The 54,888-nt window shown below is 44.4% G+C and overlaps 2 protein-coding genes across 4 annotated transcripts; one reads left to right on the plus strand and one right to left on the minus strand.

Moving 5' to 3' along the window:
• Window positions 1-356: 356 nt before the first annotated feature.
• On the minus strand, window positions 357-1,373 carry LOC147368192 (olfactory receptor 2Z1-like). The gene has a single exon (XM_086413531.1). The coding sequence runs from the start codon at window positions 1,371-1,373 to the stop codon at window positions 357-359; it is 1,017 nt and encodes a 338-aa protein (XP_086269657.1).
• Window positions 1,374-9,488: 8,115 nt separating this feature from the next.
• On the plus strand, window positions 9,489-46,200 carry LOC147368193 (C-type lectin domain family 4 member G-like). Of its 3 annotated transcripts, XR_015166540.1 has the most exons (5): window positions 9,489-9,875; window positions 38,336-38,440; window positions 40,307-40,373; window positions 40,468-40,619; window positions 41,473-41,706. XR_015166540.1 is itself a non-coding variant. In XM_086408673.1 (4 exons), coding segments are annotated over exons 1-4 (339 nt in total). In that variant the 5' UTR covers window positions 9,523-9,793; the 3' UTR covers window positions 45,465-46,200. The 3 variants fall into 3 exon arrangements, 1 of the variants encoding a protein (XP_086264799.1); XR_015166539.1 differs by lacking the exon at window positions 38,336-38,440 and having other exon boundaries at window positions 9,509-9,875; window positions 41,473-41,705; XM_086408673.1 differs by lacking the exons at window positions 38,336-38,440; window positions 40,307-40,373 and adding an exon at window positions 45,463-46,200 and having other exon boundaries at window positions 9,523-9,875; window positions 41,473-41,575.
• Window positions 46,201-54,888: the final 8,688 nt, after the last annotated feature.

The raw sequence follows: 54,888 nt of genomic DNA on the forward strand, positions 1-54,888 counted from the left end.
GCTTGGATTTCTAGAGTTGGATTTGATTTATTGCTCACTGTATGTAAATGTATAAGAATGGGATAATGTGGGGTACTAATAGGTGGCCAAAACATTTACAAGCTGTGATTCTGTGGTCCATCTCTGTTCTTGGGTTGACAGTTTTGTAGTAAAATTTTTCTTTGATTTAAGACAAACAAACAAACCCTTCCTCTTGTTTAAATAATTGGGATCATGAAATCCACTAGAGAAAAAGCGAGTCTTGGAGGAGGAAGGGAGCTGGTCAGAATATGTCTTGAACCACATGGACTGCAAACCAAAGATGGGTCTCAACTGTAAGGCAGGGTCCTTGGGACAACTGGGCATCCCCCAGGAGGTCATCTCTTTGATCTGAAGCCAGTTCTGAAAAGAATCCTGACCAAAGCCATTTGAACTTCTCTGTTCCTCAGGCTATAGATTAGGGGGTTGAGCATGGGAGTGATGAGACTGTAGAAGAGGGAGACCACGTTGTCCTGCTGTGGGGTGTGGTAGGTGCCTGGTACCATGTACATGAACACTGCTGCCCCATAGAAGAGCCCCACCACAATGATGTGCGAGGAGCAGGTGGTGAAGGCCTTGTGTCGGGCCTCAGCTGAGTGCATATGAAGAACAGCCCCCAACACATGGCTGTAGGAGGTGGCAATGAGTGCCAGAGGCAGCACCAAGATCAGCACCCCGGAGATGGACAGCGCCAACTCATAGGCAGAGGTGTCTGCACAGGAGAGCTTGAGTAGGGCAGGCAGCTCACAGAAGAAGTGGTCCACAGTGCGTGAGGCACAGTAGGGGAAGTGCAGAGTGATGGAGGTCTGGATGGAGGCTACAAGCACACCTGACAACCAGGAGGTGCCCACCATGAGCAGGCAGACCTGACGTCTCATGAGCACAGGATAATGCAAGGGGTGGCACACGGCAATGTAGCGGTCATAAGACATGAGGGATAGCAAGACGCCCTCAGAGACACCTATAAGCATCAAGAAGAACATCTGAGCTGCACAGCCTCCAAAGGAGATGGTGCCTTCTTCCTCCAGGAAGTCAGCTGCCATCTTGGGAATGGTGACCAGTGGAAAGCCAACATCCAACAAGGAGAGCTGGCTGAGAAGAAAGTACATGGGTGTGTGGAGCCTGGCATCTGTGTGGATCAGGAAGATCAGGATTGCATTGCCCAGAAGGCCCATCGTGAATGTGGCAGCCACCAGGGAGAACAGGGTCAAATGTGGCCCTGAGTGATTGAAAAGGCCCATGAGAGTGAAGTCCGAGGTCACTGACTGATTTGTTTCCCTCACCCTCTGAGAGGCATCACTCATCTGCAGGAAGAACAGGGTATTTGCAAGGAGTCTCAGTGGGGAAAATTTCATCTTATATGACAACTGAAATTGTTTAATAATGACTACCTGGAGTCTCTTAAGAAGGACTGATGGGCACATTTAGTCTCAGTAGGAAAAAACCCCACCATGATTGATTCATTATGGGAGATGGGGAACAGCAAAATAAAGCCCTAATTTTACTATTTCTGTGTAAAAGTCATGCCTTCACCTTCCAGGAGAGCACTACCCACCAAGGCTTGCAGTTAAACCCTCTGTACCCATGCTGGAGAGTGAAAGACAGCAGCAGTGGAATATTGGAACACACTCCATCCCAAATGCCCTGGTGTCAAAGCAGAGATGGGATTCTGCAGGGACTAGCATATGAAGTAGGGAGACCTTGCCAAAGATGATAGAAGATAATGAAGTTGAGTCCAAAAGCAGTGAGGAAAGGCTCATTGCCAAATTCTTGGATGAGAGAACAAAGGGGCCAAAGTCTGGGAAGAGTCAGTGTGGGATGGCATTTAGGATATTAACCCAAGAAGTCTACACTGTAAGGGAATGAATGAACGACAAAGTTTGGAACCCAGTGGTCTATGGTTGTGAGTGACAAGTTGTCCACAGTATCAGTCATCTTTCTGAGGCTTGAATTCAAAGGGTAAGAGTGGAGAACGTTATGCTCAGTGTGTGTACTAAGCACTCAACAAAACCCTGCCAAATGAATGCAGTGGACCCGGGAGATGATTGAAGGATCAGAAGGGATCACCCCCACCTAAGAATACTTAGCCTTGACCTTCTTGCCTTCATCATTACCGCTCAGGAACTCATATTGTCCCAGAATACTGTTTACACACATCATCATCAACACTGAGGACTTCTGTCACAGTGGTGATGGCAACCATCACCATCAGCAATGAGGAAGTACAAAGAAGTGTATACCAAAGTATAGAGAAGCCATCCTGTGATTGGGGGCAGGAGGAGAAGGGGACGACAGAGGATGAGATGGCTGGATGGCATCACTGACTCGATGGATGTGAGTCTGAGTGAACTCCGGGAGTTGGTGATGGACAGGGAGGCCTGGCATGCTGCGATTCATGGGGTCGCAAAGAGTTGGACACGACTGAGCGACTGATCTGATCTGATCTGAGAGCCCATAGAGGTCTGCTTCCCCAGATGTCCAAAGGCAGCGGGCTACTTAGAGACCAGGAGGAGTCAGTGTTGGGTGGCTGTCTACTCAAGACCCTCTGGTGCCCAAATCATTAACAACACTTACCTTAAATATCAGGATTTCCCTGATAGCTAAGCTGGTAAAGAATCTGCCTGAAATGTAGAAGACTCCAGTTTGATTCCTGGGTTAGGAAGATCCACTGGAGAAGGGATAGGCTACCCACTTCAGTATTATTGGGCTTCCCTTGTGGCTCCACCAGTGAAGAATCCACCTGCAATGCAGGAGAGCTGGGTTCAATCCCTGGGTTTTGAAGATCCCCTGGAGAAGGGAAAGTCTACCCACTCCAGCATTCTTGCCTGGAGAATTCCGTGGACTCTAGAGTCCACAGGGTTGCAAAGAATCAGACATGACTGAGTGACTTTCACTTCACTTCATCTTAAATATCTTTCATCTTCTCTGACTTAATTTCTTCTAATTATGAAATCTGGTCTAGAGTTTTCCCTTTACCTAACTGTTGCCTCCCCTCTCTCTTTGACTATGCTGCATCTTTGCTATTGCATGACCTGTGCTTCTCTAGTTGTGGCATGCAGTCCAGAGTGCTATGGCTCACAAGTTGTAGCCCTCGGGCTTAGTTGCCCCATGGCATGTGGGATCTTAGTTCCCCTACCAGGGATTGAATCTGTGTCCCCTGCTTTGGCAGGTGGATTCATAACCGCTGGACCACCAGGGAAGTCCCTGCTCCCTTTTCTCCATCTCTGTCTCTTAGCTTTGCCTAGATCGATGCCACACTTAAGTTGGCATTTAAGACTTTGTTTTTTAAAAAATTTTATTTACTTATTTATTTTTGATGGTTCCGAGTCTTCACTGCTGCATGGGGACCTTCTCTAGTTGCAGCGAGAAGGGTTACTCTCTAGTTGTGGTGCATGGGCTTCCTGCTGTGGTGGCTTCTTTTGTTGCAGAGCAAGGGCTCTTGGGGGCATGGGCTTCAGGAGCATGGGCTTAGTTGCTCTGCGGCATGTGGGATCTTCCCGGATCAGGGATGGAACCTGTGTCCCTTGCATTGGCAGGCAGATTCTAAACCACTGGATCACCGGGGAAGCCCTAAGACTTCCTTAAATTACTGCCCAACTTGATTTTCAACCCATTAAGACTACTTATTATCTTGTTCCCATGTATTCATTCATTCATTCAATAAAAAATTAATTCAGCTCTCCTTAAGGGGCAGTCACTGAGGGAGGCACAAGCAACAAGGGGGTAAAAAAGATGAACAAGGTTCTGTTTTCAAGGGAGAGATAAGGAATGAGGAAACAAGTAAACCATATATATATATATATATATATACATATTTAAAAAAAAAACGAGGTATTTGTTTTATAAGAAATATTTATTTATTTGGTAGTGACGGGTTTTGGTTGTAGGATGCAGGATCTTTGAACTTCACTGTGGCATGTGGAATCTTTCGATTGTGGTATGTGGCCTCTATTTCCCTGATCAGGGATGCAACCCAGGGCTTCTGCATTGGGAGAGTGGAGCCTCAATCACGGGACTCCCAGGGAATATTTTTAAAAATTTAATCTTTAATTAGAGGAAAATTGCTTTGAACTGTGTTGATCCCATTTTACTAGAAATAAATGTAAGGAAAAATAAACAGAGTGATCTTGCAGGAAATTGCTAGAGAAAACACCTTTGGACGAAGTGATTGAGGGAGGCCTCTCTGGACGTGCAAGAACTGCTTTCAAAATCTAGGTGTTATGGGACTTCCCCAGCGGCCCAGTGGTTAAGGTTCCCAGCTCCCAATGCAGGGAGCCTGGGTTCGATCCCTGATCAGGGAACTAGGTCTCTCAGGCTGAAACTAAGATCCTACATGCCGCAACTAAAACAAATAAAATAGATCTTGTGTGTGGCAGCTAAGACTGGCACAGCCACACACTCACAGATTAGCTGTTATAAGAAGGCAAGAGAAAACCTAAATATGTGGGTGAAAATCAGACAGGCCAATTATGGTTCTATATAATGCAGAATTTTTTAAGGATGAAATCTACTCCAAAATGGAATAGAGAACTTCTTGGGGTAGTCTGTATAGAGAAGGATTTGTTCTCTGACTATTACCCTTTGGGGCCAACTCATAGCCATATAATACCTCTGGATCTTGTCCAAGGATTTTCAAGTGGATTTTACATTTGGTTCTTCTCTTTGCATGCCATATCTCCTTGCTCCCCAGGGATTTGATTCCTACTAAGCATTCATTAGGTACTGGCCATCAGGCTAAGCTTAGAGAAACGCTGATGGATTTCAGCTGAAAGATTTATCACCATTGGTACTACTGACATTTTGAGCTGAATAATTTTAAGTATGTTATAAGCATATTTTTTTTCACTTGATCCTTACCAGTTGGTGGTGTTATTATCTGCCTGGTATGGGCAGGGGAGCAGAGATCCACAGTAGCGCAGTAACAAAGTGTAAACTGGGTGGCATAGTGCTGCCCACAACTTCATGTGCACCTGAATCCTCAGAATGCGTCTGTATTTGGAACTACAGTCTTCACAGGTGTAATTATTAAGAATCTTGAGGGGCTTCCTTGGTGGCTCAGTGGTAAAGAATCTGCCTGCCAATGCAGGAGACATGAGTTCAATCCCTGATCTGGGAAGATCCCACATGCCAAGGAGCAACTAAGCCCATGCGCCACAGCTACTGAGCCTGTGCTCTAGAGCCTGGAACTGCAACTACTGAAGCCCACATGCCCTGCAGCTTGTGATCTGCGACAAGAGAAGCCACCACAATGAGAAACCTATGCCTGCAACCAGAGAGTAGCCCCTGCTCTCCGCAACTAGAGAAAAGCCCTAACACAGCCAAAAATTAAGGAGAAGGAGAAGGAGAATAAGAATAATATTGAGGAGGTCATCCCGGATTTAAGGTTTGCTTGAAATCTGATGAATAGTTTCCTTACGAGAAGAGGAGAGGATACACAGAGACAAAAAAAAGATGGCCATGTGAAGATGGAGGCAGATACTGAAGTGAACAGCCACATGCCAGCAAACAATAATTGCTAGAGCCTCCAAAATCTAGGAGAAAAGCATGGAACAGATTCTCCCTCAGAGACTCCAGAAGAAATCAATCCTGTCAACACCTTGATTTCAGACATCTGGCCTACAGAACTGTAAGAGAATACATTTCTGTTGTTTTACATCACCTCATTTACAAACAGAGAATACATGTCTGCTGTTTGTTATAGCAGCCACAGGAAATTCACGCACCAACCCAAGATCACCCCACAAAGAAGTAGTACAATCATTTTTAAACAATAGGTATAACTTCAGAGTTTCCGCTTTTCTCTTCATATCTTTCTTTCCAACAAAAAGTAGTGAATTGCTCAGGTCTTGGTTCCTTAAGTAAGCCTATGACTTTCCTACCCCAGTGGGCTTCCCTGGTGTCTCAGGCAGCAAAGAATCTGCCTGCAGTGCAGGAGATCTGGGTTAGATCCCTGGGTGGGGAAGATCCCCTTGAGAAGGGAATGGCAACCCACTCCAGTATTCTTGCCTGGGAAATCCTATGGACAGAGGAGCCTGGTGGGTTACAGTCCATGGGGTTGCAAAGAGTCGGACACAACTGAGAGACTGAGCATGTATACACACCCCAGTACTGTCATGCTTACTTCCTCTGTCTGATGACTGTCCTACTGCCTGGCCGGGGGGCAGAAGCCGCCTCACCAGCCATGGGTCAACAGTCCCCTTGGATGCTCTTGCCCTGATGTTGCCCTTGTCACTCACCTGGCTCTGGTCTGATGGTCCCTTCAGCTGATGGGTTAACAGCCCTCCAGTCTCTGTATTAAGAAGAAACCATGCAGACTGACTCTAGTTTACTGCCAAGAAGTGTTGATTGGTCTGAAAGATGATGTGAACTAAATACTACTGGCCCTGGAGCTTTGAATCTTCTACCTCTGAAGGTTGTATGGTATCTCTACAGTCTCTTCCCTGATGAAAGCCTCTTTCCTTGCCTCACACACTCATGGTGTTTCCCTGATCTCACCTTCCTGTCCAGTATTTCCAGATGGTTCCTCAGCTAAATATGCATTTACTGAGCATCACATTCTCCCACTACTGACTTTTGGAATCTTCTGTAAGCAGCTTCTCCAACAGGATAATGATCCCCTATGTCATGGTTTCCCAACTGGTGCTAGTGATAAAGAATCTTCCTCTTCTTCTTCTTCTTCTTTTTTTTTTTAAATCTCTTTGTTCTAAATTAGTGCCCTCATATTTAAGGATGAAGAATCCTTCCAACTAGTTTTTTGAGTTGATTGTTAAAACCCTTCCTTTTCACATTTTCCTCACTGCTGCTTCCATTTCAGACCTGATGCCCTTTGCTGAAAATGAGAGACGAGAGAAGGGGAATTGAGATTAACTGACTCCTTATTGTGAATAAAACCTTCACAGCATCTCCCATCTATGACGGAGCATGCACAAATCCTTTCTGCATCAAATAGAGAAGGCCCAGAGTCCACAAAAATATTTTTATTTCCTTTAAACTTAGAAGAAAAAAGATGATTATTCAACAGAGGAGTCTGGTGGGCTACAGCCCATGGGATTGCAAAGTGTCAGAGAGGACACGACTGAGTGACTAATACACACACAAGTGTCTTTGTACCAACAATAATCTATAAAATAAAAATAAAAAAATTTTTATTGATGAAGGGGCCGGAAAAAAAAAAAAAAAAAGAAAAACATGCCTCTGGCTCATTAAAGTTACATTGCAGTCCTGCCTTTCTTTCCCTTTGATAGACTGGTAATCAAATAATGAGTTACCTGAAAGCCAAGTTCACAAGTATTTTTCTCATCTTTTGATCTATTAGCCCCTCACCCCCAAACACAGCACCAGGTGCATAGCAAATACTCCATAAGCATTTGCTGAATCAATAAAATCTTCAAGGGAAAAGCTTACTGTGATGAGATGTCTAAGGTGACAAAGAGACTGACTGGCAGAGCTGGGAGCAGAACACATTCTGACCAATTCTAAGATGTGTTCTTTCAACTCTGCCAGTTGAACTGAGGTTTGGTTCCTTCTGCCCTGGTTCTTCAAGCTAATCTGATTTGACCTCTGAAAACAGCTCTAGGGTGTTAGGGTTTTAGATTGTCCCTGAAAGGGTTGCTGAAAGTGTCTCTGGGCTGTGCCCAAGTTTCTTTCAAAGTCTGATCTCTCAGCCATGGTCAAGAGATCCAAGTCTGCCCAGTTCAGCAGCTATCATGGAAATTCAAGTATGCGCAGTAAAACAGAGGCTTCCCAGGTGTCACAGTGATAAAGAATTTGCCTGCCAATGCAGAAGATGCAGATTTGATCCCTGGGTCGGGAAGATCCCCTGGAGGAGGGCACGGCAACCCACTCCAGTATTCTTCCCTGGAAAATCCCATAGACAGAGGAGCTCAGTGGGCTACAGTCCATGGGGTTGCAAAGAGTCAGACATGACTGAACATGCATGCATGCGCGCGTGCACACACACACACAGTAAAATAAATGACCTCCCCACCAACAGTCTGGCTTACTCAGGCTCATGGCTGTGCCAGCTGACTGAGATAAAATAAATAGATGCCCCCCTGCAAGATAGGGAAGATTAAGAGGCACACATAATCTTTGAGTATAAGAAGCACTCTTGCCAAGTGCTTCTTATACTCAAACTTGGTGTGATCATAAAAATCAAATAAAGCCATAGTTTCTGGGTATCTTTCTTCCCACCAGTATCTCCCCTCTAATCATGCCCAGATCCCAGAAAGCCCTACAAACAGTGGGATTCCAGATTCTCACCTCTATTTGCCTGGGTCAAAGAGACTGCCTCACAGCCTCTATGCGTACTTCAATTCTTATCCCGAGATGCCTTGATAAAACCTCCCTGGAATCCAGCACCTTCGGTTAATGAGTCTGACCTTGGTCTACAGGGAGACTGATATAATTGTCTGAGGATAGAGGCTCTGGAGAACAGTGTTGCATCAGAAAGCTTCATTTTATCTCCATTATTTTTTCCAGAGAGAAAATTATCAGCTATGGGAGCCAGAGCCCTCGAGACTGGAATGACCCCAGCAGACATGTTTTTTATCTCTCAGTTCCAGGAATGTGGGAAGCACTGTGATAGATAATTGAACTTTGCAGAGAATCTAAATTCAAACTCAAAAGTCTTTGCTGGTCCTTTTTACAAAAATAATTTTATTTATTTGTTTTTGACTGTGCTGGGTCTTTGCTGCTGTGCAGGCTTTTCTCTAGTTGCAGTGAGTGGGGACTTCTCCCTAGTTGAGGGGTACAGGATTCTCATTGTTGGTGGCTTCTTGTTGGGGGTCAGAGTGAGGCACTTCGCCCGTGGCAAAGGTCATGAGGAAGGAGGCTCGACATACGCAAAGGCGGAATCGAGCCTCAGGAGTCCCCCTGGAAATCCTCGAGCATCTACCCCCATAACCAGAGCCTGCCTACTTTACTACTTTGTGCTCCCACCTACACCTCTGACTTTACGGGGGGCTGTCCCCCACCACCTCTTTCGGAGAAGGAGTTAACCTAGAGCTCCAGTTAATAAAAACTCCTGGGCGTGACAAGAGTGTTTTAACCTACAAACTCCTCTGAAGGTTCTCTGGCCTGCCTGACAGGCTTGTCCGACCACATGCGATTGCTCACAGCCTCCCAACCGTGAGAGGCACAAGATGCTTTAAACCTTCTAAAAACAGGTTCCTTAGAAAAGTTAGAAAACTATTAGTATAAGTATAATGGGCTGATTAGAAATTGTATTGGTGAAGGGTTTTTCATTTGTTGAGCCAATATTTGTTGCTAAGTCTCCACATCCCCTGCCCTTACACACCTTAATGAGTATATAGAAGAAATAAGTATTAACCTTTGATATTAATCATGTTAGACCTTAGGCTAAGTAAATTCTTTCCTTAACTAAAACCCACTGCACCCTCACCCTATAGGAATGTAACTTTATTTGGTGGCGTCTGTTTTAAGAATAATCACCCCTGGAGAAATAAGTGTCCTGGTTGACTGATCACTGTCACAAGGAGAAGGTCATAAATTGTCAGCAGGCTCCCCCTGGCCAGAAGATGATGTAACACCCCTAAGACCTCTGTATACATTTGTATGAAGCACCTGACTTTGATAAAAGTCAGGACTGCTGACCCCGCGTGACTTTTGCATAACATCTCAGTGTATAAAAGTAGACCATGGAAAGTAAAGAATTGGGATCAGTTTCTCGAAATACTGGTCTCCCCATGTCGCTCTCTCTCTCACTCTGGCTGAGTCTCCATCTGGAGCGTGGAACCCACCATGCTTACTAATTATGCCTGGGCTTCTAAGATCCGACCGGGGAGGCCTCAGTGTCTCCTCTCCTTCGGGAGAACGGAAGGACACCTGCAGCCTACGTAAGTGGTGCAAACTTCTTGTCTTGAAGTTTTATTGGTCTCCTGCGTAAACCAAGCCACTCAGCCTCTTTTCTCCACTGAATTTTCCTACTGAGCTATCCTTATTCTATTACTCTTTATATCTTTAATTAATATCTAATTGAAGCTATTGTATCCTGATCCTCGCTGACGCCGTCCCCGCTTCGAATACCCTGGATCAGCCGGGGCTGGACCCCGGCAGTTTCTCTTGTTGTGGAGCACAGGCTCTAGGGTGCTCAGGCTTCTGGAGCTGTGGCTCCCGGGTTCCAGAGCACAGGCTCAATAGTTGTGACATGTTTTGGGCTTAGTTGTTCTACGGCATGTGGTGTCTTCCTGGGTCAGGGATCAAACCTGTGTCGCCGGCTTTGGCAAGTGGATTCTTTAACAATGAGATGGCAGGGAAGCCCTACTTGTCCTCTTGTGAGAGAAGGGATGTGAGAATCTTTTTTTTTTTTTAGCATGCACTCACTTGTGTATATACACATAAATAACATTTCTGACCTTCAAAGAATCTTCTGAAAGAAGCAATAAAATTGTGATGTTGGAGAAATAGCCAGGAAATAGCCCCACTTTCTTATACTAGAGTAATTCCCTTCTCTAATCTATAGTCTCTGAGGGTGCTCACAGAATTCGCAGACACTAGAGAAATAAGTAAAGAAATAAGTAAAGAAATAAGTCCTCAGGTGTTAGAATCCCTGAGGACTGTGAAAAGGTCACTGAAGAAAAAGGAAGGGTCTTAGTGTTCAGGCAATGATATCTAAGCCAATATCAGATGACGAAGCATAAGTACACAAGAGTAATAAGCCAAGACACAGAACTGGCTGTGACTTCATAAAGTCATGAAGGCAGGCAAGAACAGTGGCCACACACAAATCATAGTCAAGGATTCATCGTTGGGTGAACATAGTCAATTGTTCATCCCAGCTAAAACCATGACAAGGGATATCTAGGTGAGGCAATTTGCAAACATGACTGCTTTGCTTCTTTCTTGATGTTGTCTGGTACTTTGAGGACCATGGTGGTGGTAAAAAGGTGTCAACTAAAGGAGGAATTAGAGAAGATGAAGCCCTTAGGGTATGGAGGAGGAGGTCAGACATGATATTAGTAGGTACTTAGACATGAAGATCAAATTAGGCTCAAAGAGAAACTTCGCATCCTGTTGCTCCTCTGAGAATCTTCAGAGGAGTAGGTCTTTAGTAATTGTCTGTTTTTATGGTTCCATAAACTTCCCTGGTGGCTCCGATGGTAAAGAAGCTGCCTGCAATGCAGGAAACGAGTTCGGTCCCTGGATTGGGAAGATCCCCTGAAATGAGGGCATGGCAACCCACTCCAGTATTCTTGCCTGGAGAATCCCAGGGACAGAGCAGACTGGTGGGTTACATCGTAGGGTTGCAAAGAGCCAGACATGGTTGAAGCGACTTAGCACGCACACACATGGCTCATACCCTTTAGCATCAGCTTCCTGTGTTTCTTCCCCTGCCATTCTCTTTGAATGGTAAGTTGTCTAGAGGTTTGATTCCTATGCTGAGGCAAGGAATAAGGAGAGATGTAGCAGGTTTGAAAGGAGACGTTTCCTTTCAAGGATTTGGGGAGAAAATTCTGCTTAGTCAGGAGCAGCTTAGAGCAGAGTGAGCTGCAGCCTGGTCTGAAGGCATGTATGGCACGAGAGGGCTCCACAGAAGCTCAGAGTCCTAGGGTCCAAACCTTCCCTCAGACTGTGGGAAGCAGACAAGACAGGGAGCTGGGCTGTAGCCCACCAGACTCCTCTGTCCGTGGAATTTTCCAGGTAAGAATACTGGAGTGGCTTGCCATTTCCTTCTCCAGGGGATTTTTCAGACCCAGGGACTGAACCTGAGTTTCCTGCCTGGCAGGCAGATTCTTTACTGTTTGAGCCACCAGGGAATGGCTTTCTCCTTTAATCTATCAGGGAGAGATCCAGCATCAGACAACATAACCTTGTGGGAAACTGAATTTAAACTTACTGAGGAATTTTGAACCATGTGACCAACATATGTACTAGATATATTGTCAGGGGGAAGCAAAGGAGGGACTGATAAAGAATCAGGAAGAGCAGATTAGAGTGAGCTTGATAAAGAATTAGGAAGAACAGGATGTATGATTGAATTTGATGTAAATATGTTTTAAGGATACCATATTGAAAAGCAGAGACATTACTTTGCCAGTAAAGGTCCATCTAGTCAAGGCTATGGTTTTTCCAGTGGTCATGTATGGATGTGAGAGTTGGACTGTGAAGAAAACTGAGCGCCGAAGAATTGATGCTTTTGAACTGTGGTGTTGGAGAAGACTCTTGAGAGTCCCTTGGACTGCAAGGAGATCCAACCAGTCCATTCTAAAGGAGATCAGCCCTGGGATTTCTTTGGAAGGAATGATGCTAAAGCTGAAACTCCAGTACTTTGGCCACCTCACGCGAAGAGTTGACTCATTGGAAAAGACTCTGAGGCTGGGAAGGATTGGGGGCAGGAGGAGAAGGGGACGACAGAGGATGAGATGGCTGGATGGCATCACTGACTCAATGGATGTGAGTCTGAGTGAACTCTGGGAGTTGGTGATGGACAGGGAAGCCTGGCATGCTGTGGTTCATGGGGTCGCAAAGAGTTGGACATGACTGAGCGACTGAACTGAATTGAACTGAAGACTTGTTTATTATTTTATTGAGGTATAATTGACCTATAAGGGTTATACTGGTTGAAGTCATACAATGTAACAATTTGACATTTGTATACATTGCAATATGATCACCACATAAATCTAGTTGACATCCTCCACAGTAGATAGCTACAAAAACAGTTTCTTTCCTGTGATGAGGACTTCAAGATTCATTCTCTTAGCAACTTTAAAATATGTGAAAGTGAAAGTCGCTCAGTCATGTCTGACTCTTTGTGACCCCATGGACTCTACAGTCCATGGAATTCTCCAGGGCCAAATACTGGAGTGGGTAGCCTTTCCCTTCTCCAGGGGATCTTCCTAACCCAGGGATCGAACCCAGGTCTCCCGCATTGCAGGCAGATTCTTTACCAGCTGAGCCACAAGGGAAATATTAAAATATGTAATACAATACTAATTACCCACCATCACCATACTGTACATCCCATCGCCATGACTTACTTATTTTAAAACTGGAACTTGCACTTGTTTTAGTCAGTTATGGCAAGACACACAGACATGGGAATTAGTGCCACAGATGAAGTTTTTACTCATGTTTCCCCAGAAACAGGAGGCATGGTATGCCACACAGAGCCATATTGGCAAGCAGAAGCGTCAGTCAGGAGATAGAGGGAGGGAGAAGAACACATGAGCAAGAGTTTCTAATGTGGTCTCTGTGAGAAGGAACAGGCTTAGCAGTGGCTAACTTGAATAATTTTGGCGGGCTCTGGAGCATAAGGGCTTTCCCTAGTTTTCTGGTACCTGGCTTGGCAGGTGGATCGTGGCTTGAGGTATAGGAACTAGACAAAAGAGGCCATTGGGGTTATAGTCGGTTTACATATGAAAAGCATGCTTTTGGGTAAGTTGTTTGCTGTCTCCAGGAATTGGCTAGTCTCTCCGGGATCAGCAATAGGTGTCAAAACACCAGAAAATAAAGAAAATAAAAAGGAGTGACTAGTACAAAATACCACTGCAAATGCAGTAGTCATTTTTTCCCCAGTACTCATGTATGGCTGTGAGAGTTGGACTATAAAGAAAGCTGAGTGCTGAAGAATTGATGTGTTTGAACTGTGGTGTTGGAGAAGACCCTTGAGAGTCCCTTGGACTGCAAGGAGATCAAACCAGTTAATCCTAAAGAAAACTGGTCCTGAATATTCATTGGAAGGACTGATGCTAAAGCTGAAACTCCAATACTTTGGCCACCTGATGTGAAAAATTGACTCATTGGAAAAGACCCTGATGCTGGGAAAGATTGAAGGCAGGAGGAGAAGGGGATGACAGAGGATGAGATGGTTGGATGGCATCACTGACTCGATGGACATGAGCTTGAGCAAGCTCCGGGAGTTGATGATGGACAGGGAAGCCTGGGGTGCTGCAGTCCATGGAATTATATTTTAGAAAATATTAAATAGAAAAAGAATCTGAATAGGTAGTTGCATAGGAGCCATCAATATTGTTCAAAAATAAGGTGATATTATTATTATGCTGACCTCAAAAGTAGGTACTTAGAAAATGCCATTGGTGATGATATATGGATCTCAAGTAGGTCATCCAAATGGAAAAATTCATTAAAAAAAAAGTTTCATCACAAAAAGCAAAAGAGGGTTATAAAAGCCCCTTAACATAATAGTATATGTACCAAAGTATATTCATCTGTCTATCTATCTAACGCTTAGCAATTATATAGCAGTTTAACTTTGCAAAGTATTTTTGTATCCCTTATCACAACATCTTTAACATTTTATTGTGAAATGTAATGTGAATACTGTTCATGAGGTTCTCAAGGCAAGAATACTGAAGTGGTTTGCCATTTCCTTCTCCAAACAGTTGGCAACCTCCTTGCTGAGGAGACCACAGAGATTGAACACGAGATTGAACCTGTGATTTGGGACCAACCATGCTTTAACCGAGTTAACTGGCTCTTGACAGTGAATCCTAAAGGAATTCAACACTGAATATTCACTGGAAGTTCTGATGCTGAAGTTCCAATACTTTGGCCACCTGGTGTAAAGAGCTGACTCGTTGGAAAAGACCCTGATGCTGGGAAAATTGAAGGCAGGATAATAGGGTGGCGGAGGATGAGATAGTTGGGTGGGATCACCGACTCTATGGAAATGAGTCTCAGCAAACTCTGGGAGATAGTGAAGGACAGGGGAGCCTGACGTGTGACCATGGGGTTGCAAAGAGTTGAACATGACTTAGTGACTGAACAACAACAATAATGCAAAATAAAAACATGCATTGACATAAATATAATGGATATTTATTCAATGGCTAATTATTAATACATTATGAATGTTCATATGTCTGCAACCCAGGCACAGCAAAAGATGCTTGTCCTAGACCCAGAAGCCTCCACATATTCCTCTCTCATCACATAGTTTAATTCTCCAGTTATCTATTATCTTGAATTTTTGATAATCATTTACTGATTTTCTTTGCTGTTTTCTACTCCTGTGTATATCCATAAACAATATAATTTAGTTTTGCCATTAAGAGCTCCATTATATATAATTTACATAAATGCATTTGTTTTATTTTATTTTTAACTTCTATTCTCTTTATTCCAAAAACAAAATGAACATTTGTCTTATAAGTTAAATAAGACAATACTCTTTAATTGCACTTAAGCAATAAAATCAACATTGATTGCCAATAAAAATAAAAATATTAATATTAAAATAACTCAAAAATTTTAAAGAGTTTTTCTGGATAAGTTTCTATTTATTTTTTCATTATATTTTTATATATAATGAAATATTTTCATATATATTTTTCATCATGTTTTCTTGCATTAAATTTTTTTATATTTTTTATATGTTTTACAATGTTGTGTTAATTTCTACTGTAAGTGAAGTGAAAGTCGCTGAGTCATGTCTGACTCTTTGTGATTCCATGGACTGTAGCCCACCAGGTGCCTCTATCTGTGGAATTCTCCAGGCAAGAATACTGGAGTGGGTTGCCATTTCCTTCTCCAGTTTCAACTGCACAGCAAAGTGAATCAGCTAGGCACATAGCCCTCAGTTCATTCACTGGTTAGTCATATTTTTGATGGCACTGGTCTTTGTTGCTGGGCGCAGGCTGTCTCTAGGGGCCGCACACAGGGGCTCCTCTCTAGCTGTGGTGCATAGGCTTCTCATCGCAGTGGCTTCTCCTATTGTAGAGCACAGGCTCCAGGTCCACAGGCTTCAGTACTTGCAGCACGTGGGCTCAGTATTTTCGGCTCCCAGGCTCCAGAGTACAGCTCAGTAATTGTGTCACATGGACTTAGTTAGTCCTGGAATCTTCTAAGACCAGGGATCAAACCTGTGCCCCCTGCATTGGCAGGCAGATTCCTATCCACTGCGCCCCCAGGGATGTCCAGCCCTTATTCTAAATTATATATTTTAATGAATTTGGCATGGAACCACCACCACAATCAAGACAGAGAACATTTCCATTACGTCTATAAATTTCTCAATGGATTTAGTTCTGGGTCATTTTGTGTTTTAACCACTTGGGCATCCACTGCCTCTTGCACTCAGGTGCCCAGGTCCCTCCCTCTATTATAATACTTGCTCATCAGCCATCTAGAGATCCTGGGCCCCATGCTGAGCCAGGAAGTAAGGGAAATGTAGAAGAGCTGGGGAAGCGGTGTGTGTGTTTGTGTGTTTCCTTTCAAGGGCAGAGTGGCATTGCCCAGCACAACCCTCAGGGGTGGGGGCATCTCAGAGCTGAGCAATCTGAAACCATGGCTGAAGCCTGAGACTACAGAGATCCCAGGGATCCTACAGTGTTGAGAGCCAGCCTCTCCCTGCTGTTAGGGGAAACTGGTGAGTTAAGGATCGGGGACCAGGAGCCCTTTTCCATACCATCAAGAGCTGGGTGCTGGGCTGTACCAACACCCTAACCACAGGTCAGAGAAAAACAATGCTTGGAGTTTGAACTTAACCGAGGTCCCTTCCTCACCTCATCAACCTTCACCCTCACGACGCTTCATCCTGAAATAATGGATTTCTTTTCCCAGCCTTTCCTGAGTTTTCAACATCAAGTTGGTCTAGTAGGGAACACAGAATATCACCAGGGATATGGTGATTTCCCCCATCTGGTCTGACAGTACATTTAGCCACCTGAACAAGAGAGTGTATGTCCCTGGAAGAAGGAGAAGGAGGCTGACCTGCTTTCCCTCCAGGGCAATGGGGACATAAGTCCCAGGACAAGACCTGGAAGCATCTCTGCCTTGCTGTGTCCCTGATCCTGCTTCTCAAGGTTATTATCCTTAGCATGGTCCTGATCAAAGGTAAGACAGCTGGGCCAGGCGAGACAGTGTGGCTCTAGACAAGCAGGTGCATCAGCTCCCAACCTGCAGAAGTGGGTCTGCAGGGCTGGCACTGCAGTGGCTGGTCTGTGTCCCTGGGGGGATGACAATGGTGACAGAAAGGAGCTGACCTCCACACTAGCTTCAGAGACATTGAGAATCTGCATTGGCTAAAGAAGAAATGAGAGTTGGCCTAAGTCATTAATGAGTGTCTTCCCAAAGCTCATCCAACTAGAACCTCAAGTTCCCTACTGACTTTGTATAGAGAATTGACTCTGCAGTCAGATATGCTTGGATAAAATCCTTGCTGTGATGTTCACTAGCTGGTTGCCTTAAACAAGGGCATTTACCTTTCTGAGCTTGGTTTTTCTTATCTGAAAAATGGGTGGGGCATTTCAGAGCCTCAGAGTACCCTGTCCCAGGATTGAGAGAAAGTCTTGGCCCTTCGGGTTTGAGGAACAGAGAAAGACCCCAAGGAATTTCTGGGGGTTTGGAACATGGTGCTTGTACCTCTCATCAGTCTTTATTTTTATTTTTTTATTTTGAATTGGAGGATAATTGCTTTACAAAGTTGTGTTGGTTTCTGCCATACAACCAAGCAAATCAGGCATAAGTATAAGTATACATCCTTTCCCCCTTGAGCCTCCCTCCCACCATCCTCCCATCCCATCCCTCTAGGTCATCACAGAGCTGGGGCTGGGCTGTCTGTGTTATATAGCAGCTTCCCACTAGCTATCTATTTTACACACAATAGTGTATACCTCTCGATTTGTCTCCTCCCCCCTGCTGTGTCTACTAGTCTGTTCTCTACATCTGTGTCTCTGATGTTGTTCTGCAAGCAGGTTCATCAGCACCATTTTTCTAGATTCCATATATAAGCCTTAATATACAACATTTGTTTTTCTCTTTCTGACTCATTTCACTCCGCAAAACAGGCTCTAGGTTCATCCACCTCAGTTCAGCTGACTCACATCTGTTCCTTTTTATGGCTGAGTAATATTCCATTGTATATATTCTCTTCAGTCTTGAAGATGACAAAGCAGGTGCAGGAGGAAGTGAATGAAAAAGGTAAATGTGGGTCAAAAGGGTTGGTCCCTCCCAGGAATGCAAAACGCATCCCCTCTCTCTGCCAAGACATTCACCAGCCCTTCCTCTTTGGGGTTCCCAGTGACACAGGGACTGGCCGACGCTGGACATGACCGGGACTTCATTAGGGGTGAAATATTCCGTCAAATGAAAGCTGTGCTTACAGGCAATGGTGAGGAGTGGAGGGAAAGGGAAGGGGCTGTCCCGCAGTGGGTCTCAGAGGGGTACCCCATCAAAGGCTTCTCTGATCTTTTTACAAAGTAGGAGTGACATGGTTAGACCATGTCTGCAGTGGAGGGCTCTGAGAAAAGTAAGGCTTTTGAGATACCCTGTCCTGGTCTGGGCTTAGGACCATGGAGCGCTCACTTAACCTCTTTGAGCCTCAGTTTCCCCAACTGTAAAATGGGAGGAAATTAAAGAGTATCTTTTTCAGGAGTGGTTGTCAGGATCCAGAGTCTCCACTTTTAATCTCCACACCTCAGTATGCCACAAGACATGGTTGGTTTTTCTCTGCATTTTAACGCACGTTGATGTATGGCAAAACCAATACAATATTGTAAAGTAAAAAAAAAAAAGTACCCAGTGCTCAGTTGCTCAGTCTGTCTGACTCGTGTCTGACTCTTTGCGACCCCGTGGACTGTAGCCTGCCAGGTTCCTCTGTCCGTGGGATTCTCCAGACAAGAATACTGGAATGGGTTGCCAAGCCCTCCTCCAGGGAATCTTCCCAACCCAGGGATCGAACCTGCGTCTCTTGCACTGGCAGGTGTGTTCTTTACCACTAGAGCCACCTGTGAAGTACTGAGAGAGTTTGCTAAAATACAAAGTCTTGGGTCCCAGACAACTCTATTGGATTGGATTCTGGAGGGGGTGTCCTGGGTGCTACATATTCTTTTCAAAGCTTCACTTTATTTATTTACTTGGCCATGCTGTGTGGCTTGTGGGATTTTAGTTCCCCCACCAGCTATAGAATCTGTGCTCCCTGCAGAGGAAGCATGGAATCCTGACCACTGGACGACCAGGGAATCCTTGGAGCTGCATATTTTTTTTTATATAACTTTTGCATGGGGTGGTTGAGATACACTGGGCTTCCCCGGTGGCTCATTGGTAAAGAATCCACCTGCAACGCAGAAGCTCTAGAAGACGGCGGTTTGATCCCTGGATCAGGAAGATCAATGCATTTTAGCCAGAAGGTGAATTCACAAATGTGACATCCACAAGCAATGTGGATAAGTTGGCATTGACATATATACACTATCATGTGTAAAATAGATAGTGGAAAGCTGCTGTATGACATAGAGAGCCCAGTCTGGCACTCTGTGATGACCTAGAGGGGTGGGATGGGGGTGGAGTGGCAGGGAGGCTCAAGAGAGGGGAGATATATATATATATATATGTATATATAGTTATAGTTATAGTTATAGTTATAGTTATAGTTGTGACTGATCCGCTACTTTCTCAATTCATTCCACCCACCCCTTCCCCTACTGGGTTCACAAGTCTGTTCTCTATGTCTATGCCTTCATTCCTTCCCCCAGATAGATCCATCAGCACCATTTTCTTAGATTACACATATATGCTTTAATATACTATACTTGTTTTTCTCTCTGACTTACTTCATTCTGTGTAACAAGCTCTAGGTTCATCCACCTCACTACAGCTGACTCAAAATTGTTCCTTTTTATGGCTGAATAATATTCTATTGTACATGTGTACCGCAATTTCTTTATCCATCCATCTGTCTGTGGACATCCAGATTGCTTCTATGTCCTACGGTTCCCTGGTGGTGTAGTGGCTAGGTACCACAGGATATTGAATATAGTTCCCTCTGCTATAACAGTAGGGCCCTGTTGTTTATTCATTCAACATATAATAGTTGGCATTTACTAATCCCAAACCCCAGTACATCCCTCCCCCAGTCCCCCTCCCCAATGACAACTGCAAATCTATTCCCTGTGTCAATGAGTCTGTTTAATACATAAGTTTGTGTCATATTTTATATTCCACATGTAAGTGGTATCATATGGTATTTGTCTTTCTTTTTCTGACTTACTTCACTTAGCATGATGATCTCTACGTCCATCCAGATTGCTGCAAATGACATTATTTCATTGTTTTTTATGGCTGAGTAGTATTCCATTGCAGAGAAGGCAATGGCACCCCACTCCAGTCCTCTTGCCTGGAAAATCCCATGGATGAGGGAGCCTGGTAGGCTGCAGTCCATGGGGTCGCTAAGAGTCGGACAAAACTGAGCGACTTCCCTTTCACTTTTCACTTTCATGCATTGGAGAAGGAAATGGCAACCCACTCCAATGTTCTTGCCTGGAGAATCCCAGGGACAAGGGAGCCTGGTGGGCTGCAGTCCATGGGGTCGCACAGAGTTGCACACGACTGAAGCGACTTAGCAGCAGCTGCAGCAGCAGTGTTCCATTGTACGTGCATATCACAGCTTTGTCCATTCAGTGCACATTTATGTTGTTTCCAGTTTAGTTTTTAAATTTTAATTCTGTAAGAGCAGAGTTTCTTGCATTCAGTACTATTGACATTTGAGGCTGGATCAGTGTTCGTAATAGTGAACTGTCCTGTATCTTATAGGGTGCTTGGCAACATTCCTGGCTTTGACTCACCAGTTGTAACAAATAAAAAGTATCTCTGGATGTTGCCCAATGTCGCCCTGGGGGCAGAATTTTCTCTGCTTGAGAACCACTGCTCTAAAATCTTTGAGCAAATAAAGAACATCAAACACACGTGCTTTGGTTACATATAAAAATAGCATATTATTCACAGTATATTTTTGAGTCCCTTTCCACCACTTAATAGGATATTGTAGCAGTTTTTTATTTCCTTCTGATATGGTGCAGTAATGGGAAGCACCAGCTCACTAGGTAGTGAGTTTCCAGTTATTACATGTATTCAAGTGATGGGCATCAGGAATGTGACTGGGGGGTGGTGGGTGACATGTCTCTTCATTGGATGGAAAGCTGGATATGCTGACTTTGCTCATGCCTCTCTGCACACAGAATCCTGCCATGACTGCCCCCTGAATTGGACAGCCTTTCAGGGCTCCTGATACTTTTTCTCCTCGGACAGCCTCACCTGGACCCAGGCTAATGATGCTTGTGCCCAGAAGCTAGCTCACCTGGTTATCATCAATATCCAAGCAGAACAGATTCAAAAGAGAAAGGCAGACACTTAACAGGGTGGGGGAGTGATTCTAAAATAATTTGGGGGTTCATTTCCCTGTCCCCTTTGGACACATAATACTCCTAGTGTGGTCTTTAAGTCCTGCCTCATTTTGCCTGAGGGCTTCCCTGGTGGCTCAGATGGTAAAGAATCTGCCTGCAGTGCCGGAGACCTGGGTTCACTCCTTGAGTCAGGAAGATCCCCTGGAGAAGGGAATGACACCCCAGTCCAGTATGCTTGCCTGTGAAATCCCAGGGACAGAGGATCCTGGTGGGCTACAGTCCATGGGGTCACAAGAGTCGGACACAACTGAATGACTAACACGCGCACACACACACACACACTTTGCCTGAACTCAACCTCACTGCTCTGATATGCAGGGTATGGACTCTGTGTACTGAGTCCTGTCCTCAGGCTCTGAGTCACATGGATTTCCCTGCTTGGCGTGCCCTTCCTCTTGCTGTCTGCATGGAGAACTCTTAGTCACCTGTTAAAACCCCAATATAGACATCCCTTCCTCCATATATTCTGGTGGCATCATCAGAGGCCTTCTTCCTAGCACTTCATGTTGTATTGAGGTGTCTTGATCATGAGTCTGGGTCTGGGTTTAATAATCTCTGTGTCTCTGAGGCCAGGAACAAGGCTTGGCCCAAGTAGGGCATCAAGAATATTCTTTGAATTGAGTTTTAAGCCAGAAATATTCCTACTGCCTTCAGGTCAAATCCCTTGCTCTGACATGCACTATCCTTAAGGGGGACTCACAATATTTATCCAGTGCTTCTTTCTGGGGGCTCATGCTTCACACAATTTACTCTTCTTTAAAAATTAATTAATTAAATTTAGTTTTTGTTGCACTGGGTCTTTGCTGCTGTGCATGCGATTTCTGCAGTTGCAATGAACGAGAACTCCTCATTGTGATGGCTTCTCCTGTTGCAGAGTACAGGCTCTAGGCACGGTTTCATTAGTTACGGCACAGGTTCAGGAGCTGTGGCTCATAGGCCTGCAGAGTGTGCAGGCTTCAGTGGCTGCAGCATGTGGGCTCAGGAGCTGTGGCTCACTAGCTCTAGAGCTCGGGCTCAGGAGTTGTGGTGCATGGGCTTTGTTGCTCCGTGGCATGTGAAATCTTCCTGAACCAGGGAATGAACCCATTTCCTCTGGACTGCAAAGCAGATTCCTATCCACTGCATCACCAGGAAAGTCCCAATTGACTCTTTTGATCTTGAGAATATACTAGGAGGTGGAGACTCAATACTTTCCTTTGTACGGATGGGGAAACCAAGGAATGGGTAACTTGTCTGAGGCCATATGACAAGCACACAGTGGGTCTGGAGTTTGGAGTCAGGATGGAAAGCAATGCTCTTTGAGGCTGCATCTGTCTGTCTGCCCACCTGTGGGTTCCTCTGCACATTAGCCCTCCTCAACCCCCTGGACCTCGATCCTTTCAGCTTTTATGGAATTCCACCTTGCGAATGTGCCTTTTCCCATCTAAGACTCCCTGACATCAACTGGGCATACTCTTCCAGGGCCAAGGAGTTGCCCCAGGTGGACTGATGGTTCAACCCCCACCTACACGTGAGTCTCCCTGTCTGGGATGCAGTTTCCCTCTGCTACACAAAACAGTATCCCTCTGAGAGACTGAAGGACTTTTAAGGACTGAGTTTATGACTATAGTTATTCTCCTTTCATTCATTCACAATTATGAGATCACCCGCAGCAGCTCCGAACCACCTGACATCCTTTCTATTATATCAGCTATTGCTATTCTGTTACTCAAAAATAGTTTTCTCAGTTTAAATGCTTGAGAAACAGTGGATTTAATGCCGGTCTGGTTTCTTTGTTGCAGAACTTCTCAGAGCCTCCAGTGTGCTGAGGTGTGAACTGGGCCTACTCATGAATGTGTGTTCAGTTGCTAAGTTGTATCCGATGCTTTGCGACCCCATGGAGTGCAACATGCCAGGCTTCCCTGTCCTTCACTACCTCCCGGAGTTTGTTCAAATTCATATTCATTGAGTCAATGATGCTATCTAGCCATCTCATCCTCTGCTTCCCCCTTCTCCTTTTGGCTTCAATCTTTCCCAGCATCAGGTTCTTTTCCAATGAGTCAGCTGTTTGCATTAGGTGACCAGAGTATTGGCACTTCAGCTTCAGCATCAATCCTTCCAATGAATATTCCTCTAGGATTTAGTGGTTTGAGCTCCTTGCAGTCCAGGTATAACAATGTAGCACTTGACAACTGTATGAGTTTTCTGTGACTACTGTAACAGAGCACTAGAAACGGGGTGACTACAAACAATAGAAATTTATTCTCTCACAGTTCTAGAGGTTAGGAGTCCCAAATAAAAGTGTTGGTAGGGCTACATTCCCTCCAGAGCTTCTAGGGTAGAATCCTTCCTTATCTCTTTCAGTTTTTGGTGGCTACAGGTGTTCTTGGCTTGTGGCCACATCACTCCAGTCTCTGCCTCCATCTTCACATGGCCTTCTCCCCTGTATATGTATCTCCTTTTCTCCTTACATGGATACTTGTCCTTGGATTTAGGGCTCACTCAATTCAAAATGATCTCAAGATCTTTCACTTAATTGCATCTTCAGTTCAGTTCAGTTTGGTTGTTCAGTCATGTCCAACTCTTTGCGATGCCATGGACTGCAGCACGCCAGGCTTCCCTGTCTGTCACCAACTCCTGGAGCTTACTCAAACTCATGTCCACTGAGTTGGTGATGCCATCCAACCGTTTCATCCTCTGTCATCTCATTCTTCTCCTTCCACCTTCAATCTTTAAAAGATGCTTGAAAGACCCAGCATCAGGGTCTTTTCAAATGAGTCAATTCTTCGCATCAGGTGGATATGAAGATCAGGCTGCATCTTAAAAGATGCTTTTCCCAAGTAAAGTCACATTCATAGGTACCAGGGGCTAGGATGTAGGCATATCTTTTCTTTTCTTTTTTTTTTTAACTTTTTATTTTGTATTGGGGTATAGCTGACTAACAATGTTGTGATAGTTTCAGGTGGACAATGAAGGGATTCAGCCATATGTATACATGTATCCATTCTGCCCCCAACCCCCCTCCCATCCAGGCTGCCACATAACACTGAGCAGAGTTCCATATGCTTCCTTGGTTCCAAGGACCAAGAGGTCCTTGTTGGTTATCCATTTTAGATATAACAGTGTGTACATGTCCATCCCAAACTTCCTAACTATCCCTTTCCCCCAGTAACAATAAGTTCATTTTCTAAGTCTCTTTCTGTTTTGTAAGTAAGCTCATTTGTATGTTTTCTTTTTAGAGTCCACATATAAGATATGTTATATGACATTTCACCTTCTCTGTCTGACTTACTTTATTTAGTATGACAATCTCTAGGTCCATTCATGTTGTCATCAATGGCATTATTTCATTCTTTTTAATGGCTGAGTAATATTCCATTGTATATATGTATCACATCTTCTTTAGCTCCCTGCTGATGGACATTTAGTTTGCTTTCATGTCTTGGCTATTATAAACAGTGCTGCAATGAACATTCAGATGGATGTATCCTTTCAAATCATGTTTTTCTCCAGATATAGGCATATCTTTTTCTTGGGGACAAAATTGAGCCCACTGTACCTCCCCAGAATTTACCTGTATCCTCACCTTCTTTGTCTTTACTTGTGATGTTTCCCTCTGCTGCCTCGCGTTTTCCTGTCTATATGGGTCCCAGCCCAAGGCAGAAGTCATCTCCACGGTAAACTCTGAGCTGTCCAAGCACTTGCTGTATATTTAACAGGCACCAGTCATCACCTTTTCAACATACTCCAGTTTTTGCAAAAGAGGAAAGCAGAGGCTCAGAGACATTGAGATAGTTGCCATGGTCACATAGATAATAAGTGACCAAAACTAGAATTTGGACAAGGTCTCTCTGGCTTCAGGGTGAAAAGGACCTCAGAGAAAGGGAGAGGGCTAGAGGGATGGGACAGTCAGAGAAGGTGGCCAAGAAGCTTGGAGACCCTCAGCTTCTCTGAAGACCATTGTCTATTGTCACTTCTGTTTGAGCTCAGTGTCTCCACTTAGAGAAAAGGAAAAAAAAAAAAAAATATAGGAAGGGGTTGACCAGATGGCTACTGTAAGATGGGCTCAATAAATTACTTCTATTGGGGAGCTCCAAGAGCCTCAGGGCCAAACCCTCACTCACAGAGGGTAGGGCTGAGGAACTCCAGGCCCTAACCCAACTTCTGAGGGATTTGGTGGGCTTCTCTTTACAGGAACTGGGATTCCAGTGAACTGTATGATAATGGAACTGTCCCTGCCTGCATTATGATGCTCCACCATGGGCACTGGGGTGACTTCTCTTGCAAATCAGAATCCCTTGTTTTCATCTGTGAGAAGTGGCAGAGTTGCTGACTTGGGCCCCTCCACTCCACTCCTCAGGACTGATTTACACTACTTGCAATGCCTCCTCAACCCTCCATCCCTGTCCTCTCTGACTACTGAGATCCCAGAGGCAACAGTAAAGACTTTTCTCCAAAGTCCAGCTTCCTTGTCTTGGCACAAGATTTGCTCACCCTTTATCTCCTTTCCTAATTTCTGCTGAATAGAAGAAATTCTCCAGGAGCAATCTCAGGCCGATCCCTATAGGAAGATTTTAATGATCACCCCCACGAAATCCAGATTTGGCCATGTTCTTTCTTGAGAAAATGAAATGGGAATTATGGGAATTTCTGTGTGCCACTGTTAAGAAGGAGTCTTAAGAGTCTTATGTGTGTGTTGTTTTGCTCTTGACACAAGACCAGCTCTTCCTAGAGAGGGGTCACTCCTTCAACCTTGGTCCTGCAATGAAGAAGACCCTCTCAGGGAAAGCTTCTGCTGAGCCATGACGAACATTGACATGACCAAGAAATGAAGCTTTGTGGCTGTCAGTCACTAAGATTTTGAGGTCACTACTTGTTACTGCAGCATATTTAACCTAAGCTGACTGGTCTAGGGAACCAAGTTTCATTTCATAAGATGCCCAGACCTGGAGCTTTCTTCTGACATTAAAAAACATGATGCTTGTGGGTCAGGGGTGACTGTATAAGAGACAAAAACTTAAAGTGGTCCATTTTCAAGGACAACTAACCTAGAGTGATAGCCTGCTGATGTAATAGCTGTCAGGATACTTGCATGGGAAAATCCAAAGAGAGAGTAATAAATCCAGGTGACTTCCTCAGGAAGATTGTTAACCCTGTAGTACTCAGTCAATAAGGGACTGGGGGAGGGACTTGCATGCTGAGTGGATAAAAACCCCATTGTAAGTACTCTGGGTGAGGCTGCCCACCAGACACCGGATCTTGCAAGACGGTTATTAAAGCCTCACTTCTTTCTGCTCTTCATGTCTCCAAGTCCATCCCTTGCGTTTGGGCCAGTGGGCTTTATTTCCCACAGCTGGACCCCTCAGATTCATTTAGCATTACCACTAGCTTAGCCAGCCCCTCCGTCTTCCTTTTCAGTCTCTCCTAGGGTCCAAGCTCCTCTCTGGTTCCCAGGGAGATTGTTCTAAGACATCTCCAAAGCCCCATTCCCAGTCTGGCCTCTTCTCTTTCTCTATGTCCTTCATACCTCCATGCATTTGTTCCTGTGGTTTCCTTTGCCTGGAATACTTTCCCTGCTCCTAGCTTCTCTTGGGACATCTCCTCATTCTTCCTTAGGTCCATCGCAACTAGGACCATCTGCCTGGGCTACTTGGAGTCTGACACTTGCCTTCCTCTCTTGGAGTACTTTATTAACTTTGTGATTTTGATCTATATTAGGTAGATGCAGTGGATCTACAATCTATTTTTTAAAAATCTTCAATCCTTTAATGTGACCTCTATCCCATTAAAAAAACCTTTTAATCTCTTAATTATGCATGGCTTCCTTCTGTTAATTCTAAAACATATGACAGTTTCCTCCACATTTGCAAGCCTGAGTTCTTGAAGCCGAGACCTGTTGGAAGTACAGGCATCTGGCATGGGGATTAGGAATGACTCTTCCTTAGACTTGGCCCAGACTCACTTATATACAGGCTAGTGTATCACGCATGGCTACATAGTCATGGTACAACAAAGTCAGAATCTGTAGGAACAACTTTTCTCCAGCAAATGTAATTTTGAATTAGCTAAAATGGCAATTAGGTTTGGTCATGGCTCTTTTTCTTTAGAAGCTGAAACTTCTGGATGGAATCCATCTGGATGAGGATGGATACGGTGTGTGCCTATATCCCTGCTGTGGAGAAGAGAAGACATAAAATACAATTCTCTTCAAGGATCTTGGAAAAGAGCTGTCAGAAAGTGGGAGTGGCTGCTTGCTTTTTTTGGAAAGTTTAGCTTAAGGTCAGCTATTGAAGAAGATGCAGTTTCTAGGCTGACCAGATGCCCTGCAATGATTCAGTGAAACGGGTCAAATTCTATGCTTTCTTTCAAAAATTTTTAAAGATTTATTTATTTTTGATTGTGGTGAACTGTTTACCACAGATTGGGACTTGAACCCAGCCAAAACCCTGCTTGGGACTTGAACCACATGGCTGGGACCCAAACCCCCCAGTCAAAACCTTGCTTGGGATGCAAACCCAGCCAAAACCTTGGTTGGGACTCAAACCCATGTGGCTGGGATGCAAAATTTCCCCTGGTTAGTTTTTATAGGCTGGGTAATTTCATATGCTAATGAGTGGGAGGATTAGTCCAACTATTTTTGGGAAGGGGTGGCGATTTTCAGGATTTGAGCCACCGACTCCGTGGCTTTTAACAGCCTTGGAACTGTCAGGGCACCTCTGGGTGTGTGCTTTCACTTGCTGATTGAGGATCAAGGTCTAGTTTTGTCTGCCCTCTTGGTCCCATTTGATTATAATCGGTTTATGTTGTGTCCTGTGTCATTCTTTCAAAAGCTGTGCCCTACCCCTTTCCCTCCTCTTACACTGGGTCTTTGTTACCGCTCACAGGCTTGCCCTAGTGGTATGCCGGCTTCTCATTGCAGTGGCTTCTCTTGCTGTGGAGTAGCTCTAGTCACGTGGTCTTGGTTAGTTGCGGCTCACAGGCTCAGTAGTTGCAGTGCCCGGGCTTAACTACCCCACCACATCTGCAGTCTTCCCACACCAAACCCTATGCTTTCTTTGGGTGCATTTTGCAACTGACTTATTCCCTAAAAACTCACACGTACCTACAACATGCCACAGTGATTAAGAGCCAGGATGGACAAAGCTGTCCCTGGGTTGCCTTCTTGGGGCTTTGCAGTCTTAGGGAAATTAAACAGATAGTCTTGTTTTGCTGTTCAGTCACTGAGTTGTGTCTGACTCTTTGTGACCCCGTGAACTGCAGCAGGCCAGGCTTCCCTGTCCTTCACTATCTCCCTGAGTTTGCTCAAACTCATGTCCTGTTTAGGCTTCAGAGACAAATCAGAGCAGGCCTCTGACCTTGCTTCTAACTGCCTGGACACTGCCCTAACTGTGAGTGACCTGACTGCCTGCTGAGTGCAAGCCTTGTGGCACCACAGATAAGATAGGGGATGGACCTTGAGATCATTGGGCCCCTGAAGGGGGTCTGGCCAACCAAGCCCCAGCTTAACAACATTCCAAGTTTTATAGGATAAAACGAACAGTATTAACATGAAACCAGAACTGCAGTCCATGGGGTTGAAAAGTCTTCGCATCAGGTGGCCAGAGTATTGGAGTTTTAGCTTCAGCACCAGTACTTCCAATGAATATTCAGGATTGATTTCCTTTAGGATAGACAGGTTTGATCTCCTTGCAGTTCAAGGGACTCTCAAGAGTCTTCTCTAACACCACAGTTCTAAAACATTAGTTCTTCAGCATTCAGCCTTCTTTATGGTCCAACTCTCACATCTGTACATGACTACTGGAAAAGAACCCAAAGAGAAGTGGACAATTCACACTGATGGCTAGTTACTGTTTCTTTAAAGAACTAAGCATGTCCCAGAGAATTTAGTTGAAGGAATGTCTTAGCGTGTCCACTGCAAGCAGTTAGTAGAATTAATCTGAGCTGGTCACCTCCAGCCCCACCCCAGTGTTCTTAGAGCATATCTGCCACTGCCTGTGGCATCCCTCTTGGAGGTCACAGAGAAATAAACAAGGTTAGACCCTTATTTATTTATTTTTGTCTGTGCTGGGTCTTCACTGCTGTGAGTGGGCTTTCTGTAGTTGCAGCGAGCAGTGGCTACTCTCTAGTTGCAACGTGTAGGTGTCCCACTGTGTTGTCTTCTCTTGTTTTGGAGCATGGGCTCTAGGCTCAGGGCTTCAGTAGCTGTGGTGCATGGGCTTAGTTGCCCTGCAGCAGGTGGGATCCTGACCAGGGATCGAACTTAAGTCTTCTGCATTGGAAGGTGAATTCCTACTCACTGGGCCACCAGGGAAGTCCCAAGGTTAGACTTCTTTACTGATATTTTTAAAGAGCCCAGTAGGACACTCACCCTGCCAAATTCCATTGGCATAACAATCCTTGGAAGCCAATTCCAAGTTTCATTACTGAACAAGCAATAGGATTTCCTGTGACAACTGGGAGCTCATTAAAATTCAACACACAATTCCCATCTCCACATTATTTGTACAAATTAAAGAGTCCCTAAAGATCAGTCATAGAGCTTTGGGAAAATGAGGTCTGATGCAAGCCTCAGGACTGAAGTGGAGACAGAGCCACAGTTTGACTCTACTGTAGAGAAATGGTCCCCAGATAGTTTTCCTGCTTAGTCTCAAGCTCAAACTTGGGCGTTTGATTAACACCAAGAAACACAGGTGGGAAATGAAGGTGATCTTTACTTGACCCATGCACCAAGTGCACAGAGCCAAATGCTACAGCCTGCAATGTGGTGCCCTGTACAGCAGATCCATAACATGCAAAGCACCTGGCTTCTGGGAGCATCCCGTGCCGCCTATCATATACAGAGGTGAAGGTCTCTGGAGCTCTGAGGGCGGCTGGTGCTTCTACTTCCATCATAATGCTCACTACACTGTGGTGTATAAATAATTGATTGACACCTTTCCATCTCTCCACAGTAGACTGGTATCCCTGAGAGGGTAGGACCACTCTGGGCTTGCTCACCATTGTGTTCCTATAACCAAAAGTGAGGTCTGGCTCCTCACTGCTCAAAAGATATCAAAGAGGCAAGATTGGTTTGCTTCATGCTGTATGCTGGCAATCGAGGGGCACAAACACCTGTCTAAAGGATAACTGCTTCCCCCAACCCCACCCCAGACAATCAGTGGGCAAAAGCTTTTATAGGCTGAGGGAAGGGGGCTACATGCAGAAACAGTACCATCTCTGATGGTACTCTGATGGTATCAGCTCTGATAGTCATCTTGAAATTGGTCATTGGTGGTCTGGCCAGCATCGTCTTGATTCTTTTAAGTACAGTTAATCTTCAGTTCCAGGGCTGATTTGTTTCCATTTCTTGAGGCCAGTTCTTAGAATTTGTCAGCTTATGTCTTGGCTACAGTCTGGTCATCATGTAGTTAACCTCTCCACCTGGTGGGGATTTCACTATCCATCAGATCAGATCAGATCAGTCGCTCAGTCGTGTCTGACTCTTTGCGACCCCATGAAATGCAGCACGCCAGGCCTCCCTGTCCATTACCAACTCCCGAAGTTCACCCAGACTCACGTCCGTCGAGTCAGTGATGCCATCCAGCCACCTCATCCTCTGTCATCCCCTTCTCCTCCTGCCCCCAATCCCTCCCAGCATCCGAGTCTTTTCCAACGAGTCAACTCTTTGCATGAGGTGGCCAAAGTACTGGAGTTTCAGCTTTAGCATCATTCCTTCCAAAGAAATCCCAGAGCTGATCTCCTTCAGAATGGACTGGTTGGATCTCCTTGCAGTCCAAGGGACTCTCAAGAGTCTTCTCCAACACCACAGTTCAAAAGCATCAATTCTTAGGCGCTCAGCCTTCTTCACAGTCCAACTCTCACATCCATACATGACCACAGGAAAAACCATAGCCTTGAGGATATGGCTCAGAGTATTATCTATAGCCCTTGAGAAAGAACTAAATGTTCTTTAGTTCAATGACTAAATGTCTATGTTTAATGACTAAAAGATGAAGAGGTTAGAAAACATCACCAACTCAATGGACATGAATCCGAGCAAACTCCGGGAGACAGAAGGACAGGGAAGCCTGGTGTGCTGTAGTCCATGGGGTTGCAAAGAGTTGGACACGACTTAGCAACTGAACAACAATGGCTAAACAATTGTTATTTGGTCTCCTTTGACTGCTTTCCTTTGTTTCTACATTTTATCACTTCTCTGATTAAGCTTATTCTTTGACAAAAGCTTTCCCACAAACAAAAGGCAGGCAGAGGATGGGGGCCAAGGACCACAGCATCTGGCTGTGTTTAATTCCTATACCTTGGTGTCTGATATGCTCATGCTCAGATGCTCAGTCGTATCTAACTCTTTGCAACCCCACGGACCATAGCTTGCCAGGCTCCATGTCCATGAGATTTTTCCAGCAGGTGTACTGGAGTGGGTTGCCATGCCCTCCTCCAGGGGATCTCCCCAACCCAGGGATCGATCCCATGTCTCTTGAGTCTCCTGCATTGGCAGGCATATTCTTTACCACTGAGCCACCTAAGAATCTCTAATAAGTGCTCAATAAATGCTGAGAAAACAAGCAGAAGAATCTCTCATTACAACCCTGTGGACAGTCTGAGACCTGCAAAATCCTTCTGAAATATGAATGGCTGTTCTGTAATTTATCTGAAACATACTTTTCTGGTGTGATTATCATTGTTGGAATCCATTGCTTTATGTTGTGTTACAGATTGTATCCCTTGTGTACGTGAGTGCCATCTACTGGTTCTTGGAAATATGGAGTAAGTTCCTTTGCAATTGGACTCCTGTCAGTTTGAGCCACTCTCCTTTCCTTGCTGCCCAAGAGTCCTGTCAGACTGATCTTCTTTTCCTCAAGGGAACAATCACCTCCCTACCTCAGTGCCTTTGCACATGTTATTCCTTCTGCCTAATGCACCCTTTCCTTTCTTATACCTCTGCAGCAAATGTCTCAGCTGAAATGCCACCTTCGGGACTTCCCTGGTTGTCCAGTGGTGAAGAATCCGCCTACCAATGCAGGGGACATGTGTTCAGTCCGTTGTCTGGGAATATCCCACATACCGAGGGGTAACTGAGCCCGTGCTCCACAACTACTGAAGCTCATGCTCTGTAGCCTGTGTTCACAGCAAGAGAAGCCACTGCAGTGAAAGCCCATACACCGCAACTAGGGAGGAGCCCTCACTCACTGCAACTAGGGAAAGCCCACAACTAGCAAAGGAGAACCAGCATAACTACAAATACATAAATAGAGAAATTAATAAAACTGAGGTGCCATCTTCTCCATGAAGCCTTCCTAACCTTCCCTGTTCTCTATGCATTAGGTTGTTAAGCTCTCATAGCCCTTTGCCTTCCCTTCCTCAAACTCCTGACATTTTTGTCTAGATTCAGTTCTTCATCATCTACCCTCTCCCCCTGCCTCCACTGTAGTGTCATAGAAACAAGTATGTCTGTCATGCTCAATGTGGTCTTCCCAGTGAGGGGATTAGCGATAGGCTCTGATGTTCCATACACATCTGTTGAATACATGGTTTCTGGGGCTGGACTTCCTTTGAGCTGGAGATAAGAATTATTTCATGCATAGTACTGCTGGTCACGCGTATCAAACTATCCAGCTTATGTGGCCAGTTCTGACTTTTTCCAGTTATCAAAGAGCAGACCAAGCATAAGGTTCATTCCTTTATTTATTTAAGCAAAGAGGAGAGCAAAATGTTGACCAAGGGTTTGAAAAGCCCTTCAACGTAACTGTCCAATCCTTTCTTTTAAAAATAAGGTAATCCTATTAAAAACATTTATTTATTTGGTTGTGCTGGGTCTTATTTGAGGCACATAAGATCTCCGATCTTCTTTGCAGCATGTGAACTCTTACTTGCTACATGTGGGATCTAGTTCCCTGACCAGGGATTGAACCCAGGCCCCTTGCATTGGGAGCACAGAGTCTTAGCCACTGGACCACCAGGGAAGTCCCAACTATCCAATCCTTAACAGAAAATTTTCCCTAAAATATTCATAATATACCTAGTTTGTGCTAGAGATCACTGGGGCTCAGATTTCATATCTAAGCAGTCCTGAACAAGGGAGAGAGAGAGAGACAAGTGCATACATCATTCAGGATATTGCAAAATAAATACAATGAAGATGCAACAAACTCCTGGGACAGTCACAGTCCCTTTTCCTCCTCTGAAACCAATTAAGATAAAAGACATAAAAAGGAAATCCAACTGTTATATTGTCATCAGTGCTAAAGGTTTTCTGCTAGATTCATATATTTGTGACCAGATCAAATACACATGGGAAGTTGCCAACACATTCCTTAACCAAAGGGTTTCCATATCCTAGCTATTGTAAATAGTGCTGCCGTGAACACTGGGATACTTATGTCTTTCAATTCCTCAGGGTATATACCTAGTAGTGGGATTTCTGGGGCCTGGAAGCAACCTAGATTCCATCAACAGATGGAGGGATAAAGAAGCTGTGGTACATATACACAATGGAATATTACTCAGCCATAAAAAAGAATGCATTTGAGTCAGTTCTAATCAAATGGATGAACCTATAGTCTATTATACAGAGTAAAGTAAGTCAGAAAGAAAAAAGAAATATCAGATATTAATGCATATATATGGAATCTAGAAAGATGGTAGTGAGGTACCTATTTGTAGGGCAGCACTGGAGATGCAGACATAGAGAACAGACTTACGAACACAGGCCGGGGAAGGACAGCGAGGGTGAGACGTAGGGAGAGAGTAACATGGAAACTTACAGCACCATGTCTAAAACAGATAGCCAATGAGAATTTGCTGTATAACTCACACAGGGGCTCTGCGACAACCTAAAGGGAGGGGAAGGGGTGGGAGGTGGGAGGGAGTTTCAAGAAGGAGGGGACGTATGTTTACTTATGGCTGATTCATGTTGATGGATGGCAGAAACCAACACAGTATTGTAAAGCAATTATCCTTCCATTAAAAATATAAATTAACAAAAAATTAACTTAAGGTCTTGGTGCAGTAGAGAGAAGTAGATGAAGAACATTATTCTTAAGGGAGGAATGAGTTCCTCATCTGCCAGAGGAGGGCACTGAGGAAGGTCTCACTGCAGGGGCTGAGGAATGTTTGGGGGAATGAAATGAGTGGAAATAACATTTACTGGTCATCTTCCAAATCAAATCCAGGATAGGTGGAACCTTTGTGGCCCTTTTCCTAAGCCAGTGCATTGCTGCGTCTCTGCTCCCTGCAGGATGAAACTCCAAGTCCAGTAATTCATGCCTCCACTGCCTCAGCATGTGGACATGGTCCAGCCATGAATTTCCCTGCTTCATATTTTATGTATACATGGACATCCCTGGTGACTCAGCAGTGAAGAATCCACCTGCCAACACAGGAGACTGAGGTTTGATCCCTGGGTCGGGAAGATGCTCTGGAGAAGGAAATGGTAACCCACTCCAGTATTCTTGTCTGGGCAACCCCATGGAGAGAGAAGCCTGGTGGGCTACAGTCCATGGGATCACAAAGAGTTGCACACAACTTAGTGACTGAACAACAACAACAATATATACATTATATATATATATAATATATATTACAGATATATAAAATTAGAGGATAGTTGCTTTACAGAGTTGTGTTGCTTCTGCTGTACAACATGAATCAGTCGTGACTATACATATATTTACACCCTCCCTCCCACCCTCACCCCACATGCCACCCCTCTAGGTTGTCACAGAGTACCAGACTGGGCTCCCTGTGTTTTATAGCAGCTTCCCACTAGCTATCTATTTACACATGTTCCTATTTCCTACTTCCTACTTTCAATTTCAGTTCTTGTGCCTGGAATTTCTTTTTCTTTGCTGTCTGCTGAGAGAAGGCACATTCATCATTTTAAATACCAGAGAAAACGTTCCTTTCTCTATATTGCCCCAAAGCAACCAGCAGGTGTCTCCCTCATAGCCATTGTGCTAGGTCTGCCGGATGGTGGGTCTGGGACTGGATGTCATTTCTCTGTGTCTCCAGGGCTTGCTGGAGTCACAATAGTGATCCAGTTTATGTCTCCGGAATGAAATTCAGTGGCAAAGCCACTTCTAGTGCCCAAGAGTCCACACTCTCAAACTGCCTTTCTTTTCTTAAATTTGTTTTTATTTTACCTTCTTTGGCTGCACTGGGTCTTAGTTGCAGCATGTGGAATCTTTATAATAGTGGCGTGTCAACTCTTAGTTGCAGCAGCCATCCAGTTCGGGATCAAACCCAGCTGCCCAGCACCCCCTCCCCCCACCCCCCACCACCCACATTGGACATGCGGGATCTTAGCCTCTGGACCACCAAGGAAGTCCTTTCAAATTGACTTTCTTTCTTTTGAAAGTGTATTTATTTGTTTATTTTTAGTTGCCCTGGTCTTTACTGCTGTACCTGGGTTTTTTCTGGTTGTGGAAAGTAAGAAGCATAAGCTGGAATCAAGATTGCAGGGAGAAATATCAATAACCTCAGATATGCAGATGACACCACCCTTATGGCAGAAAGTGAAGAGGAACTAAAAAGCCTCTTGATGAAAGTGAAAGAGGAGAGTGAAAAAGTTGGCTTAAAGCTCAACATTCAGAAAACGAAGATCATGGCATCTGGTCCCATCACTTCATGGGAAATAGATGGGGAAATAGTGGAAACTGTGGCAGACTTTATTCTTTTGGGCTCCAAAATCATTACAGATGGTGACTGCAGCCATGAAATTAAAAGACGCTTACTCCTTGGAAGGAAAGTTATGACCAACCTAGATAGCATATTCAAAAGCAGAGACATTACTTTGCCAACTAAGGTCCATCTAGTCAAGGCTATGGTTTTTCCTGTGGTCATGTATGGATGTGAGAGTTGGACTGTGAAGAAGGCTGAGCGCCAAAGAATTGATGCCTTTGAACTGTGGTGTTGGAGAAGACTCTTGAGAGTCCCTGAACAGCAAGGAGCTCCAACCAGTCCATTCTGAAGGAGATCAGCCCTGGGATTTCTTTGGAAAGAATGATGCTAAAGCTGAAACTCCAGTACTTTGGCCACCTCATGCGAAGAGTTGACTCATTGGAAAAGACTCTGATGCTGGGAGGGATTGGGGGCAGGAGGAGAAGGGGACGACAGAGGATGAGATGGCTGGATGGCATCACTGACTCGATGGACATGAGTCTGAGTGAACTCCGGGAGTTGGTGATGGACAAGGAGGCCTGGAGTGCTGTGATTCGTGGGGTCGCAAAGAGTCAGACACGACTGAGTGACTGATCTGATCTGATGTTAATGTACTATGCATTTACCCCAAACTCTGTCTTCAAGTCAGTTCACCTAAAGGCTCAGATTTAGGCTCAGAACTGACTTGACAAACCAGTATGTTATACATTGTTCTCCTAATCTATGTTAATGCAACTATATATTTGTATGGAAATCTGTCTTTCTTCAAGATTCATGTCAATCGTTTTTATGGCCTGGGATGACTCACCTGGTACCATTCTCTGAGTTTTTCCTTTCTTTAATTAGCAGGCTGCTAGTAGCTATATGACATCCAGCTAAAGACTAGCAGGGGGGTACTCTTTCTGCCCCCTTCTAATGTCTATGTCAGAAGCTTTCTCTATCTCTTTTACACTTTAATAAAACTTTATTACACAAAAGCTCTGAGTGATCAAGTCTTGTCTCTGGCCCCAGATCAAATTCTTCTTCTCTAGAGACCAAGAATTACAGTGTCTTTCATGGTTTAGCAAAAACCTTTCATCCTCAGCATTAAATGTAAGCAATAAATTCAGTTCAGTTCAATTCAGTCACCAGTTATGTCCGACTCTTTGTGACCCTATGAATCACAGCACGCCAGGCCTCCTTGTCCATCACCAAATCCCGGAGTTCATGCAAACTCATGTCCATCGAGTTGATGATGCCATCCAGCCATCTCATCCTCTGTCGTCCCCTTCTCCTCCTGCCTGCAATCCCTCCCAGCATCAGGGTCTTTTCCAATGAGTCAACTCTTCGCATGAGGTGGCCACAGTATTGGAGTTTCAGCTTTAGCATCAGTCCTTCCAAAGAACACCCAGGGCTGATCTCCTTTAGAATGGACTGGTTGGATCTCCTTGCAGTCCAAGGGACTCTCAAGAGTCTTCTCCAACACCACAGTTCAAAAGCATCAATTCTTCGGCACTCAGCTTTCTTCACAGTCCAACTCTCACATGATCACTGGAAAAACCATAGCCTTGACTAGAGGGACCTTTGTTGGCAAAATAATGTCTCTGCTTTTGAATATGCTATCTAGGTTGGTCATAACTTTCCTTCCAAGGAGTAAGCGTCTTTTAATTTCATGGCTGCACTCACCATCTGCAGTGATTTTAGAGCCCAAAAGAATAAAGTCTGACACTGTTTCCACTGTTTCCCCATCTATTTGCCATGAAGTGATGGGACCAGATACCATGATCTTCGTTTTCTGAATGTTGAGCTTTAAGCCAGCTTTTTCACTCTCCTCTTTCACTTTCATCAAGAGGCTCTTTAGTTCTTCTTCACTTTCTGCCATAAGGGTGGTGTCATCTGCATATCTGAGGTTATTGATATTTCTCCCGGCAATCTTGATTCCAGCTTGTGCTTCATCCAGCCCAGCATTTCTCATGATGTACTCTGCATATAAGTTAAATAAGCAGGTGACAATATACAGCCTTGACGTACTCTTTTTCCTATTTGGAACCAGTCTGTTGTTCCATGTCCAGTTCTATTGCTTCCTGACCTGCATATAGGTTTCTTAAGAAGTAGGTCAGGTGGTCTGGTATGCCCATCTCTTGAAGAATTTTCCACAGTTTATTGTGATCCATGCAGTCAAAGGCCTTGGCATAGTCAATAAAGCAGAAATAGATGTTTTTCTGGAACTCTCTTGCTTTTCCCATGATCCAGCAGATGTTGGCAATTTGATCTCTGGTTCCTCTGCCTTTTCTAAAACCAGCTTGAACATCTGGAAGTTCATGGTTCATGTATTGCTGAAGCCTGGCTTAGAGAATTTTGAGCATTACTTTACTAGCGTGTGAGATGAGTACAATTGTGCGGTAGTTTGAGCATTGTTTGGCATTGCCTTTGTTAGGGATTGGAATGAAAACTGACCTTTTCCAGTCCTGTGGCCACTGCTGAGTTTTCCAAATTTGCTGGCATATTGAGTGCAGCACTTTCACAGCGTCATCTTTCAGGATTTGAAATAGCTCAACTGGAATGCCATCACCTCCACTAGCCTTGTTCGCAGTGATGCTTTTTAAGGCCCACTTGACTTCACATTCCAGGATGTCTGGCTCTAGGTGAGTGATCACACCATTGTGATTATCTGGGTCATGAAGATCTTTTTTGTACAATTCTTCTGTGTATTCTTGCCACCTCTTCTTAATATCTTCTGCTTCTGTTAGGTCCATACCATTTCTGTCCTTTATTGAGCCCATCTTTGCATGAAATTTTCCCTTGGTATCTCTAATTTTTATGAAGACATCTCTAGTCTTTCCCATTCTGTTGTTTTCCTCTATTTCTTTGCATTGATCACTGAGGAAGGCTTTCTTATCTCTCCTTGCTATTCTTTGGAACTCTGCATTCAGATACTTATATCTTTCCTTTTCTCCTTTGCTTTTCACTTCTCTTCTTTTCACAGCTATTGGTAAGGCCTCCTCAGACAGCCATTTTGCTTTTTTGCATTTCTTTTCCATGGGGATGATCTTGATTCTTGTCTCTTGTACAATGTCACAAACCTCTGTCCATAGTTCATCATGTACTCTGTCTATCAGATCTAGTCCCTTAAATCTATTTCTGACTTCCACTGTATAATCATAAGGGATTTGATTTAGGTCGTACCTGAATGATCTAGTGGTTTTCCCTACTTTCTTCAACTTAAGTCTGAATTTGGCAATAAGGAGTTCGTGATCTGAGCCACAGTCAGCTCCCAGCCTTGTTTTTGCTGACTGCATAGAGTTTCTCCATCTTTGGCTGTAAAGAATATCATCAATATGATAGAATACTGAAAAAGGAACTCCCCAGGTCAGTAAGTGCCCAATATGCTACTGGAGATCAGTGGAGAAATAACTCCAAAAAGAATGAAGGGATGGAGCCAAAGCAAAAACAATACCCAGCTGTGGATGTGACTGGTGACAGAAGCAAGTCTGATGCTGTAAAGAGCAATATTGCATAGGAACCTGGAATGTCAGGTCCATGAATCAAGGCAAATTGGAAGTGGTCAAACAGGGGATGGCAAGAGTGAATGTCGACATTCTAGGAATCAGCTAACTAAAATGGACTGGAATGGGTGAATTTAACTCAGATGACCCTTATGTCTACTACTGTGGGCAGGAATCCCTCAGAAGAAATGGAGTAGCCATCATGGTCAACAAAAGAGTCTGAAATGCAGTACTTGGATGCAATCTCAAAAATGACAGAATGATCTCTGTTCATTTCCAAAGCAAACCACTCAATATCATGGTAATCCAAGCCTATGCCCCAATCAGTAATGCTGAAGAACCTGAAGTTGAACAGTTCTATGAAGACCTATAAGACCTTTTAGAACCGACACCCCAAAAAGATGTCCTTTTTATTATAGGGGACTGGAATGCAAAAGTAGGAAGTCAAGAAACACCTGGAGTAACAGGCAAATTTGGTCTTGGAGTACGGAATGAAGCAGGGAAAGGCCAATAGATTTTTGCCAAGAGAACACACTGGTCATAGCAAACACCCTCTTCCAACAACACTAGAGAAGACTCTACGCATGGACATCACCAGATGGTCAACACCAAAATCAGATTGATTATATTCTTTGCAGCCAAAGCAACAAATTAAATACTGTAATGTTTTGGGAAACAAATCTTCCACTAGGTTTTGATCAGCCTTTCTCTATGGGTCTCTCAGTTCTACAGGGTCTGGCAGATGCTGGACAGAAATGGGACATCATTCGGGGAGAAATCTGGTAAATGGAGACTGTAAGGGCAGGCAATGGTAAGGAGATGGGGTGGTTTGAGTGGTGAAGATCAGAGTTTGGAGAGGGAGGTTGCTCTTTCCAGCACTGTTGATGGCAGCAGTTCTTGCAGCATAGGAGTGTGTCATGTAGGTTATTTCAATCAAACACCTGTCACGGTTGATGTTAACACAAAGTCTGAGGCAACCCTGCTTTGCATTCTATCTCTGATAAGGTCCATCCCTTCAGTGGACAACTATGAAGCTAGTGTGTTTCACTTTTGCAGTGTCAAGAATGAACAGGTGAGTCAAGGTCAAGTCATTTCATTGGTGTCTCCATTCAGTGACCAGAGCAGCTACCAGACCCAGCCGACCTGACCTCTTTCTCCTTTCCCAGAATCCTCCTGTGAGTCCTGCCCAAAGACCTGGAAGGCATTCCAGGGATTCTGCTACAATTTTTGCCCTGATGAACTCCCTTGGCTCAAAGCCATGGGTTGCTGTGCTGAGGAGGGTGCTCGCCTGGTCATCATCAACAGCCAGGCAGAGCAGGTGAGAAGGAGGAAGGGGTGCTTTGGGGGTCCTTGTGGCCAGCACAGACTGATGTCCTTGTCCCTGTAGAATCTCATGCAGATCTTCATTCTGTGCTTCATATTACATATCCACTCTCATGGCAAGTAGAGTTGGTTAGGATTATTCTCTGTCCTGATTCTGAGTGATTCCACCTGCTGGTCCTTCAATCTGATGTGTCCTCCCTCTTTTAATCTATGTGGATAACTATTCCTTCTTCACTATCAGATCAAACATTGTCCCTCAAGATCTTTCCCACCATCTATTCTTTAACAGTAGACTGTACTTCCAGATCACGGATCCACCTCCCCACACATGGGAAACCTGCAGAAAAAGGGTTGGATCTGACTCATCCTTGAGTCCATAGTGCTTGGATCCAGACTGGACACACAGCAGGGCTCAATATTTGTCAGTAGAATCCATGCCAGAACCACTTCTACTGGGGAGAAGTGACTGACTGCTGACCCTGTCAATCATGCCCCTGAACAATACTCCTAATTACATCTTACCCACTGCTCAACCAGGCACCATTCTGGGTTCTTACTCCCTCATTGACTCTACAGAGAAATTCTGGAAGGCACCTGCCACTGATATGCCCCTATTAAGATATTCATCCTGAGGGTCATAAGTGGCTGTAATTTGCTGACCAAATAGGTCATCATAATTGTAGAAATGGAAGTCTTCCTGATCTTTCAACCCGTGTGCACAACTACTACATTACACGGCCTCCCAGCCCAAGATCTCTAGGCATCCGTCCCATTCATGGCCTGTTTTCTCCACATTCCCATCTCTGGCTGCAGCGTTTCTTGACCTAAACTATCTTCTACCCACACAGGAATTCCTGAGTCCAAAGAGAGATGTCACGTACTGGATTGGCCTCAGAAAACAGTCTTCCATTGACATCTACAAGTGGCAAGTCTACAAGCCCCCACCTTCATGTGAGTCCCACGGAGGACTTGGAACTCAGTCCTGGCTCATTTGTCTGCTGGATCTTGGAAGATGTCTTCTCACTGATAGTCTTTCAACTGCCTCCAGGGCATAAACCAAAATGCCTGTCAAATCTCTATTGTTATGCTTGATGTTATTTTGTTACTTACGCTTGTGTGTGTGTGTGTGTGTGCGTGTATGTGTGTATAAAACATCCTTTAAACAACATTCTTTATTGTAGGGAGTCACAGGACCTTTGATGCATGAAAGAGAATACAGTACAGTAAGTCCCCAACATACGAATAAGTTCAGTTCCAGAGTGCTTGGTACATCCGGTTTGTTTGAAAGTCCAAAAAAGTTAGCCTAGGTACTCAACAAACAAAATTGGCTATACAGTACTGTACTGTAATAGGTTTAGAGTAGGTTCACTGTACTGTCATAGGGCTGCCCTGGTGGCTCAGATGGTAAAGAATTCCACCTGTGACTCAGGAGACCCAGCTTCGATCCCTGGGCCAGGAAGATCCCCTGGATAAGGGAATGGTAACCCACTTCAGTACTCTTGCAGGGAAATCCTACAGACAGAGGAGCCTGGTGGGCTACCGTCCACTGGGTCTCAAAGAGTTGGACACAACTGAGTAACTAACACAACAGCACCATCTGGTACTTGGTATTTTGGTAAAAGGTTTATAACACTTTTCACACAAATAATATATAAAACAAACAAACAAAAAATAAAGAAAACATTTTTATTATTATTTTTAAATGTTATTTTATATTGGAGAATAGGTAATTGACGATGTTGTGATAGCTTCAGGTAGACAGCAAAGAGACTCAGCCATACATATACATGTATCCATGCTTCCTCAACCTCCTCTCTCATCCAGGCTGCCACATAGCATTGAGCAGAGCTCCCTGTGCTATACAGGGAGGAAATGGCAACCCACTCCAGTATTCTTGCCTGGAGAATCCCGTGGGCAAAAGAGCCTGGCAGGCTACAATCTATGGGGTCCGCAAGAGTTGGACACAACTTAGCAACTAAACCAACCAACCAAATTGTTGGTAAGAAAACATTTGAAATCTTACAGTACAGAACCTTGAAAAGTAGAGTAGCACAGTACAATAGTTGACACCCAGGGGCTGATATTGAGTGAACAGGCAAGAACAGTTACTGACTGGAGAAGGGAGATGAGGTGAGATGATGGAGCTGAAGGATTGTCAGCAATAGGGGTCGGAGGGCAAGCTGCAGTTTCCCTCATGCCTGACTTCAATGGAATGTTCTTTTGCAGGGACTTATTGTACTTTAGGGAGAAGGCAATGGCACCCCACTCTAGTACTCTTGCCTGGAAATTCCCATGGATGGAGGAGCCTTGTGGGCTGCCGTCTATAGAGTCGCACAGAGTTGGACACGACTGAAGTGACTTAGCAACAGCAGCAACATCGTACTTCAGGGAGAGGAATAGGCAATGTGTGATGTGCCAAGCTTATTTAGCATTCATCTGGACCTATCCAGAGTCTCAAAGGGTCCTACAGAACACATTTTAAGAATCACTGCCTGGAGGATCCAGTCCTAACTGCTCAGTATATAATTTAATGACATCACTTTCTGATCACCACCTGTCTCTGAACTTTTCTTCATGTCCACACACTTTCTCAGAGCTGCACCCCAAGCCTCCTGGACCACCTCAAGTACACCAGTTTTCCTTCATCCCCACTGCTTCTGCCTCCATTCAGGCCTCAGACAACTGATATACACCCTCATTAAAAACACTTAGTTTGGAATCCTAACACTGGCACCTCTCAGTGCCCACACAGAGAGTACCATTCATCTTCACATTCTCAGCTCCTGCACCTTGTATCCCCTTGCAACAACTTCAGGCCAGATGACTCATCCTTTTTGGAAATTACCTTGTCTCCTATCCTTCTGTTTGCTTCTGCTGTGGCATCTTCTGGAACATATTTTTTTTTAGTTTGGTGTATTGTGATATGTGCGTCAAGCACAAAACACTGTGCCTCATAGAGGAATCCATCCTGTGGCCAGCATGAATTAACCTCTCATGCCCTCTTAATATCTCAGGCATTTCTGTAGATTTTCATGATTGTGTTTATTATAATCTTCTTCAGATTGTTTATGTCTTACCCATCAGATGGGCTGCAGCTTGAGGGCAGAATCAGTATTCTTTTTATATTTATTTATATTTATTTATTTGGCTGCACTGGGTCCTAGTTGTGGCACATGGGATTGTCGACCTTTACTGAAGCATGTGGGATCTAATCCCATAAGAATTGAACCTGGGCCCCCAGCATTGGAATCAAGGAGTCCTAGCCGCTGGACCCAGAGAAGGCAATGGCACCCCATTCCAGTACTCTTGCCTGGAAAATCCTGTGGATGGAGGAGCCTGGTAGGCTGCAGTCTGTGGGGTCGAGAAGAGTCGGACATGACTGAGCGACTTCACTTTCATGCACTGGAGAAGGAAATGGCAACCCACTTCAGTGTTCTTGCCTGGAGAATCCCAGGGACAAGGGAGCCTGGTGGGCTGCAGTCCATGGGGTCGCACAGAGTTGGACAAGACTGAAGCGACTTAGCAGCAGCAGCCACTGGACCACCAGGTAAGTCCTGAGAGTCAGTATTCTATGCATCTGTGACTCCATTACCCAGTATAAGGCTTTGTACACTACAGGTGCTCAACAAACCATTTCAGAATGATTGAGTGTTGCCAACATTTTAAGAGACATTTAGGGAAGAGGGTATGGGATTACTTGACAGCCTGAGCTAATATGTCACGTCTTCAAACTTAATCTTAGAGATCTAGATACATCAAATCTCTTGTCCACTTGTGTGCTGCATGCTAAGTTGCTTTAGTCATGTTTGACTCTTTGTGACCTTATGGACTGAAGCCCACCAGGCCCCTCTGTCCACGGGGGTTCTCCAGGCAAGAGTACTGGAGTGGGTTGCCATACTCTCTACTCCAGGATATCTTCCCAACCCAGGGATCAAACCCAGGTCTCTTATGTCTCCTGCATTGGTAGGTGAATTCTTTACCACTAGTGCCACCTGGGAAGCCCATCCACTTGAGTCTCATTTATTTCATTTGTAATGGAAAGCGGAACCTGGTGACTGTGACGGATCAGTGGGCAACTCCTCCTTAAGGATGTTTGACACAATCTGGAAATGTTTTTGATTGTCACTTTGGAAAGTGGGTGCTACTGGTATCTAGTAGGTAGAGACCAGGGGTGCTCTTCAGTATCCTACAGGACATAGAACAGCCCCTCATAACGAAGAATGATACGGTCCAAAATGTCAGTAGTGCAAAGATGGAGAAACTGTAATACATGGCATGGAGGTTGGATTTGGGGGGATTTCTCAAGTACAGTCATCCCTCAGTATCCACAGGATATTGGTTCCAGGACCCCTCACAAATACCAAACTTGTGATTTTCAACTTCCTTATATAGCACTGGAAAAGACCCTGATGCTGGGAAAGATTGAGGGCAGGAGAAGGGGCAGACAAAGGATGAGACGGTTGAATGGCATCATTGACTTGATGGACGTGAGTTTGAGCCAGCTCCAGGAGACAGTGAAGGACAGGGAAGCCGGATGTGCTGCAGTCCATGGGTTCACAAAGAGTCGGACATGACTTAATGACTGAACAACAACAACAACATAGCAAAGTGGGTCTTGGTATTCCTGGGTTCTAGATTCAAATTTGCTCTGTGGTTGGTTGAATCTGTAGAGATATAACACACAAATATGGAGGATGGACTGTACTTTCCCAGAACCTGGATCCACACTCTGGCGGACTGATCTTGAGTGTGAGAACTCAAAACGGACACGACTTACTCTTCTTTGTTTCTTCCCTGTGGCTAAGGGACATGGCTAATGCTTTTGCGTGTTTTCACAGAAACTGGAGTTCTGAAAGATCATATCCTGATTACTGCGTCTTCATGAAGTTTGGCCATTGGACCAAGTTTGACTGTGGTGCATATTGGCACCTTTATTCAATCTGTGAGAAGCCACAGATCTGCTGAGCCTGCCCCCTTCCCTCTGTCCCCAGGCTCCTGAGAGCCTGTTTTGATGTTTGACCTCATAAGAATCCCCAAACTTCTCTGCACAAATGAATGTCTCTGAGCCCCAATCTTCTTGATAGCATTTTTCTTCCTTTTTGTCTGCATGCTTAAATTCTGCTTGAGGCACATGTAAAATGACACTGAGAAAAGACAATGGGCAAATTGCAACATGTGCAAGACAAATCATGCAGTTTCCCTCTGCTCCCACATGGCATGCATAAATGTAGGGTAATTAGAAAATAAAATGACATAAGAGACATAACTAAATTCATGTGTGTAAGATACGTGGATTTTGAGTGGAAGATATCACTAATTTAAGTATGCATTGGTATCAGGAAATATTAAAGCATTTAAAAATATGTTTGGCATACTAGTGGCATGTTATTTCATTCATATGTTACATTATATGTTAGCAACATATGAAGTATTTATGGTAAAGTAATGTACTGTGTGAGATTTTATTCAAATAATAAATCAAATAAGTGGGATACTTGTATATATGAAACAAATTGGCCAAGTATTTGCAAGTATTAAAGCTAGACATAGGAGTCCATTATGTGTTTCTTATACTTCTGTATCTAGTGGAAATTTCTAAATAAAAATTTAAAGTAATGAATGAAATTCATAATAACACATAAGATAAACAATTGTGTCTGATTCTTTGTGACTCATGGACTGTAGCCTGCCAGGCCCCTCTGTCCATGGGATTCTCCAGGGAAGAATACTGGAGTGGGTCACCATACCCTCCTCCAAGGGATTTTCTTGAGCCAAGGATTGAACCCACATCTCTTATGTCTCCTGCATCAGCAGGCAGGTTCTTTAACACTAGTTCCACCTGAGAAACCCCAGTTGGGTCATATGGTAACACTATTCTTAATTTTTTGAGGAATCTTCATACTGTTTTCTATAATGGTTGTACCAATTTACATTCTCACTAACAGAGCATGAGAGTTCCCATTTCTCCACATTCTCTCCAAACCTTGTTATTTCTCGCCTTTTTATAACAGACATTTTAATGGGCATGAGGTGATGTCTCATTGTGGTTTTGATCTGCATTTCCCAGGTGGTGCTAGTGGTAAAGAATCTGCTTGCCAATGCAGGAGACATGAGATGTGGGTTTGATTCCTTGGTCAGGAAGATCCCCTGGAGGAGGGCATGGCAACCGACTCTAGTATTCTTGCCTGGAAAATTCCATGGACAGAGGAGCCTGGCTGGCTATAGTCCATAGGGTTGCACAGAGTTGGACACAACAGAAGCAAGTTAGCATGCATGCAGTGATTGTTGATGTTGTTGCTGTGCTCAGTCACTCAGTCGTGTCTGACTGTTCAATCTGACTTTTGCAATCTGGATCCCCTGCAGAGGCAGCCGAGCTGTGGAAAATTCTGAAAGAGATGGGAATACCAGACCACCTGACTTGCCTCTTGAGAAACCTATATGCAGGTCAGGAAGCAACAGTTAGAACTGGACATGGAACAACAGACTGGTTCCAAATAGGAAAAGGAGTATGTCAAGGCTGAATATTGTCACCCTGCTTATTTAACTTATATGCAGAGTACATCATGAGAAATGCTGGGCTGGAGGAAGCACAAGATGGAATCAAGATTTCAGGGAGAAATATCAATAACCTCAGATATGCAAATGACACCACCCTTATGGCAGAAAGTGAAGAAGAACTAAAGAGCCTCTTGATGAAAGTGAAAGAGGAGAGTGAAAAAGTTGGCTTAAAGCTCAATATTCAGAAAACTAAAGATCATGGCATCCAGTCCTGTCACTTCATGGCAAATAGATGGAGAAACAGTGGAAACAGACCCTGCCAGAAGAGGAAGGAGCGGTTGGGATTGAGAGATTGGCGGGGGGCACCTACTTCTTTTCTATTCCTTCCCTGGTTCAGTTAGGGGCTGTCTTGTCACCTCCATCTCCCAACCTAATCATCCCCTCTTGGTGCCACAGAATAGCCCAGCTTCCAGCAGAGCACAGAGGGCTGTCAGGGAAGTTTGCAAAGTGCATATACCTCTGTGGGTTGATCCCAGGGGAGACTGGCATGCCTAGAAGTCTCCCTCCACACTCCCCCCCTGCCCTCCCCACGCACCCCCCCTTCTCCCCACCACCTGACTCTGGGCCCTGAGGGACACCCCCACCTCCTCCCCCCCGCCCCCTCCGCCCCCTGCCTCCTGCATCAGGCTCCCTGGGATGCCTTTGGAATGTGCCTCTGGAGAAGAAAGGGATGAAGTGAGGGAGCAGCTTCCCACCCGCCCACTCCCTTCTGAGCTCCTTGTGTAAGTGAGGGAGCCAGGGTCTCCTCTGCTACCTGGGTGGCCACCGATAGAGGCCAGTGTGCAACTCTGGCTGCCTTCCTGGAGAAGGTGATGTTCAGATAGAGGGAAGGGCTGTGGGTAGTCAAGAGTGTTGAGTGTGGACCTTAGGATCAGGAACCCAGCAGAGCAAAGTCTGGGGCAAGCAGTGTCTGAACAAAAGCTTCTTATCTGTGAATCATGTACCCAGGTGTCACTGGGTGCTCATACCCACGCACATTTGTGCATGCCTCAGTTGTCAGACGGATATTAGGGGGAAAGTGCCCACCAGGGACACATGCATTAGTCTTCTTCATGCTTCTGCTGTGTTGTGCTGTGAGAATGCAAGTCTGAGTGCACTTCCAGATGTGCCAGAGGCTGGGACTCTGCAGGTGTGCATCCATCCTGGCCCCTGTGTACGTGCAGAGGGTTGGCACGACCCTGTGTGCAGCGAGATGGCCATGTGCATATTCGGTGGAAGTAAGAACATAAGACAGTATGTGTGAGGGGGTCGGGGGAGAGACGGGAGGAGGCATGCAGCCGTGCAGAGGAATGGGGACCCCTGCGTGTAGGTGTGTGAGACAGTCCCAGTTTGCAGAAACAGGAGGCCGCCCACCCCTGAGGAGAGCTGTCCCGAAGCGCCTTCCCTTGTGCTCTCACACACACGGGTGGAGGCTCGGAGGCTAGCCCAGGACAGGAGCAGGGAGCCTGAAGCAGAGACAGTGCATTCTCTGTCCCCTGGCTCAGGGCTGGTCTCAGGCACACTGAGACCCCCTCCCTCTCTTTCTGGGCACTGGCTGGGCTGTGAACGAGGGGACAGGAGTGCAGAGGTACAAGGGGGCTGAAGGAGGGGATTACTTTGCTTTTTAAAAAAATTGATGTAAAATTCACATAATACAGTATTAACTATTTTAAAGCATATATTTCAAGGGCATTTAGTTCATTCACAATGTGCAACTCTTAACTCTGTCTAGTTGCACAATACTGTCATTACCCTCAAATCCTGTTCTCATTAGCAGCCATGCCCCGTCCTCCCTGTCCTCAGCCCTTGGCAGCCACTAATCTGCTCGTACCCCTACAAGTTTGCTTATTTTAGGTACTTCATATCAATGGAATCAGACAATACTTGCCCCTGGCTTTTTGCACGTAGCACAATGTTTTCAAGTGTTCATCCGTGTTACAGCAAGTGTCACTACTACTTCTTTTTTTGGTGTAAAAACACAAACATAGAATTTGTCATCTTAACCATATTTAAGTATACAGTTTGTTAGGGTTAAGTCTGTTCACAATGTTGCATAACAGAGTTCCAGATATCTCTGCATCTTGCAGAACGGAAGCTCTAAACCTATTAAACAACCCTCTCCTGCTCACTCCAGCTTTTGGCAAGTGCCATTCTGTTTTCTAAATCTATGAACTCGACTCCTTTAGAGACCTCATATAAGTGGAATCATACAGGATTTCATTTTGGAAGAACTGGCTGATTCCACTTAGCATAATGTTGCCAAGTTTCATTCAGGATATAGCATGACACAGGATTTTCTGCCTCTTAAAGCAGAACAGCATTTAATTGTGTGGATAGAAACCACATCTGGTTTACCATTCATCCAAGGATGAACATTTGGGTTGTTTCCACCTCATGGCTATTGTGACTGGTGCCGCTATGAACAGGGGTGTGCAGATATCCTTTAGAGATCCTGCTTTCAATTCCTTTGCATACATATCCAGAAGCGGGATTACTAGATCGTATGGTAGTTCTATCAATAGTTTTCATTTCTGATGAATATCCATACTGTTTCCCACAACTGTTGTACCGTTTTACAATTCCACCAGCAGTTTACAAGTGTTCCAACTTGTACACATTTTTTGGCTGCTTGGCAGGTGAGATCTTAGTTCTCTGTCCAGGGGTCAAACCTGTGCCTTTCCAGTGGAAACGCAGAGTCTTAACCACTGAACCATTAGGGAAGTCCTTTCATCCTCGCCACTTTAAATGGCACAGTTCAGTGGCATTTAGGACTTTACAAAATCCTGGAACTATCACCTCTCTTTAGTGCTCAGATATTTCTCTACTGCAAAAGGAAATCTTGAACCCATTCCCCATTCCAGCCGGTTTCCACCCCCTGACAACCACTAATTTGTGTCTATCTTTTTTTTTTAAATATAAATTTATTTATTTGAATTGGAGGCTAATTACTTTACAATATTGTAGTGGTTTTGTCATACATTGACATGAATCCGCCATGGGTGTACATATGTTCCCCATCCTGAACCTCCCTCACACCTCCCTCCCCATCCCATCCCTCTGGGTCATCCCAGTGCACCAGCCCCGAGCACCCTGTCTCATGCATCAAGCCTGGACTGGAGATCCATTTCACATATGATAATATACATGTTTCAATGCCATTCTCCCCAAACATCCCACCCTCACCCTCTCCCACAGAGTCCAAAAGACTGTTCTGTACATCTGTGTCTCTTTTGCTGTCTGGCATGTGGGGTTATTGTGTTCTATCTTGATGTGTTTAACTACGCTGGATATTTTAAGTAAATGGAATCATACAATGTGTGGTCTTTTGTGGCAGGCTTCTTTCACTCAGCATAAGGTCTTTAAGGCTCATCCATGGTGTTGCATGTATCAGAACTTTATTCCTTTATGTGGCTATATGGTATCCCATTGAACTGTTTGCTTGCAAACATGGTGTTAGGTCTGTGACACAGGAAGATAAGCAGAGAGTGCCGATTGGGTTAAACCGATTGGGTTAAATAATGTCCCTCTGAGGAGAAAGGACACAGGAGTAGGATCTGAATGCAGGCCAGGGTGTGCCCTGGTTGGGCTCTGTTGGGGAGATTATAGCTGAGATCACGGCCCTGGCCTTTCTTTCCCCTGAGGTCCAGACTTGTGCACACAACTTGGAGAGTCCACTTGGGTAGTCTTGCTCAGGGTTTGTTATGGGAAAGGGTGACACAGATGAAGTGCCAGAAGGAGACGGGGAGCCAAGAGAGCCCTTTCTGTTTGTTTGTTTTAATGTATTTACTTATTTTTGCTGTGCAGAGTCTTCATTGCTGTGCAGGCTTTTCTTTGGTTGTGGTGTGTGGGCTTCTCATAGCGGTGATTTCCCTTGCTGTGGAGCACAGGCTGTAGGGCACCCGGGCTTCTGTAGTTGCAGCTCCCAGGCTCTCGAGCACAGGCTCAGCAGTTGTGGTGCATAGGCTTTGTTGTTCCACACCATGTGGGATCTTCCTGGACCAAGGATCAAATCCACGTCTCCTGCAATGGCAGGTGGATTCTTTACCACTGAGCCACCGGGGAAGCCTCATTCCTGTCTTATTTTGTTTTGTTTTTGGTAACATTTTGTGCATTTAGGAGCTGATACCTGGAGCACATTTGTAGCCAGAAGAAGCCAAGAGGTGGGCTGCCAGAGGAAGCAGATGCTGAGGGTTTGGGACATCCATAGTATTAGAGGAAAGATTATCCTGTAATTAGGTCTGAAGCCCTGGACTATTACAGTGTCAATATAGTCACCTGGTGGGATGGATGAATAACAGACAGCCAGCAATGACAGTAAAAGATGACAATAATTCAGATAGCTTTCCTTAAGAAATTTCTCTGTGCTGAGCTCTTGGCATCAAATGCCTATGGGGAACCTGAGCACAGTTCTCTGATTATCCCAACACACAGTGAGGACCTGGGGCTTGAACCCTGGGTCTCCATGACTCCACAAACTCTGCATATCTCAAAGAATGGGCTCTGGCAGCCAGAGAAGGGGTGGCATGGAGAACAGATGGGCAGGCACAGTCCTCAAGAGAAAGAGCGTGAAGCCAGAGCCAGGACTGGTCCAGAGATGGTGGCTGAGGGACAAGAGGGGTGAGGAAGAGTGGGGAATTGAGGATGGCACTCTGGCTGCTGGCTGGGCTTCGTAGGTCCCCTCTAGTCCACAAATTCGATTTTACTATGTGAGATGCTCTATCCTAACTTCAGTCAAATTGTCCATTTTCCAGGTGAGATTCTGGGTCCTCCAAGAGTTGGTTGATCATGACTCTGGGGGAACACTTTGTGACAATCTTTTGTTGAATGAAGATTCAGTGAATAAAGTAAAATGTCATAATATTTGAGTGAACTTTCCTCAGTGTATTTGAAAACTGGTTATGTGCATATGTTTATATTTGTTGTATGGGCTTCCCCGGTGGTGCTGGGAGTTCCCTGGTGGCTCAGAGGGTAAAGCGTCTGCCTGCAATGCAGGAGACCCAGGTTCAATCCCTGAGTTGGGAAGCTCCCCTGGAGAAGGAAATGGCAACCCACTCCAGTATTCTTACCTGGAGAATCCCATGGACAGAGGAGCCTGGTAGGCTACAGTCCACGGGATCACAAAGAGTCGGGCACGACTGACTTCACTTCAGTTCTTCAGGTGGCACTAGTGGTAAAGAGCCCACCTGCCAGTGCAGAAGACATAAGAGATGCAGGTTCAATCGTGGGTCTGGGAAGATCCCCTGGAGAAGGAAATGACAAGCCACTCCAGTATTCTTGCCTAGAGAATCCCCTGGACAGAGGAATCTGGCAGGCCACTGTCCAAAGGGTAGCAAAGAGTCAGACATGACTGGTGTGACTTAGCATGCACACATGTGTATTTTATATATATATATATATATATATGTATTTGATTTAGATATATGCACATGTGTTTGTGCTGAGTCATTCAGTTATGTCTGATTCTTAGTGACTCCATGGACTGTAGCCCACCAGGCTTCTCTATCCATGGAATTTTCCAGGCAAGAATACTGGAATGGGTTGCCATTTCCTCCCCAGGGAATCTTCCAGACCCAGGATCGAACCCACATCTCTTTCATCTCCTGCATTGGCAGGCAGATTCTTTACCACTGTGCCACCTGGGAAGCATATATATACCATTGATTGAAACATATGTAACTGTAAATATATATGTGTACATTCACAAATTTTTATTGGACTTAAGCTTTGGAGTTTGAATCAGTCTCTTTCATTGATGACGTTTTACTAACATTGACTTGCAGAATGGTCCTGTGTTATTTATTCCCATTTATCATAACATCCTACTTTTGATCCCCACCCTTGACCAGTAGCTGTTTTAATTTTTTTCAATGTGTATCCTTCTGTTTGCATGAATTCTTAAAAAATGCATATTGATGCACATACTGTATATTGTGCTGGAAGTCTGCTTTTTTTTTTTTCTTCTGATTTTCCAGTGCTATTTGTAAGAGCCATCCATGTTGTTCCATGGATTCTAGGTTTGCTTTTTTTCCCAATCCGTTGTTCAGAGCTTCTGAATCACTGATCTGTTTGTCTGTCCTTGTATTGATTCTACATTGCTTTAAGGCTTTGTAGAATGCCTCAGTATCTTAGAAGTCAATTCCTCCCCACCTCTTTTCACTCTTCACTTCAAGATGGACTTAATTATTTACGGACAGTTATTCTTTAACAGAAACTGTATAACAAGTTTAACGTCTTTCTCAAAAAATTCAACTGGCTTCTTTTGAGAGGAATACATTGAATATATAGTTTAAATCTGGGAAAGAATTAACATCTAGGATACTGTCTTTCCATTTCATACACTTATTTATAATGTCTACCTTGTTTAATTATTTTTTTACTTTTATCTTACTTTTAAAAAACTAATTTTTGTATTGGGGCACAGCCAATTAACAATGTTGTGATAGTTTCAGGTGAGAAAGAAGGGACTCATCTATATGTATCCATGTGTCCATTCTCTCCCAAACTCCCCTCCCACTCAGGCTGCCACATAACATTGACCAGAGTTCTCTGTGCTATACAGTAGGCCCTTGACGATTAGCCATTTTAAATCTAGCAGTGTGTGCATGTCCCTCCCAAGCTCTCTAACTATCCCTTCCTTCCATCATTCCACCCAGCAACCATTAGTTCATTCTCTAAGTCTGTGAGTCTCTTTAAGTTCATTTGTATCATTTCTTTTTAGAGTCCACATATAAGCCATATCATATGATATTTCTCCTTTTTCTCACTTCATTCAGTATGACAATCTCTTGGTCCATCTATGCGGCTACAAATGGCATTATTGCATTCTTTTTAATGACTGAGTAATATTCTGTTGTATATATGTATCACATCTTCTTTGTCCATTTCTCTGTTGATGGACATTTGGGTTGTTTCCACATACTGTTGTAACATGTTTAATGTTCTCTGTGGAAGTTTGTATGAAGTGAAGTTGCTCAGTCATGTCTGACTCTTTGCGACCCCATGGACTGTAGCCTATCAGGCTCCTCTGTCCATGGGATTTTCCAGGCAAGAGTGCTTGAGTGAATTGCCATTTCCTTCTCCAGGAGATCTTCCCGACTCAGGGATTGAACCCGGGTCTCCCGCATTACAGGCAGACGCTTTACCATCTGAGCCACCAGTTAAGTGTTGGAAGTTTGTATGCACATACTTAAATCAATTCCTAGATACCTGAGAGTTTTGTGTTCCTTTGAATGGTAACTTGTTTGTTTTACTAATTTTAAACTTCCAAAAATTTTCAAAAGTAACATGGAAAATTCTTGGACTCCCCCTCATCCAACTTCCATCTTACACAATGCCAGTACAATGATTAGACCCAGGAAACTAACAGCTGTGTAATACTATATAGCAAATAACAGATCTTATTTGATTTTTCTTAGTTTTTACACTAACATCCTTTTTTTAAATTCCAGGACATAAGCCATTTTGTTCAGTTGTTATTTCAATGTCTCATAATTCTGTTCTTAGTAATTCTTATTTTTCCTTTTATCTCAAAAGTAGTTAGTTTTGTGTGACTATGTATGACAATGTCAAGTGATACAATCTTAAATTGTGTTTAAAATATATGGTAAGTTTCAGGTATCCTCTTCATATTAATTTCCAGTTTACTGTAATGTGGTCAGATGCTCTGGGTCTTTGCAATATTGGCACTTGATAATTTACCTAGACTTCTTTTATGGCCTTACACAAGG

This window comes from Bos grunniens, chromosome 7 (assembly GCF_055505025.1).
Source record: "Bos grunniens cultivar Pamir isolate PY7600 chromosome 7, Bosgru_T2T1.0, whole genome shotgun sequence".
Classification (NCBI taxonomy): Eukaryota; Metazoa; Chordata; class Mammalia; order Artiodactyla; family Bovidae; genus Bos; species Bos grunniens.

Bases quoted from the DNA above. Each gene is read 5' to 3' on its own strand.
- LOC147368192 (XM_086413531.1), bottom strand. From the start codon at position 1,373: ATGAAATTTTCCCCACTGAGACTCCTTGCAAATACCCTGTTCTTCCTG.
- LOC147368193 (XM_086408673.1), top strand. From the start codon at position 9,794: ATGCCTGGGCTTCTAAGATCCGACCGGGGAGGCCTCAGTGTCTCCTCT. The intron at 9,876-40,467 runs GTAAGTGGTGCA...CTCCTTTCCCAG, and splicing joins GAAGGACACCTGCAGCCTAC to AATCCTCCTGTGAGTCCTGC. The intron at 40,620-41,472 runs GTGAGAAGGAGG...CTACCCACACAG, and splicing joins TCAACAGCCAGGCAGAGCAG to GAATTCCTGAGTCCAAAGAG.